The sequence below is a fragment of the Ornithodoros turicata genome, chromosome 2 (assembly GCF_037126465.1).
Source record: "Ornithodoros turicata isolate Travis chromosome 2, ASM3712646v1, whole genome shotgun sequence".
Lineage (NCBI taxonomy): Eukaryota > Metazoa > Arthropoda > Arachnida > Ixodida > Argasidae > Ornithodoros > Ornithodoros turicata.
In genome coordinates this window covers 13,294,522-13,366,610 of record NC_088202.1, presented here as the reverse complement: position 1 = coordinate 13,366,610, position 72,089 = coordinate 13,294,522, and the positions used below count along the sequence as shown (strand labels likewise).

The following is a 72,089-nucleotide window of genomic DNA, read 5'->3' as shown; positions in this document are numbered from 1 at the left end:
CATCATCGTATATCTATTTGTGTGTGTGTGTGTGTGTGTACTGCACATTTCGAATATTGTTAGTGCATGCTTACTTTAGGAGAGTTTAGTGCGGCGCTCTAGTCATCACATATATGTTCCTGTTGTAAAAATCCCAGCACACATCTTAACCTGCGATGCTGCCATCCCTCGAAAACTAAACGACAGGAATCGTACCACTTGCATGCAAACGAAAGAGTACTTACGAAAGCTCAGTGACGTAAAAAGTAAGAAATCGAAAGATAAGAAGACGCAATGTCTTCGGCTCATTCAGATCATCACAATATTCTATTAAAAGCAAGCCACGATCTTTAATACGTCTTTCATCAACTATGTGGCAAGCGAAGACGTGATTAGAGTCTAGGATCGTGCTTCATCCTGACCTCCTGGACGTTCTCCAACGGCCATTGGCATTGTGCCATTGTAAGTCGCGTCACTTCTATTCACGTAATTTCTGCAGTGTCTGCGTCACCATTCCAGATGGTTACACTTCAAGGAAATGGTCGTTCGCGGGGCTTCGCAGTGCTATGAGGTCATGAGACGGGATTCGTTTGAATTAAAGTCGGTAGTGTGGTGGCTTTGCTTGAATTAAGATCAAGGATTCGATCCTGCCCCAATTAAACATTGCTTCTAGCGCATGTTAATCCCCAGGGCGTCAAAATTATCCGCGGTCAAATCCTGCGGTTCGTGCTGTTGGCACAATCGCGACTCAGGAGTGGAAAAATTGCAAGTTGTTTAATTTGGAGCACATATTTGAATTCTCTACGCAGTTCCTTGCCGTTAGCTGCATCAATAGCGCCCTAATAGTATTTATTTACTTGCGGTGAGCGGGCTTCGATTGTTTTTCATACACGCACGGGAAAGAAAGAGAGAGATACATGATGACGATGATATGGGGATGTCTTCCGCTCCGTGAGTTGCTTTGTGCTTTTGAGGGGCATGCTCGGCGTTCGTGTGTGGTGCCGTGCTGGAGAACAACAGACAAACAAAAAATGAAAGGCAGGTGATCACATGGGTCGGTTTAACTTCTACGGTGAGCGCACTAACGAAGAATTGCGACTCCGCGTAGAAGTCAGGCGGTTCAATCAGCCTCTAGTTTTACGAATTGCATGCCGAAGGTGGACTGGGTGGTAGGTACAGGAGATGTAGGAAAATACTGAACACTTTTGGGGGCTCTACGAAAGGCCTAAACACACGTCTCCTTCAAAGTAAGCTTGAAGCACTCACCTAGCATATATACATCGGACTCGGAATCCCGAGCCGTTTTTACAATCCCGGGATTTCGTGATTTCGAGATGGGGTTCCCGGGACGGGATCGCAAATGTTTCGTAAACTATCCATGATGTCGGATAGGACTGTACCCCGAGGGTCTTTTCCCACTGGGTTAAATTTGCCATACCGGTTCACAGTAATGAAAATAGACATCTCACTGTGCAATTTTGACTTTCGACTTTAAAATAAACATGTTGTTGTTGTTTGACTTTCGGTGGACTTATACTGAATAACTGAAACGAAAAGGAGTTTGAAACACAGACGTTATCTTGGTGGTGAGTTAATATTCCAACCAATTCCTCACTTCAGTATTGTTTTTATGCGTAATCGGATTAAGCTGAGGCACCTCAGCCTCCATTCCGACTCACTGAGGCGTGCAGAGTATTGCGACATGTTGCACATGCCGCAGGGCACGACTACGGATAATTTCGACCACCGGGGGACCTTTTGACGTGCGCATGAAATCTTCGACACACGGTACTGGAAGCAATGTTTACCTCCCGCACATTGCTACCGTACTCGGCCGGGTTTGAACCCGCGATCTTGAGCTCAACAAGCCAACACGTTACCGACTGAGAAACCGGGGAGGGCGATTACTGCACAAATGTTGTGTATTCGCGTTGTCTCGGTTTTATCTCTATCGCGAATTCCCGTCCCGAGATCCCGGGATTGAAAAAGTGAGCTGGGATTCCCAACTCTATATGCTACCTTCTTATGCACTGTGTATGTCTTGTGTTGGGCTCTTCTCACATCACTTTCAACACATGTCTTTTATTACATAAATTTCATTCACAAGTGCCTCTCTGTCTGCGAAACACAATGAATAAACGCGGTATGTTTCTTCGATATGTCGACTGAATTGTCCCAGTGGAATAATCATAAGGTTGACTGGCGAGGGTGTACATAAGCTAGGGGTGACCATGGGTAAATTCGTACCCGCACTGGCACCGTACCCGCAGATGTGCCACACGCACCCGCAACCAGCAGCGTGCGATGCGAGTACATCTGCACTAACCGCCGCTGCTGTGCGGGTATACACCTGCATTTTACCCCCAAGTTACAGCGTCAGTGAATTCGCTATTCGCCAATCAAGATAGCGAAATGAATTGGAAATCAGAACGCTATCATTTTGAATTCCGGTTAGTTTTGACTTCTGAGACTATCATGACGTGGTCAGTGCTTATTGTACAATCTGACCGTCAGGTTGAGTTGAAAGGGACGAGAGGAATTTCGATAGGAGCGCGGGCTGATTCACTTGATGTTTGACGTCGAGTTTGTGAGCTATTTAAGTGAAAGCCACGTGTGCTTTAGTGAGAGGCCGAATGATCATAGGATATGCGAAATAAAGTTTGCTTTTTTGTCGATGAGGTCTGAGGAAATGCCTAAATTAATGACTGTGGCAAACCACTATATAGTTTATTGGGTGCGCCCGTATTTCGCCCGAGATCCATAACGACACTGAATTTCTACTGCCAAATCGCAAAACTGCGCTGGAGGGATAACCGCGGTTATAACCGCACCCACGCTCACCCTATACACGGCAGTCGACTCACAAGACGGTTCTAGAGTCCGACCAGTTTTCACGATTGGAGCGCCAACCTGGCGACTAAAATAGTATCTTTGAACATTATTTAAAATTTATATTGCATTCGCTTTTGGTAACATGTAACTTTGCTCTAGTTCGCATATAATTTCTACAACCTATAGGGGCTCTCTCAATTTCGAAATCTACTCCCGACATGAGCTTTGTAATGAGCTTCTCGCAAAACCACCATACCTGATTAATGTGGTGAAGTTCAATCGTCAGCTGTCGAGACAATTTGCACACAATTGTATTACACTGCCACTGCGCTAGAACAGCGAGAACTAATGAATGACGATGGGGCGAGGTGATTCACCGCAGGGTAGTTTCATTTATAATCGAATGATGCCCGCCGGTCACATTTCTTATTTCTCTCTCGAAAAAAAAATGTTATTCCACCCACAAAAGAGATGCAAAAGGTGCCTGACCGCAGGTCTCTGCGATATTTTCTTCTCCGTCCACGGCGCTTCGAAGCAACCGGTGCGATATCGCGGCTTACATTTTTCCCCAACTTTGTGGCCTTGTATCTCTTGAACGAGATGTCCCATTTGAATGAATTTTATTTTGCTGAGAGAGTGGATGGTGCACGTTCTACCGTGGGTTACTAAATTTATATGGTCAAGAGAAAAGTATACGAAAAAAAAATCCCGAAAACGCAACAGAGAACCGTTTTACCGCACCTTTGGAAGGTCATGGCCGCGGCCCTGGATCTCCGACTGTGATGTTCTTCGCATGAGCAGAAAGATCATTCCTTGCTCTTTCGTTTGATGTCAAACACATTGCTTTACCTTCAGCCATTATCCCCTAACAATCCCCTAACAATGCCGTGAACACGGAAGAGTAGGGAAAAATTCTCATTTTCGCGGCAGTTTTTACCCAAAAAGGACATCTTGAAATTTTCCAATATTTCGTACTAACGTAGCTGAGACATAGCTCTTTCACGATATGCAATAAAATGTTTGCTTATTTTGGTCCCAGAGGGTGCGCAATTTTTTTTCGCACCCCTATTGGTCAGCACTGGCAGGGGTCAGACAGACGTACAAAGAGTGGACTTCTACCCTACCCCCTGATTTTTTATTTTTTTTGCTTTCGGTGAGGGTGCCGTCATGCCGAAGGCAGACTATAGTAATATGCACAGATCACCGTGATGTCCGCAGACAAGCAAAAGTTCGTTGCTTAGGCTTTCCCACCCTGTAGAGTTGTTGAAATACTGCAAGACTGTTGCCTGTTACGTGCTTGAAGGAAATCGGCCATGGGAACATGACATTTGTAAATACTGCGGCTTTGCCGAACCGAAGCGTGAGACGTCTATTTTCTTGTAATTTTGTTTTGTTATTTGCTGGTTTCTAGCAATTGGTTGCTGGTAATAGTTCATGCAATACCACAGCATGACTGACGGTGTCGTATGCTCTCTTCACGTCAAGAAAAAAAAAGAAAAAAAGAAGAACGAAAGCCATTACGATTTTTTTATAGAACTTTTCTTGTTCGACAGTGGTGACAAGGTCAAGGACGGAGTCCATTGAGCTCCGGTGGCGACGAACACTGTACCAGAACCACTAAGTATTCCTGTGCAAATATGTTTTTCGCTTTGTTATTCTTACCGTGAGTTTCACGATGTGGCAGCAAAGAAATAATCCTTGTTGTGAAGCGTTGCCGGGTTGCTTATCGGAGTATCAGCACGTGTGCCGTGCATGCAATCTTGGACTCCAGTGTTGGCAGCGTTACCTCTTGGCAACCTTGGGAAACCCCGGTCAACCGCTGCATCTACGTGCTTTGAAGTCAACTTAATGTGCAATTAGTCTAGCCCTCTCGCGCCCTGCATAGAGGAGCAACATAATGAAAATTGACCAAAGAAGAATGTCATCTGAGGGTACACGGTGGTTTTTCCGCGCCATGGGGCACGCGCGTTGCTAGGAAAATTAGAGAACCTGTTTTGCCTATTTACCCGATGAGGTCATAATGACGTAATCAGCATATTTCGGCAGAAGCTTGGGACGCCCCTTTTATGGACCAAGTTTATAGGGAAAAATCTCTGTCACAGATGAAGATGACGCAATCATGTAGCCAATCGTTGGCGGAAAATTTTTGACGACACACTTTTTTTGAAATTATATTAAATTTTTCTTGGAAGCATTTAAATGGTTTCGGAAATTCTGTATTTATTTATTGTTGCTTTGGCGGCTGCAGAATTTCAGCGTACCGCGCGTCCTGCGATCTTGCGTCACGGGATCCGATTTCAAGGAAGGATGATGCTGTCAAAGGAAAATCTTCGCGAATTCTATTTCTTACTAATCTGTCGCTTGGGAGCACCTTTCCCGGGGTCGTAAGGGGAAAATAAAACCAAGTATGTAGTTCTTACGTTAGCAGTACTAGTTCTCGGATGTAGCTCCGTATCAGGACCACTGGGTTTAAAAAATAAATACTAGTAAAACAAACAGAATGTTTTTACCTGAAAGAATAAAAATAACGAATGGAAATAAACAAGAACGAACGCCGAACGTTGTGTAAAACTAAATTTTATAGATGCTGTCCCTTCAAGATGATCAGCACACTCCTTCCTGCTGTCCTCTCTCCGCCTGTCTACGGCTGTACGCCGCTCATAGCCACAGTTGCTTCGCAGCGCTAACATGGAATAAAAAGACGGTGAGCCATGGTTACCGATGAGGCAGATTGCATACTCACACCTTCTACGGGAGTGAATGAATGAATGAATATTACAATATTCTGTTAACTGTTGTATAAAGTAATATATTGCATGCGCCCATGCCCATGCCCATGCATAAGGGGTATTTATACCCCTTGGGTACGCAATCTATACAGCTGCAAATGTGTATTCTAATCCAGTTTGCGACAAATTTGTAGAGGAGGAAACTAGAAAAATCACCCTTGGAGGGAAGAAAAGCAAAAAAAAAAAAACTATTTTTTGATAACGAGAGGATAGAGAAGTAGCAAGCGAGCTGGTGGTATAGATCCATAACTTAAAAACCCGAGACTAGGGGACAAAAAAACGACAAACACAGACAAGGACCTTGTCTGTGTTTGTCGTTTCTTTGTCCCCTAGTCTCGGGTTTTTAAGTTATGGATCTATTTTTTGACGCACACACACACACACGTACTACAAAAACGAGCAAACGCATATGGGTGTGAAGTAGAAAGCAAAGCTCGTAATCATTACTTTGCACACACTTTTATAACTCCTATAAAAAGACAACAAAGACATATGGGATTAAAAACAAAAGAAAAGTTTCGCGAGTTTGGCAGCGTGTACTGTGTAGTCATCAAGTTTGTATCTCGAGATAGACATTACAGGGCAACAAATACTAATATAAGTTAGTTGTGAGTGTGCGCTTGTCCCCTTCGCGTCGTTCTTGTTCCACGCGTACTGTTTGGCGCGCTACCATACCGCTGGCGACTTGACAAATTGTGGAGCAGCCTTCGCCTGGTTAGCGACTCTAAGGGTGAGGACGTCTAGATTTAATCATTGCTGATATACATATATTATGCATCCATCTGGATTCAGATACTACCGTACTGATGTCTGTGTTTCTTAATTAAATATCCGTTTAACTTAGCTGATACCGTTTCAAGTAAAAAAAATAATTTGAACATGATGGGAATTGATGTTCTGAGGCTGGAACACATAGACTCATTCATCATTAAAAAATAATGATGATGTGTGGGGGGGGAATACGTTTATTAAGAAAAAAGAAAGGAAAGGTCAGCCAGACGGAGGTCGGCGTGCTATTCCAAAAAAAGGGAATAAGGGAGAAGAAAAGAAAAGGAAAAGGAAAAGAAAGGAAAAGCCGAAAAGGAAGAAAAAGAAGAAAAGGAGAAGACAAAGAAGAAAAGAAAAGAAAAAGGAAGAACACAAAGCTAAAACTGAAAAGTCTCACACACGGTCACACAATCACAAGGCGTTGACAAGGTGATACAGCACGTTGCGGAAGGAAAGGTATAAACAACAACAACAACAACAGCATAGATGAATGGGTGATGATGATGTGGGATGTTTCCCTGCGTTCAGTGCAGGACCCTACCCCATTCCAAAAAGGTTCATATGAAAGGATGACGAGGGAAGGAGATCCCTACAGTTCGTGAAGGAGGCCCGTGGCCTTCAGAAAGGAAAGAAAAGCGCCAAGTGCACGGCACTGGTGTCCAGGGTTACTCCATGGGTCGAGAACTTTGCAGATATTGAATGGCCTCTGATCCAGCGTTTCAAGTTGACGTTTAAAGGCCCGTCGCTCGCGTACGTACTGGCTGCAGTCTTCTATAATGTGTCGAATTGTTGCCGGGACACCACAAGTTGTACACAGCGAAAGGTATAAAAAAAAGCATAAAGGTATAAAAACTCAGAACCTATATGCAGCCTCACCGTGAGAGGTATAACCTCGGTTATCTATACATGGTGCCGGGTATAAACGCGTGGTGATGAGGTATAAATATGCTACGTTAGACCTGATTTATACCTCTTTTATACCCTTGAGAAGAGTTGGAGGCATAAATCGGAAATTTGTACCTCCTCTATACCCCCCAAAGGTATTCATCTGAAGCAGAAGGTATAACAGAAGTACAATAGCCCATTATTACTTACATTAGTACATTACTTATACATTTTTCTAACGGTGTGGAAGATGCTACAGAAGCTACAATTAATGCTTACAGAAGGTAAACAATGCAACCAGAAAATAAGGGAGCAAGGCATCAAAATAATTACAGGTCTCATACTTTTGAAGTACATACATGTTGAACTCCATTATCATGTCTGCTCTTCTCTGGGCATCGTTTTTTTCATCATCTCATCATCTGTTTGTACTTTCTATGTGTAAGTGTACTGGGGTAGCCAGTTCGACTTCGTCGAAACTCACATCCCCATTTTTTTCTTTATCACATCACATCACATGAGGTCTCATAGAAACAGAAAAACTGCAAGACTGGTATATAAAATCATAATAACTGCTTTTGAATCTCACTACACGTGCTTCTGGCGTTGACCTCAACGTTGTTTAATGATGTTGCTGCTTGAAAAGACATACGCTGATCGCTATACTTAGTTCTAGAGTACAGAACTTCCCATTTGTTTCTATGGCGTATAATAACGTTTGAGGGAGGTTCCTCGAGGAATACACTGCTATTACTTTTTAATGCGTTCCAATACGCTATGAACAATCGATAAATATATATTTTTGGATCAGGTATAATACTGGAGTAAAGGAGCGTCAATAGAATACAAGTGCAGTGAGTGTACCATGCACCTAACTGCTTTTTTCTACAAAATGAATATTGATTGTAAATTCCCACGTGTTGTTGTAGCCCAGATCAAACTGCAATACTTTGCTCATGACTGAAATAAGGCATAGTAAACCAGCACCACCTGTACGTTTTTAGGCGACAGGTACCGATTTTTATTGACGATACCTACTGCTTTCGACACTTTTGATGTAGCTCGCGTGCACTGACCAGCACGGACGTACTTTTCGCTGCTCTGAAGCTTGGCTAGGCCTATTGCTGTTCTAGCCGATTTCGGCCCTTCAAGGGCCCTCTTTGTTAATGGCCACTGGGCGGACTGTCCCCCGCCGAGACCTTGAAAACCAGGATGGACCTCCAGACGGGTTCTGTCCAGCGCGGAGTGACAGGAGCCGTTCACCGATGGATCGACGGCCTCCGGGTGCAATGCGCGACGACGATCCGGTCCTGCCTTCTTCGAAGGATCCAAATGCACTGCAGAATTGGTCCGATGACACTGAAGTTGGGGATGGTGAGTTACCGTCAGCGGTTACCTTCTCCCCGCCTCAGAATCCCCCTGTGACGCCGCCACCTGACATGGAGGGTGTCGAAGATGGGAAGGACCCTTTCACTCTTGTAACATACCGCAAGAATAGAGCAAAGGGGATACCAGTTGTTTTCAAGCCCCTTCAGGAAAATCTGTCAGTCTGGAAGGTGAATCCCAACACTGTGGCCAAAGAGAGTTCTGCAGCCCAAGAGGAAATCCTGAGTCACCGTTTTAACCGTGACGGAAGCATATGTGTGTGTGTAACTTCTGAAGGAGCAGTAGCAAACCTGATGGGCCTTAAAACGGTCGCCGGACTGGATGTTGCAGTCATCATTCCGTCATCGTATCTGAACAACATGGGTAAAATTTATGATGTACCACTTGACTACGAGGACGAGGATATTGCCTCTTACCTGGCAGAGGAAGGTGTCACTTCGGCTCGCCGGCAACGACGTCATGTCTATACGGAGGGGGGTTTAGACTACTATACTCCACTCAAGTCAGTAATTCTTACGTTCAAATCCAACATGAAGCTGCCGAAGACTCTTCGGCTGGGGTTTAATACTTACCAAGTATCTGAGTACGTTGAAGGCCCCGTCCAGTGTTACAAGTGCCAACGTTTTGGTCACCTGGCGCGCTCTTGTCGAGGGTCAAGACGGTGCATGATATGTGCTGGGCCTCATAAGTTTACAGAATGCACTGCTCGGAGGCAGCCTAAATGTGCCAACTGTGGCGGCCCTCATGCCGCTTCTCACTCCATGTGCCCAAAGAAGCGGGTGGCAACAGTGGCGCACCAGACGGAAGTCTTGAACCCAACAAGCCCATCGCCTCCGAACGGCAGTTCGCGACGTGGCCAACAACGGCGTGTCGGCGCCTCACGTCCCAATCCATACCCGGAACCACCCAAGAACGCTCGCGTAAATGTCATGCTGGCTAAGAGGACCCCCAGACAACTTACAACAGTTCAAGCAGCTACCAGTGTACCTGACGAGCAAGTTCATGGCCCGCCAAACAATGGCGGTGTGAATTCTCGTCTTCAAGTTTGCCCTACATATGCAGGAGTAGCTGGGAGAACCTCGAGTGTGGGAAACAAGAGTCCACCCATGTATCAGCGGTCGGAGCCTGAGCGTCGCGTCGACACAAATGGCTTGGCCGATCTTCTGCTTCCCTTGATTTTCGCGGCACTCAAGGCCATCCTGCAAACTTTCCCGAGTTCTTCAGAGCTCTCAGCCGTTGAGCAGCTTCTTGCAACGGAGCGTTTCCTCGCATCTGTCCATGGACCGCTGCTATAAAAACGCAACTCTCCTCCAATGGAACGCACGTGGCTTGCGCAGTAAGCTCCCTGACTTGAAATTGTTTTTATTGAAGTACCAGACCCCCATATTGGCCATAAGCGAAGCCTATGTCAAAGATGACTTTCGACTTAGCGGATACCACATAGTGCGATCAGGAGGTGCGGCCTCGTCCAGAACAATATTGTGCGTACGAAGTGACCTGACATTTGCTGTGCAGCCACGGACGCCGGGTGTTGCTGTGGACTGCGTCACGTGTGTAGTACGCTTCCGTGACGTTTTGCTCACTGTGGTTAGCCTCTACGTTCCACCCTCATCAGCCCTTACGAAACGTGAGGTGAAGCACCTTCTGGAAAACTTGCCTCCTCCATTCATTCTCGTAGGTGATATCAATGCACATCACCCATTGTGGGGAAGTCGGAAAACTGACGCCAACGGGAGAATATGGAGCGACGTCATTGACGAACTCGATGTGTGCTTGCTGAACGATGGCTCCTCCACATTTATGCGTAGGGACTTCACCACGGATGTTCTCGATGTCTCTATCTGCTCGAAAGATGTCTTCAGAAAGGCGTCATGGTCTACGGATTGTGACGGGAGAGGAAGTGACCACCTTCCGATATACATAGCGATCCGTGGATGCACCATACAACGTGGCAATAGGTCCGTTCGTCTGGTTAACTGGAAGGTGTTCCGGGAGCGATGTGAGGTGTCATCACAGCGGGAGATGACCGCAGACCACTTCTCGGAGGTGTTGACAACTTCTCTTCGTGAGTCATCCAGACACGTACCTGTTGCAGCAGGACATACGGGCTCTAGCCCCAGGTGGAACAGCTACGTGCTTGCCGTAGAAGAGCTGAGCGAAGAGCTCGACGCACAGGTTTACTTTCCGATATTGTCGCAGCGCGTCATTCACTTACAGCTGTGCAACACAGGTTGAGAGCCCTTGATCGACAGCGTTGGCGCCGGTTTTGTGAGACGCTGTCGCCCTTCAGCAGACCCGCCAGAATTTGGCAAGTTGCGCGTAGCCTGCGCGATGGCCTTCCACGCACCAATCCACTGGGGTCACTTGCTCTGATCCTCAACAAGTCTGAGGTCGACGTAGCTCTGGACTTCTGCGGAACTGTGGCGGCGGCTGCGGAAGCTGCGGGAACTGCAACGTTCCATACCTACATGGTTGAACTTCGCGAGGATCTTGATCGTATAACGCTCCCGTCGAACGCACAGCTGGATGCGGATTTTTCTCTGCCAGAGCTTAAAACTGCCCTTCGTTTGTCCCGACCCAAATCGTCTCCTGGTGTAGACGGGATCACCTATTCAGCTCTTCGAAATCTTGGCGCTGGGGGCCTTCGAGCTTTGCTGTTTATATGCAACAGCTCATGGAGATCTGGCCAGGTACCCGCAAGCTGGAAGGAAGCCATGGTGGTCCCATTGCTGAAGCCTGGCAAGCATCCGTCGCACCTGTCCTCTTTCCGTCCAGTTAGCCTTACCAGTTGTGTCGGTAAGGTGATGGAGCGGATGGTTCTACACAGGCTGGAATGGTGGTTGGAAAGGAATCACGTTTTTCCTGATGAGATGGCGGGCTTCCGTCGGCACCGTAGCTCAGTTGACTCCCTTATGGACCTTGTGACTGCTGTTGAAGTCGCCAAGAGCTGCAAGAGGATTGTCGAGGCTGTTTTCCTTGATGTCAAACGTGCCTATGATACGGTCAGTCACACTTATGTATTGCACACCCTCCTACGGGCTAGAGTGTCTCACAGGCTTTTTGTCTGGGTGGCTGACTTCTTGTCCAACAGAACAATTTTCGTCCGCACTCGGGATGGAGACACGCAAAAAACAGTTTTGACCCAAGGCGTTCCTCAAGGAAGTGTATTAAGCCCCATCCTCTTCAATTTGGTTATGGCGGATATCAAGCGTTGCGTTCATCGCAAAGTTCAGCTCTCTGTATACGCAGACGATGTGTGCGTTTGGACCACAGGTAAATCAAGGCCAGCGATTCAACGCCGCCTTCAACACTCGTTGGATGCTGTTCAGCATTACTTCACCAAGGCTGGCATGGACATCTCGGCTGAGAAGACAGTTGTGCTCCCGTTCACGCGGAAACGCATGCGCGCCTTCCCTCTTTCGCTAGGCAATAATACACTCAGCCAAGTGAAGTGCCACAAATTCCTGGGTGTTATCTTGGATGCCAATCTCTCGTGGAGCGCCCATATCAGGTACCTGGAAGCGAAAGTTCAACGCTGGACCAATGTCATTTCTCACTTCGCTGGCGCTGCATGGGGGATTGATCAGGAAGCGCTCCTATCGATTCATGGGGCATTGGTTCGGGGAACCATTCTCTACAGCCTCCCGGTCTTACATGGCATCTCAAGAACATCTGAACAGAGACTTCGGTGTATGTTGGCCAGAAGCTTGAGGATCTGCCTCGGTGTACCCCGCGCCGCTGAAACGCGCATGGTGGTGGCAGAGGCCCGCGAGCTGCCAGTAGAGGTCTTACGTCTCAGAGAAACTGTGCGCCATTATCTACGTCTCGTCGCGGAACACCGTCGTCACCCCTTGGTTTCGAAGCTCAACAGGCGGAGGCAGAGCAACATTTCTCACTGCATCGCTGCTGTAAAGCCTTTGCTACCGGCTTTTGTCGGAAGCGCAGTCGTCCCCAGGTCCCCTCCGTGGGTCTTTTCGATACCTTCGATCTCCATTACCATCCCTGGGCTCAAGAGCAAGAGGGATCACGTTGCAGCACCCGTGTTGAAACAACTTGCGTTAGACATGATGCAGTGCCGTTATCCTTCGCACACTGCAGTATTCACAGATGGGTCGACCAACTTACACGGCTCCACTGCTGCCTTTACAATCCCGACTATGTCGTCGTGCCACCCATACCGTCTCTCGCACCGCACCTCATCTACGTCTGCAGAGTTGCATGCCATTTTGTTCTTCCTCAAGCACATTGCATCACCCGCTATCAGCAGCTGGGTGATATACTGCGACTCCAAGGCAGCTCTCCAGTGTATAGCGAACATGGGTATTCGTGGATCACTTGCGCCTGTGGTGGTGGACATACTGGAGGAACTAAGCCGTCTTGAGATCAGCGGGCACTCTATCTACTTCCAGTGGGTTCCTGCCCACTGCGGCATCCGCGGCAATGAAGAGGCTGACGAGGCTGCAGCAGCTGCGTATCATTCCCGATCAAGCGTGCGGATTACCCTCCCCAAAGGCGACAGGCGAACCTTCCTAAATGATGTGGTGAGGCCTCTCGCACATGCGCAATGGTCTCGAGACGTTCCATCAAGAGTTCTGATGCGTGAAGTGGACCCTGACTTTGGCTTCACCATGCCTTCTCGTGTGCCTCGCCATTTGGCGTCGCTGATACACAGGCTTCGTCTTGGGGTTGCATTCACCCCCCATTTCAAGCATCTGATCGGCCGCTCTGACTCGATGCTCTGCTCTCGTTGTGCTGTTTTGGCGGACACCAAGCATGTGCTCCTCGACTGCCATCTATACACCTCCCAAAGAGCAGCTCTACAGTGTCGCCTGCAGTCGATCACGGCCGCACCACTCACATTGGCAACCATTCTCAGCCCTGGGTCTAACCAGACTGACCATCGTCAAGTTCTTAAGTATTTCAAGATTTTTCTGCGGGACACTGGTCTCCTGTCTACCCTATGATCTGCCTGCGTACCTGTGTGCTGTGTGTGTAGTATTTTTGTGTGCTGTGGTTTTGCCTACCGTTCTGATGTCATACTGACTCCAGTGACTATCCCTATTTAGCATCGTTCATCACCTCATCATCAGGACACATCACATCCTGCCCCATTGTGCCTTGGGGTAGTGGGCCGCACCTCAAGTGGCGAATTTCCCCATTCATTGTCATTAACTTATTTGTTGTTGTTGTTTCGACACTTTGCTGTGTATGTATGGACGACCCTCTGTTTACAAACATGTGACGTAACGAGAAAACCCGTTCCAGGTTATATTTTGCTGTGGTGGGCACGAAGCGGAAAAAACGCGTCGGCTGATAAGCCGAAAAGGCTGATAAGGTTGGTAGGAGCCCACCAGCATGCTTTGCGCGTCGGCACGCGTAGATCGATCAAATTTGGCTAGTTGAACTCAAAGGTTAATAAAGTAAACATAGCAGTTTTTCGTCCATCATCATGTACTCGTATGTACTACTGCAGTAGGAACACTGCCATTTTTGCATTGCATCAACGAGAAGTTTACATATGAAAATTGTCCCTTGAGTAAGCGCACGTTGCACTGTTGACGAGTTGCGGAAAGAGTGACTTTTTTCTATTTTTCTAGCTGAGTTAACCATATTAGTTCAATTAACGCGTGACATGAGCACAATCTGTGTAAACGCTTTGTGAGTGTAAACCAACGGTCCCACATGTGGTGTAGACTATTCTCAAGAGTTAAGCCACACCCTTTAGACATAAGTGCAATTTTCCTTTCTGAGATACCCAGTCAAGTTCGGGCGCCACGAAACAACAGTATCCGGTCATAAAACTACGTGTTGAGACCGACAAGATAGGAAACCCAAAGACTCAAACTAAAAAGGAAACAGTGCTGGGGGACATGATGTAAATAAGATAAATATGAGAGAACTGATGTTCTGAGGCTGGAACAACATAGAAAGGACAAATATATACAAAGCATTTGTCCTTTCTATGTTGTTCCATCCTCAGAACATCAGCTCATATGTTCAACAGTTGCCGCTTGCGTCGATCCCGTCGTATGAATGTGTGTAAGAGGGAGCAAAAATGTAAGAGTGAAAGGAGGATGAGTTAGAAAGAGTGGCCGGTTTGTCCCTTGAGATGACGTACCATCGGAAGTCGCTGGGGAGGTGTGTTAGCTTAGCTCAATTGGTAGAACCCTGGACCGGTAATCGAGAATATGTGGGTTCGAGTCTTACAGCTGGCTGACCTTTTCAGCGACTTTCATCTTTCATAAGGTAAATATATTGTTTCCAATTGATCAGTATCAATTTGAACGGAAACGAAAGAGTCTTTTTAGCTTTTGTAATAATACCGGCTCTCCCAACAACGAGCCCCACCAATATGGAGATAATTAAAGTGAACCCAGCAATCAGGATATTCGCGAAAGCCGAGGATTGTTCCGAGCCGAGGAACTGGACACACTATAGCTAATACGAGGCAATCCTCCGAGAACGCTTGCAGGAAACATGAATGAAAACGGGCGCAGCGTCGTCTGCTCGCCCAACGTCTCCCAAAGCATTTGCGCAGTTTCTCCGCCAGTGGGACGAGCAGCAGCGCCCCTATAGGCGCTGCACACCAGCATGCTTTGCGCTGCGGCGAAACTTAATCAGTGACATGGGGGGTGCAGGTCGTCTACATATTCAACATGTTCATCTCAGGAAAGATTGTTCTGAAACCAGACCCCAAGCACTTTCTGGCTACTACCAGTTCAATTGTGTCATCTCTTACCTTTGATATTGTCCACTATTATTCGCTTTTTTTTTTTTTGCATAAAGATAATCGCTTTTGTTTTATTGACATTCATTTTTAACGCGTTGTTTACTGTCCACCGATGGAGACTGCGCAAGTGCTCATTTGCCATTGTGATAATACTTTCGGTGTTTGCACCTGAAAAAAGATGCGTGGGGTCATCGGCATAAATAGCGAGCTTGACGTGCTTACATGTTTGAATAATATCGTTTATATATGGGTTAGAAAGCAACTGACCCAATATGCCTCCCTGGGGCTCTCCATTAGTTATGTCTAGTGTTTCCGATATTGTTTGGCCTAATGCCATTTTCTGTTTTCTGCAAGAGAGATATGATTGAATTAACTGTAGTGGTGTTCCACGGATATCATAACTGGGAAGTTATGGTATGGTATGGAACTGGAAGTATAGTTAAGTAAAGTTTACTACAGAGTATGTTGTGATTTAACGCGTCAAATGCCTTACTTAAATCGATAAATACCCATAGAGTTATATTCTTGTCTTAGAAGTTCTCTCATATCTGCTCTCTAACATTCGATAGTGCTGACTCTGTATGGATCTGGATTTCTTAGCCATGTCGGCAGTCGGATATGACATTGTGTTTATCTAGGAACAATGATAGTATTTCTTGCATCACACCCTCCAAGCAGTTAACACTTAAACCGAGGCACCTAATTAAACCGAGTTAACACTTAAAGTGCCACTCCGGACTCGGAAAACAGCATTTATTTTACTTAGCCCACGAAAAGTAGGTGCTTCAAGTATTCTATATGCGAAATTTTAATCCTGTTTACGAACGGCTGTGCATTTCTGTCAATTTTTAAAAGATCAATTGAGCTTCCACAAGTTTCGATGACGCGAGGAGCGGTTGACGTAATCATAATCCCACTAATTGCAATGATGTCATGTTCTGGAGAGTGCGCTCGTCTCCTAGCAACGACGCCATCGTGGAGAAGTATGTGAGTAAGAAAGTAACTGATTTTTTGAAGAAAAAAAGAGAAGAGAAAACAGTCAATAATTATCAGTACGAATTCTGGTCTAACAAAGGAACAATTCATTAGTCGAAACATTCTAATGATTTAGCAAGTAGGCCGTCATTAGACCTAGGACGGGTAGATGTGTCCATGTTTCTAGATTTCTCTCGGGCTTTCGACACAATAGTGAGTTTTAGTGTATCGTACGATATCGTCTTTGCGTACATAAGGAATAGCGCCGTGGTTGTGCGCAATGCGCGAACCTCTCTTTATGTTTTGCGCATGCGCCGGACCACCAACGCTATCCGTTGCGTACGCAAAGGCGATAGCGTATACGATGCACTAAATTAGTGAGTTTTATAGTGCACCATCTGAGACACATCTATCTGGGGGCGATCTAGGATTTTAACACGGAATGGGATTATACGCTAGTTGTCGTCACGTCACGACACGGTCCGGCGTCACGTCACGCTCACATTCTACCGAAGCAGAGAGGCGACCGATTTTTTTTGTTTCCTTTCCTTTTTTATTTTTTTTGCACCTGTACTGCTGCCGGTGGTGGTGCTGATGAAAGGGCTCGCCGTTGTCGGCCTCATAGAGGTGAGCAACGCCACGGCCGACGCCCTGGGGGAATGTGCGTCCTGGGCCGACTTCTAAGGGAACTGTGCCGACATATATCTGAAAGCGTCCCGAGGAAAACCCAGGAAAAACCCCAGACAGCACAGCCGGCCGGTACACTGCTGCCACAACGGGGATTCATCGACGACTGACGAATCATGCTATCGACAAAGTTTGATCATGCTACATGATAAGCTAGAGACATTCTATGTTACCCGGCGTTTGTGAGCATGATCAAGCTTGCTTAATTTTTAATGATGACAGCCCCGGTGTAAGATGGTGAGGAGTTTTCCCAGTCAATCGTCCAGTGACGTGCCGAATAAGACGCACAGATCTGGTCTCTCCTCAACTCGCGAAATATTTATTAGAAAGTAATATCTTATTTTTAGGGAAAATTTATGACAATACTCACGTTGATGTGCTGTATCTCCTACGCAATCGTCCCACTTCGCAGAGCAGAAATGCTGGGTAAATCCTTGAATTTATTATCGTATGATATCACGGAGCCCGAACCATGACGGCGCTCGGCAGCCTTTGTGGCCTGTTACATTGTCGGAGCAAGAGTTCACTCGAAGAAGGGGCCACCTCCAGTAGTTTATCCAAGAACCCATACATGTGGGAGTGGGGATGCGAAAAAAGGGGGCATTATTACAGGGGTTGTAAGTGGACGTAGAGGGGTCTGGATATATCACAATGTATCACATAATAAGTCACTGGTCAACCCTTTTTTCCAGGTAGCCTCCATCAAATGTACCTACTCGGTGACCACAGACATTGAGGGAGGTAAGGAGCAGGAATTTCCCTACACCCCAGCCAGGAGGGGGGGGGGGGGTGTACACCCTCCCTGCATTTTTGTAACACCCCCCCCCCCCCTGAAATTTCTCGGGTGACCCCACGCAGCTCGGCCACCAACACGTTCTGGTAGTGAGTCCGGCGCAGCGTATTACATCCTGTGCTGTCAAACTTGGGCTGTAGTACTAGGACCACAGTCATGCAGATGATCGTACCATGCTTTTGTCCAAAATCATTTGAAAGTGATTGTTCAATGCATATATTGCATGCATATACGAGCAAAAATGCGTGCGGGCACGCAAACTCAATGTGGATAATCAAGAACCATTTGGGCCCAACTCAATCAAGCGAGGTATTCTGCTTTTTTCGTCTAAGGTTTTCGCCGTTGGTTGCTACGTAGGTATTCATTGAGCTTCGTGAGGCAAGGTGCTAGTCTTTTTTCTTTGTTGGTCGTGTGATTATTAATGTTGAAATGCCGTTCATAATGAATCTGTATTCTAATGTACTGTGTTCTAACGTAATAACATGTACGTACAGACAAAACGGGAAAGCTGTGCAGATATGTCACCATTGTGCCACGATTCTTTCTGTGTTTAAGAAAAATTCCGTAAGTGGAACCTGCACTAAACATAACCCCCCCCCCCCCTTGAAAGCTCGGCACCTTCCCCCAGCAGTGAATTTCTGGGGAAATCACTGGTGCCCCAGAAGGGCATAATTGCAGCACACCACTGTTGTGTTTTACTGCTAAAATAACCTACAAAATTAATTATTTCTTCACGACGTTCACTTCATTGCCCTGCCTACGTCACGTGGAACCACTAGGAACCTAAAATAAATCGGTTTCGTTATTTTGGTTTGCGGTAACCGTAACCGATAAAATGGAGAAAGCACGTAACCGAACCATTCTGCATTGCAGAGTTCTTGACTTGAGGTGAACCGTAACCGAATACGACATTTGTTTCGGTTTCAGTCCCGGCCATGTTCAACAGGGCTCCTGTGTAGCAAAGCCGTGCCTTTGTGCTTGCTGTCTGGCGGCATGGTGACCGTCTGGTCCATCAACACTGGGTAAACATTAATGGCCGCCATCTGCGGAACGCGTTGGCGGCTTTCAGCGTGATTTCTGGTGTTTATGGTGCACACAGCATTCTGTTAAAAACTTGAATGTTTCGATACATTCCGACACTCCATCAAGAATGTCTATAGTAGCCGATTCGCTGATAGTAGTCCTGTCGCAGGTATGTCCAATATGCAACAACCATGTGCGTTTTCGATACGTTTCTTCCCTGTGCCGTCGTAAGAGCATCATCACGCTCTGTTGCTTAGTCCATTTCTTTTACATGTTGTGCACCCAGAATTCTGCGAAACACACGGACGCAACGATGTGCGAAATCTGCAACAATTGCAAATAAACAGATGAGATGTCGGTATCGGCCGTGACCGTATGCGTCCTTGTCCTGGCCCGTGAACTGACGTCTACTTGCGTTTGCATCTGTGTTGCTATGTGCACGCTACATCAAAAGGACGCTGTCATGCACTGAGGCCTCATGGGCTTAACGTTACCCCCTAGAAGGCAGTATATCGAAAGAACCACAGCAAACATCAACAGTCAACCTTTCAGTTGCTCTTGACAGATGCTTCGTATTCCTTGGCGCAAAACTTATGAATTTAAAAGGGCTTCTTGCATCACTCGAGGTGCACTCCTGAAGTTGAACATTGCTATAGTCAATAAAACAGAGTTAGTCTTAGCCACTGTGATGACTGCAGCACTTGCTAGTTATACAGATTGCTACAAGAGCTAAGATGACTATCATGATAGCAGTCATCAGATGACATTCAATCCCATCCCTTCCACTCAAACGACTTGCGTGTTTGATACACTTTTAAAGGATTGCATGTTGAAGCAGGTTGACACAAATTTCATGTCAGTTCACGTGGGAGCCACCAGCTCAACGCACAAATAAATTATTTGCAAATTTATTTGCATTGTAGTGCTTACAGGTGATGTGATCCATACTGCATGAAATGACGTACCTTCACTAGAGCAACCTAAAACTCGTGGATGAGGATGATCAGGGAATGTGGAAGTGAGTCAAGTACTGCCAATACAAGTAATAAAAAGAAACAATAAAAACACTGAAAGTTTATTAGCATACAAGCTCCATGCAGTGAACTGCATTTTATCAAGTACCAAAGAAATGCAGTGCACTGCTTGAAAGCTTGTCTGCTAATGAACTGTAGTACCATCGTAGTGTTTTTATCTTCTTACCACCTGTGGATGAGGATGTGAAGTTGGGAGCGGCAACATGATGTGTCAGGGCATGACCCCTTGTTGATGCTTTCCATGTGCAACATATTTCTCGGGTGAACAAATAGTGAGCTTGAAAGATGCCATTGCAGTTTTTACTAAGGGGATATGCACGTGCTAATATGTACAGAATTCCCTGCAAACATGCCAAAAGTCTCCACTTAAAAAGTTTTGCTGTGGCTGTTTGAAACGTAGTGTCCTTTTGCACCCAGACTGAAGTACGCATTGTACTACAATGTGCCAGCTATGCAAACCACAGCCTTTGTGCCCACAAAAGAGTGGTAATAAAGTACACGATGGGAATTGATGTTTCGAGGCTGGAACACATAAAAAGGACACAGGTTTGAGTCCTACAGCTGGCTAACCTTTTCAGTGACTTCCTTCTTTCACCGGTAATAAAGCAGCCATACTTTTTTACCTTCCATTTTTTCACCTTCCAAGTAGCTATAGCCTTTAATTGACCTTCAAGAAGCGACAGCGTGATCATTCGTAAGCGTTACTAAAGTGGTAGCTTTACAGGACCACATGAAGACACCATGTTACCAAAAATTAACAACAATGCCCTGTAGAGTTGCTGCATTTAAACGTGTTTGGCACAATGCCTAAAGACACAGCTAATGTTTCTTATCAGGGTGCTTTTCAAAAGTAGTCGTACAAGGTAAAATGGGAGCATGGTTTATGTATTTCTTCATGCATTTGTTCAAGGTAATTTGTTATATGCACATATATACTTTTTTCTTGTAATAAAGCATTATTCCTTCAAGATGTGCAATACTTTCAGTATTGTGCATTCCAAAATGTAACCATCAGACTCAAAGGCATTATTTTTTGTGCTCTAACTTCACAAGTGCTTAGTAAACCATATTTTCTTTTCTTGTCAGCGTAGGAAGCCTCCAGAAAGATAACTGGAGGCTTAGAAAATAGAAGTATGATGCAAGCAAGCTTGAGTGATGGCACTCAAGTATGAGATGGTACAATGAGTAGGAAGGTGTTTATAAAAGTGGACATACCTGATGTGCGCTGTTATGGACATGAGTCATCAGCAAGTGTGTATCTTTCCATATTACTTCTCTTTAAGTTTGTGTTTAATTTGTTCTGACAGAGGCTAGGAAAGTGCACTAGTACTTGTTCTTCTAATCCTTTTTCTGTTTGACTCATTGACCTTAGTTACACCATGTATGGGTAGAAGAAGAGCAAGGAAAAAATACATTGGAAATCAATCACCCGTTTAAAGTCGTGACAAAAGCTACCAGAAAATGGCTCGAAGGCATCTGTCATGAGAATGTGTTTGGTCCAGTGATAGTGAAACTATGGAAGGGTGGCCCATTGATTTTCTGAAGGCGTAGTTCTTTCTCAAAGGGGCACCAAACAGCTCGTCGGTAGGCCTGTGCAAATATTCAGATCTTTTCGAATACTAAAGCGAATAATCGTATATTCGATTATAGAATTCTGTATTCAAATTTTGAATCGGAGTGACGACTCTTCCAAACCGGACGTATTGGAATAGTTGCAAACCTGTACTTGTAATCCCAGAAACACAGGAAGAGAGGGCATAAAACGAAGTTCAAAGGGCGTAGGAAGGGCAGGGAACGAAGGGCATAAACGAGTTTGTATGTATGCATTCGGTTTGGCCGCATGACTATTTGCTTTGTGCTCAATTTGGTTACATAACTGTTCACTTCATATTTGCTTGAGATATATAAGTGCTTATGTGGCATGTAAGCTTCATATTTGCTTCAGGTACAGCCGGTGTATAACGTGCACTCGTGTATAACGCGCATTCATATATAACGTGCAAACCTAAAAACGGGCTGAATTTGAAAAAGTTCCATGTATTACGTGCACTGCAATCTTGTTACAAGCTTCTGTACTGCCACCACTATACACAATAAACCAATGCGGCATATAATATATGCATATGCTTTATTTGAAACATATTTAGTTTCGCATCCCTTCTCAATCATGCCAGCCTTCTGAAATGAATTCAGGATTATTGACTCCTCAATACCATCCTTAAGCAGCATCATGAATTTTTATGAAATCCAGTGCCCCTTTCGCTGCAAGTTGTCAATTCCAGACAAGTACCATACTTTCCGGTGTATAACGTGTGCGTTATACAGTAAAAAAGTGCTCTGAAAAGGTCCTGCGTGTTATCTAATTCCAGTCAAGTATGCCACAAGCTGTACATAATTGTTAAAATTTAACTTGTTACATAACTATTCAAAATTACTATTCTCACAGCCCTACTCCCTGGACATTATCGAGTTATCATGCTCCGTAAACGAACGTAGCTCACTATATCAAGGTATTCAATTCCTCCAGCTCTCACAAGCTTATTTACTGAGAGGCTGGTTTCAGGACAAGATGGCAGACAGGATGTTTCAAATTTACTCTTCCCTATTGTATTACGCCAGAATCTTAATCTTCTGTGTTTGTGTTTCAAATTTGCCTCACATCCCGAAACTGCAATAATATGTTAATGTATAATTGTGCCGTGCTGTTGATGGTGCACAAAGTCAAAATGATGTGGGGCTATTATCTACAAGGCTTCGAGGGGCACAACATTAGGACGAAAGAGTGCAGTGAATATTTTGTTGATTTGCAGGTAATTCCCTACATTTTAGCACCAATAACTTTCGGAAAATTGTCACCACCGATGAAGTAGTGCAGATTGAGAAAAATAAAAACCTACACCTTGTTTGCCTGCTTAGTCCTCCTTTGCCAGCACTGCATTTGTTTCATTGCTTTGCACTTGTCTATGTGATGTAGTCTTGTTGTGGGATCCTTGTTGGCAGTGATGGCCACTAACTACTTCTACAGTACTTTAACTATAACTACTAACTACATCGTAATGATGATACATATAGTTTAACCAGTAGTTCAACTACGTTTCAGGGGAGGTAGTTAAAACTACTTTTTTAACTACTGCAATATATTTTAACTACATCTCTAACTACTTAAAGTTGTCCATCAACACCAATCCCATTCTGTAGTGTTCTTGGACACCTAAATATAAATCACAAGCGGTAATGAAGGTGAACATTTAGTACACATGCAGGCACGATTGCTCTGCACCTCCGTTCTCATCAAACAAGTAGCTCAAGGTAAAAGTCGGAAGCACAATCGTGCTGTAAAGCTTGCGGCAAAATCGGAAGTAGTTGGCGCCTGCAGTAACGTAATTACTGTAGTTAACTACTCGAAATAGTAGTTTAACTAGTAGTTGCACACTACATTTCTGCAAGTAGTTGATAACTAGTAGTTGCACACTACATTTCTGCAAGTAGTTGATAACTATTTTTTAACTACAATCAGGTAGTAACTAGTAGTTTAACTACATGTAGTTAACTACTGGCCATCACTGCTTGTTGGTTTGTTTGTGTGTGCAATACAACTCCCTGCCTTCATGTTTTCCGTTCTCCAATGAAAGGGTTGTTGACGTTTAATCTAAATTCTCATTCTTCTAACAGGGCAGTTAATTAGCATGCTATCACTGATGCCCATTGAGAGACCGTTTTTGACCAATCTTTGCAGGCATTCTTTTTTGCTGGAGGATGGGTGTTCTTTATGAAGCAACTTTTCAAGGACTATGAGGTGAGGCACTTGACTGTCTGGCCAACAACAGTATGTGCAACTACTCATTCATTGCTCACTTGATTATGGGCAGTGATGGAGAGCACTTCAAGTATCAAGTACTCCTTAAAGTAAATTACTAAATACTTGTGCGTTACATTAAACACACTTCAAATTTTGTGCTTTGTACTGCACATGAAGCACCTTTTTCTGATACCTTCCTGTCAAGCACCTAGTTCTCAACTTTGGGCGGCAGACAAAAATTGGAACATATGACCAAACAGTGTTTGTGTCCTGAAAGTGATTTCTGACAAAGAAAATTCATTGTCGACAAGTTTTAACGGGTTATCAGTAACTGGTACAGTGGAAATGGAGTGATACGCACAAGCCCTGTGCACTGCAATGGGCAGCATGATGACTGATTTATTTTTTTATGCAATTCCAATACCTAATTCTGTTGCTTTGTTACATTGTTCCTGCCATTGAAAGTTCACAATCATTCTTTTTCACATTCTGTGATTCGCTTTTAATTACAATACGACAGAAAAAGGAAAAGGCTGAAAGTCACATATGTTTTCGTTTTCACCTCCATACATAATGAAGTAAACACGATGCAAAAGACAAAGGGACAGAGGAACAGACAGGACGAGCGTCCCTTAGTCTTTTGCGTCGTGTTTACTTCATTATGCATTCACACTAACTAGCCCAATTGCTCGTCGTGTTACCTGCATACCTTTTATGGTTATGCATTGTACTGTTGCAAAATCTAGTCATATTAAACTAAAAGTTTTGCACTATCCTCAGCCTTTTTTTGTTTTGTTTGTGATATTCCACGTGGCAATAAGGAGTGCTCAGAAATAAGTAGTATGTATGAGACTACGTATGCAATATGTAGTCTCATACGTACTACATATTGCATATATACACACTACATATTACATATTGCACATACAGACTACATATGCAATATGTAGTCTCTGTTCTTTTGTATACTCTTCGATTAAAGCCATTACTTCTTCCATGTTACGCCCAGAGACTCAGAATGCTGTGCACTGGGGATACGAATAAGTCAGGACATCATAATACTATGCACCAGCACCACTGACTGTGTGCGTGCACGTGAATGCAAAATATGCCGTCTGGATTTATATGCTACCCTAGTTTAGGCCATCTAGTTCAGTCAATATTCGCAAGTAAGATGTGAGGTAGCACCGCTTCGTAACTGGCACTTGCCAAAACTGATTGCTGTAAGTTTTATAAAATATCAAAACATAATTACTTATTCACTCTTTGTGGCCACCAAATGGTGTAATGTGAAGTGATATAAACTACATTTGCAGTGTTCTTGATGGATACGTAATTACCTCGCCTAATGCTTCATACATTACTGTATGTAGGCGCTTTTTACCGTGTATATAGGGTCTGACTTTTTCGGGTTAAATGTCTTTCCTGGATTCGGTAGGGAGGGGAGATTGGGAGCCATTTTGAAATCTGAAATTGGGGGTGAAATCGGGTGTTATTGGGTTACTTTTTTGCTTTCTGTCCAGCAAGCGGCCAATAGTTAAAGGTGCATTGGTCAAGCATGCATTGGTCAATCACCCATATTGGTCAAACATGCATTCCTCCCGATTTATGGTCACAAACGGCACATGGTATACCATTAAATGTGCTTCGCATGGTGTATTGTTGCATTCAAGTAAGATTTTCATCAGACGTGCACACAGATTGCTGCTAAACCATGTACGTGATATGTGATTAAAGTTCGGGGAGAAATCGGGTTTACCTCAAATTGGTACGAAACCGATTCAGGAGGGGATTTTTAATTTTCTTTTTAAATTCTGCGTACGGGCACTGGTCGGGAGGGAACTATCGGGCAGAATTGGGTTTAACCCAAAAAAGTCAGACCCTACGTATATAGGGTGCCAGTGATGTGGGGTACTTGGCGCTCCACTGGTACCGCCATTGCTCGTCACTGGTATAGGTGACACATTCCTTCAAGTAACAGAAGTTTAGAGCTTTCTTCCATGTCGAATTTAATTTCTGCATCTGTAATGTCTACTTTGTTTCAGGTTCATCATTTATCTGTACAGCTCTTATTTTCCGTCACCTTTTCCTTATCGTGTACAATGTTTGAGCTGATCATATTCGAAATTCTTGGGTTCCTAGAATCAAGGTAAGCTGGGAAATTACTTCACATGTTTCTCTGTCTCAAACATTGAGCTACTGACACACAAATCGATGGCCATGTTGAAGATGTGTTCTGTCATTGCAGTTCCCGGTATCTTCACTGGAAGCTGGGCCTTTACGCCATACTATTTATGCTCATCGTCTTGCTGCCATTTTACATTGGCTACCTCATCATCAGCAATCTAAGGTTTGGTGAGTTTATGGCAGTGTTATTGCCAACAGTTTTAACAACCTTAGTTATTCAAAGAATTGAAAATACGAAATAAGTTGTTGCTGGTACATCACCTCAGAGGGGGGACCCCAGTTCCATTTTCAAGAATTACCGTAATTTCACGCGTATAAGCCGCACCGCAGATAAGCCGCGGGCAATACGAGACGACTGATTTGTGCGACAAAGGAGACCATAGAGAAGGCCATAAACCCTGTGGTCCATACTCCGGGATCGGCACAGTGTACAACAGAGGAGGTCAGTTCTGGAGTTCTACCAAGATCGGATTGTGCACTTGTCGGGTGTTTTTCGTGGGCTGATGGGTCAGTGATCTTCCAGAAGACGTGAATCACTGTCACCACTTTCCTTAAAGCTGCTTGGAGGAATGCACCAGGAAGATCAATCTACTCGAATGTGGACCCGTCCCTGTTACGCACTGTTCGTGCATCGGCAGGGCAGTGCTGTTCCAGAGACACTGTCGGCCCTTTCGCTAAAATCGGCGTATGGGGAAAATACCAGGAAAAAATAGTCATCAGATAAGCCGCACCGGTGGATAAGCCGCAGGGCGCCCGTGAGAAAAAAAAATCGCGCATAAGCCGCGGCTAATACGCGTGAAAATACGGTACACGAAGTGTATTCAAAAACTGTGTCAAGCACACATAATGTCGTGTTCAGACGTCGATTCCACGATTGTCATGAGTACCTTGCCAGGCTCATATAGGTAGATTGAGAGTGGAAGATAAAGAAATTCGCATCCACTGACAAGAATATTCCAGCTGCTGCAAAACATGCATGATGTAGATAAAGCACTCGTGTGTGTTCCTTCCTGTTCGGGCTGTCGTTACATTTTGCGCTTTTTTTGAAATCATGCTGTGATGAAGACAATGTGTGAATAAACGGAAGAAGGTGAGGTAGAGAAGGAGCTCTACACATTCTTCCTCAAATCGCAGACCTAGGGCGAGCATCTTGATTGAGCGCCCGTCCTTACACAGTAACGCTCGCAACGTTACACATGCGAAACATAATTTTAAAGATTTGAACAATTCTTAGGAGTTTTGGTTATGTGCACTCAACATGCTGTTAGGAACCAATGATGGAAAGTCAGAAGGTCAAGGGATTTTGTGAAGGTAGCATATGAAGCGAATTCCTCAGGTTGGGAGTTGCCGATATTTTCGAACAGAGAATGTTCTTCTGCAGAATATATTCGAAAGTCACAAGGTGTTGTCAAAAATGGCACATTCTAAATGCAAAGTTCAAGTTTCTGCATATTTGTGTACATATTACAACATTGGCTGCAGTGGAGCTGGTAGGCTAATGTCGATGCTTGGGATAGTTGGCACATATTAAGTTGAATTTACGACACTCGAACAAACACCACACACTGGACAGATATGCAAGGAAACAACCATCACCATCGAGTGATTCCTCGTATGTCTGTCCGGTGTGTGGTGTTTGTTCCAGCATCGTAAATTCAAGTTAAAAAGTGCTGGTAGGGTTATGGCAGCACCATAGGGACTGCGGTCCCTGAATACGGTCGATTGGCTGCACTAGACAAAGTTGGAAATAGGTAGCTGCACAGTAGTGTGGTGAAATACGAGGCAGCAGCCCCATATATTTGTCAGTTGTGAGATAGGCGGGAAGTTACTAAGAAGGCATTGCCAGAATACCAGGGGTAAAGGATGTACACTTTTATGGTGATGGTAGCTCGCTTGTGATGGTGTAGTACAACGAAGCTACAGCAGTCATCAGTTCCAAGCTGAACGTAAAACAAAGTATAGAGATAGGTATAGATGACACAGAGTGTCTACCAACCTGGAAAACCTGAAATTTTCAGAGAATTTTGATGCAACCCGAAACGTCAGCCAATTCTCAGGGAATTTGCCGAAAAGGAGCTGGAGTGCGGGGAAATTGGAGACAGGTGTCCTAACGATGCGCAGCGAATCACAAGTGCCAATCAGTGGTTGAGCGGCCATGCCTCTGCAGCATTGCCGCGAGTAGCAATTTGCCAATACGACAAGCTCAGATGCAGATAAGTAGGAGAGCCTCACTGATACTCAATAAATGATCTGTTTTATGAGGGATCTGTATCGAAACGTAGCAGCAGGCACCAAGTTCACTTTTGTTTTGGTCAGGGAATTCGCTTGAAATCGTCACTGAAAACCTGGAAAAGTCAGGGAATCTGAATGCTGCAATTTGGTAGACAGCCTAATTGTGATACCTTAAACGTCAAATCCTTCCAAGTATTGTGTCTTCTTTTATTTAAATCGCTCGTTTGTTGCAACACATCCGAGTGTGGCTAGCAATGAATCATACAGTGTTTTGCCTTTGTTCTGGACAATGTAGGACTTTAGTCCTCACTGTGAGAGTCATCCATATATTCTCATCGTGTTATCTGTAGTAATGTGGTGTAGGGTTTCAACACCAGAAGAAACACCCCGGTTATCATCATTACAATAAAGTGTTGTTATTGCAGTCAAGAGCAGGGCAATCAAGCCTCTGGCGCTGGCATCGTGGCTGCTGTTTGTTTACTTGTTCTGGAAGATTGGAGATCCTTTCCCAATTCTGAGTCCAAAGCATGGTAAGCCTCAATTTCAGATTGATTCCTGACTTACTTGCTTTCGTAAAGTTGTGTTATTACATAGTATTGACATTTAAAGAGGACAAAATTAACGAGATGCAGACAAGCTGTAGTTGTGCACCAGCTCTTCCGAATGTTGCTTGGAAGACCCCCATTTTTGCGTTAGTTTTTCATCCAACCATTCTCACCAGAATGCTCGATATTTGCTTTGCTTTACTTCGTTTTATGGCTGCTGACTGCATTGAACATTCTTACTCAAAGCTCTGCATGAGATTTCCTTTCTTTATTGTTATTGCACTGCAGCAAAAACACAAGACAAGCCACACCTTTCAACAAACCTTTTAATGACAAATTGAAAAGACATATTCAGCAAGAACACCACACCAGCTTCCCCATTGGTTCTTTCCCTCCAACCTATCTGCATTCTATCCAAACCAAACAGAACTATTGATAAGCGTGAGCTGTTTGCCAGTCAAGACTGGCAAACAGCTAGGACAGCTGGGAGCACTAGGACAACAGCAAACAGCTGGGAGCACTAACACATGTCTCGCCACGTTGTTTAATCGTGGCAGTCTCCACCACGTGTCTGTGCCATGTGAGGTGTATGCCCCATGATTAGAGCCTGAAGTTTTAGGGTTCTACCCGATTCTTCCCCGAATTTGCACCCCGAATTGAAGGTTCACTCTTTAGGGTGAAACCCGATTTTTACCCGGCAAATTCCCCTCACTGGGATGTCTGTAGGAATGCACTAACTTACTTGCTTGGCAGCAAATGCAGTTACATCACCGTTTGTACCAAACCACTACAGTTGGCTTGAGTAACTGCACCCGATTTCTCCCCGAATTTAGCATACTGGAAGTTTTTTCACCTGAATTCACATGAATTTAGTGCACATGTTTATTTACCCAATTTTTACCCCCCGAATTTAGAAAAAAATATTTCTCGAAAACTTCAGGCTCTACCCATGATCTACGAATCACTTCTGTCTTTTAAAGGGCAGCGCGCAACTGCACGATAATATGTAAGCACACATCACACTTTCTTTTCTTAGAATGTAGTAGGACCCCCTTTTGCATATAACACAGCTGAAATATGTCAAGGAATGGAGAAATATAAATCATGAACAACATTCATGTCTCTTCACCAAATCATCAAAGAAAACTCTTCACCACTCTGTGTGACAACTTTTCTCTCCCACTGCATGAATTAATGTGGATACGGCCCCTAACATCATCCTGCAATGGTTAGTTTGGACCACGAAGATGGATTTCTTCAATTTCTGTGCAAAAGCCCAGCAAACCCAGCCTGTCACACATGAAATGCTCAAGTCCAGAAACTGCAAACGACCATATCTGGGGAATTCCATAGTAAATGGCATGCACTATGGGTTTTCCCTGAAAATCTGTACTACATCTTCCCAATTAGCATCCTCCTTGGTGATCACCAGGAAATCGTCCACATACCTAAATATCCGTACATCGTCATAGACTCGATCAAATCCACAGACGACAGCCCTTCGTCCACCAACTGTAAGGGGGCAGGGATATCCACGTTGAAATACATATCCTCCACATCCAAAGATATCACCTTGCGATCAAAATTGTCTACCTTCCTGAAGAACTGCTCTGTGCCAGACATGCGGTTTGAAAAGACAATAGTCTCGGCACCTACGCCAATGGTGCATTCCACATGGAGAGGCCCACATTCGGGGCGCCCATAACATGGGGTCAGAGTGCACCTCCGCTGTCGGGATGGACTCTCACCTCGCTTGGCAGTCGGTTTCCTTCGAGCATCGGAGCCACTCGCTCGTACTCGACATGTAGCCCTATGGATCAGTATTAAACGTGTTACGTTGCTATAACCCACTTGGATACACTTCAAGAACTCTGTTACATCCTCTTATTTTTTAATGCCATCGGGGTTATCAATAGAGCCTGAAGTTTTAGGGTTGAACCCGATTCTTCCCAGAATTTGCACCCCGAATTGAAGGTTGCCTCTTTAGGGTGAAACCCGATATTTACCCGGCAAATTGCCCTCACTGAGAAGTCCGTAGGAATGCACACTTAGCTTGTTTGGCAGCAAATTCAGTTACATCACAGTTTGTACCAATTCAGTACAGTTAGTTTGAGTAACTGAGCCCGATTTCTCCCCAAATTTAGCATAGTGAAAGTTTTTCCACCCGAATTTGCATGAATTTAGAGCACATGTTTATTCACCCGATTTTTACCCTCCGAATTTAGAAAAAAATATTTCCCGAAAACTTCAGGCTCTAGTTATCAAGCATCAGCAAATCCTGGCCCCTTTGGAGAACACTGGAGACCGTGTGTTAACACAACCCTCTTTGAAAACAATAGCCCAAACTGGGATATCCTCTTTATGTGTCTTTGCCGAAAAGAATGTTTCCAGGTGCTTCTTCACTTGGGACGCCACCTTGTCCAGATCGGTGCATTCCATCCACTTCACCACCTACTTCCTATACTTTGATTGGCTGGCCTACTGTGATCCCACAAAGTCAACTGCCTGTAACGCCATAGTGGCGAAAGACTCTTTATCAATGACCACAAATCTGGACTCTTTGTCTGCTTGCAAAAGGCAACGATCATTTCTTCGAAGGTCATTACCTTACCTCATTAAGCTGATGTGTCCTCCATCCCTTTTCCTGTGGACGATTCAGTGTCCTCACCACATCAATGCGTTCATCCGCAACAGATACCTGATATTCTCACCTCAAGGCAATCTTCCTAGAAAAAGACACAACTTCCTCTGCCTAAACCCCTTGATGAGGACTATACTTAGGACCCAGAGTCAATACATCAACAGTGGCTTTACTGACCTCCACTTCTCCAAGCAGTAGTGGTGCCGTTGCCTGGGCCTCTTCCTGGATTCCTCTTTGCCTTGTCTCGTAAAAGTGGAACAAGGGCACCCCTCCACATGGCTTCCATGTGTCGCGTGGCAGACACCATTAAGAGACCGGAATACCCACTTATCTTTTTACATTTAGCCAGACTACTTCTCACAGAAAAAGTGAACAATCGTGTGTAACAGTCATACCTGGTGAACAGCTGCAGATCGAATAATCTTTGACACTCTTGTATGCAACGTAGAAGGGCAGGAAGTGCCGAAGACATTGATAGACCCTGGGAACGAAAACTTCCATCTCAGCTAGACCAAGAGCGTGCGGGCTCAGACACCGAGCATAATCAGCAATATCTTTCCATAACACAAGGGAGGAAATAAGTCCTAAGCGAGGAATATAGTCAGAATATGTCTGCAACACTATAACTAGGGAGTAACTTTTTCGGGTTAAACCCGATTCTGCCCGATTATTCCCCCTCCGAACTGACCTCCGACCAATTCGGGTTAAACCCGATTTCTCCCCGAATTCCAGACACTACGAAATCCTCAAGTGACATTTCCACTGAAGACGAACAAAGGTCGCCACGTGTAACACATGTAAGAATGGGTCACTTACGTTCCCAGAAATACACTCATGTGTGTCAACGCTGTCTATGCCTTCGGGGTTTACCGCTGGAAGGTCACGATCCCGAAAAAAAAAAAAGAGAGAGTAGGAAAGGACTTAATAGACAAGAGGAGAAACAAAAACATCCGATAGCACCAGAAGGCACAATTATCGCCCGATTTCGCCCTGAATTACAGATTTAAAAATAGCGCCCGATTTGTACCCCCTGAATCTGAGAAAGGCATTTAACCCGAAAAAGTCACTCCCTAACTATAACCAATACATCAATGAAGCTGTACTAAACAACTCACCAGACATTCTCCAATTATTATGCTGAACAAAAAACGTGGCTCACGATATCCAAATATGTAACTCGTTTAGTTGCAGCGAGCGTATTTACCAAGAAACAAAGCAACTCAAAGTCATAGTTTGCACAACCCTGTTCTCTTCCTTGGAACCAAGCGACGTCATGATGTACCCACATCTAGCAACGCTGCATCTGTGGCACTGGAGATCACTTGCTAATCATCAGCAACAACTATGGCTGTTTATAACTGTGTTTTCAAGGGCTGACAAGCATAACACAGAACATTGCTTATAGCTTTATGACTAACATGCAAGTTCTGAACGAGTTGCCATATGTACACAGGTGGTGAAGTAATGTATTTGTGAATATTCTGGAGCTGGATCAAGAATGATGACACTTTGATGTGGTGGGCTCAAGTATCTTCTTTAGCTGCCTGTGTTCAACAGAGCAATTTGTAGAGCAGCGTTTTGTGTTTCAGACCCACATTCTTGACAAAAATGACAAAGGAAAAAAAAGTTTTATATATATTACTTTTAAGTGTGGCAGCACCTGACTTGCTGACCGTTTGTGTCAGTTTGTTACTAAGCAAGGATTGGGTCCTTCTGTATTCCTCATCTCATACTTGGTGTATCCCGTGTAATTGGCATTTATTCTGATCAGTACACAAGAGAGGTTGTCGTACAGAATGAACAGAGCAGCACCTAGCACATTTGAGGAGGGACTACACAGCTGACCAATGAAGTTAGCGCACCTGGGTGTGCATTGCAGTATAAAACACAAAGCACTGCTCTACAAATTGCTCTGTTGAACACAGGCAGCTAAAGAAGATACTTGAGTCCACCACAGTGTCATCATTCTTGATCCAGCTCCAGAATATTCACAAATACATTACTTCACCACCTGTGTACATATGGCACCTCGTTCAGAACTTGCATGTTAGTCATAAAGCTATATGCAGTGTTCTGTGTTATGCTTGTCAGCCCTTGCAAACTCAGTTGCAAACAGCCATAGTTGTTGCTGGTGATTAGCAAGTAATGACAAGGCAATCATTTCCACCTGCAATATCCGCAATAGAAAAGGAGAGGAAGAAGCCAGCAACTTTGTATTTTGCCTTCCTGCATGTTTCTGCACATAGAGGCAAGACAGCATAGCACGCATTTGGATTTGTGCAAGCCTGTGTTGTTGTTATTGTAGTGCCTTCTATATGCAAATGTACATATCTTGTCATTTGCAATTATGTTAATTGGGGAAGCAGTACAACAATATGGTTGCATACCTGCCAGCTCTCCCGATTCATCCGGGAGACTCCCGGATTTGGACCGGTTTGTACGATTGTACGACCGAGAAGCATGTCTCCCGGAAAATGCAGTTTCCCTCTCCATATCTCAAACGCCTGCTTTTTCTCTGGGCACATAGACGAAAACGTCAATCCAATACCAGCCCAATTGCCATCGGCATCGCTGCTGCTTCCTGTGTGTTACGGAGTTCAGCGGTTGTGGTCATGGTCCTAGTTCTAGCACTTCTAGTTTCCGGGCAGTTCTCCATGTTTTCGGGCGACAAAGGTGCCTTCACACTAGCTGTTTTGACCTTGCGTACCTCGCAAAGAGAACAGAGACATAGTTTTGTGTCCTCACGTTCTTTTGAGAAAGTGTCATAGCCTTGCCACAGCTTGACACCCAGGTAGTTTCTTGGAGAGGGCAAAGTCTGTTGCTGCAAAACTTGTGCCCGATGAGCCTGCTGGGGTGAAGTGTGCTCCTGTTATATATGCAAATAAAAGCCACCCAACATCGGCTTTCTCCCCCCTCCTTGCTTTTGAAATCTCCCTAATTTGGATGTTCCCAAGTTGGCAGGTATGTGGTTGGATCTCTGTCAGTTTATACTAGTATAATACATGCAGCACAGAACAGTGACAAGGCCATTGTAGAAGCAGTACACTTATAATGTCATAGAAACACAATACAAAAATGTTGTTGGCCACACAGATGGACATGTGACTTTGCCACTTTCTGGTGTTCCCTTTGTGTAAAAACCATGCAGGAAGTATCAGTGACTAACAGATGAAATAAAAAAGATAGCAAATTATTCCATCTTTATTTATTTTTATTAGGTATTTTGTCCATCGAGCAAGTCATCAGCCGAGTGGGTGTCATTGGTGTAACACTCATGGCTCTCTTATCGGGCTTTGGTGCAGTCAACTACCCATACACATCAATGGCCTACTTTATGAGGTTAGTAACACAAGTTTTATGTCAGACACTTCAATTTCATAGTAGTGAGCTAAGTACACTGCTGAGGTATCATGAAGCATTCTCATTAGGTGTTGTCTAGGGAAAGGTGTATTTTTTGGCGTGCAAGCTTCTACCAAAGGAGCACTCACAGTCTGTGCAGAAGTAAACTATAATGAGCTTAAAAGCTGTGGTTGTATAGCCTTTGTTTCACTATTATAATATAATTCGGGGCTTTACGTCATGATAGAACTGCATATTTCAGTATTAATATGCAATAAGTTTTAACATTTATGTTGTACGTTTCAAGTCAATACTGCAGTGTGAACAAAATACAATACACTTGGAGACACACACGGCACAGCACCTGATGTGAAATTCCAGTTATACACAGCTATGTCGTGTACCTCTGGCGGGGTTCACTAAGGTCCATAAACATTTGATAGGTGGTAATTCTTTTTGTTCCTTATTTAGACCTGTGACACCAGCAGATGTACAAGGTCTTGAAAAGAAGCTGATACAAACATTGGATATGATCGTAATGAAGAAAAAGAGGTAAGGCCCACCTTGTTGCGTTGCACAGTGTGAAGGCCAGTTTGTATCTCGTACGTCAAATTGCCTTCTTTTATAAGCCAATTTGCCACATATGACACACACACACATATTATCACATGATGTCGTGGTCCGGCGTGTGCTGATCTGAGGACAGAATTGAAGGAGACGACCAGCCTGTAGAACAGCGGAACATTTAATGACGTTACCAGCATTCACCAGCTTGTGCTAGTGTCCGACAACGAGCGAGTCTCGTTGTCTGTACATATACAACACCTCCTCCTTTTAGCACAGCAAACCCATGTGTTCATTTCAGGTGACACACCATGTTTCCCTTTAACACAAAACACTGCACCCCCCGCTAGTAGCCGTAGCGATCAGGCTGTTTCACAGTTCGACCGTACCACATGGTACCTATACTTTTCTGAGGCTGTACCGGTGGCTTCAACGTGGTCGGCTATGCCATCGCCCCCTCGTGAAGATGTTGCTTTTTCCGTCTGGTCACTCCAGTCGAAGTCTGGGCCATATACGACCTTGGCGTTGGTCCTTGAGTGCAGACAGTTTCGTGCGCTCCTGCCCCTGCGAAGATCCGCACTGCAGTGTTGCTACGTAGCTCCGGGCGCCGCCTGTTATAGGAAGCCGCACGAACGGCTTGCTCCCGTTTGTACCTCTGGCGGTACTTCCGCAGGTGTGGTGATGAAGGCGTCAGCGTAGGAGGCAGAACAGGTACATTGGAACGGAGCTGGCATCCCATCAGCAGTTCCGCTGGCGTGTCACCGCATGCACCCGGCGTTGTGCGGCAAGCGGGTAGTGCTTGATGCAAGTCCGGCGACCTTGCCATGAGGGACTTTGCGGTTTGCACCGCGCGCTCAGCTTGTCCATTGCTTTGTGGGTAGTATGGGCTGGATGTTATGTGCATACTACCGCACGATGCCAGGAACCGTCGAGATTCGGATAATGCAAACTGGGCCCCATTGTCTGAGCGCACCACTTCTGGCGTGCTGTAGCGAGCGAACATAGGTCTGAGCTCTGTAATCAAGTCCGACGATGTGGTCGTTCTGAGGTGTGAGACCTCGAAAAACTTTGAGAGTACCTGTAGTCTATGGCTATAGTCTGTAGTCGTAGTGTAGTGTAGTCGTAGACAACTTTCCAAAGCTCAGTGCTGGGTTCTTGGTTCTGAGGCTACAAATAATTGAGGAATCACTTATGTGTGCTCCTGGAAATACAACCATCCAGCAATAGACGACCTGAGCAAATCCCATGATGCGGCGCGAATCCGCGCAGTGCACGCTGGGCACTACGTTCTTAGCAATTCAAGATGGCGATCGCGCTTGTCCGGCGGCTTTGATGATCGTGGTTGTGGTGTTGTTCCTTCGTAACGAATTAAGTAATTCGTAACGAAGCGGGACACAAAGAAACCCTGTTTTTTGCTTCCTCTTCTTCTTCTTTGAGGCCTCGCATGTAGCGAAGAGATGACCGTTGTCTTCTTCTTTTCTCCTTTTTCACGTTTATGAACGCCTGATGTCTTGAGCAGCGACGCACGTAAACAACACCTATGTGTAGGAGAGTAAGCGTTAACGATAGTAAATGAACTATAAGGTGCTGCTAACTGTGCAAGAGAATTTATGACAAGGAATTGGCAGACGTACCCGCTTCGTCAGTGCGTCGGTGTCAACCGTGTCAGGTGTCAGCGCCCGGCATAGCAGACATCACCCTCGCGAGCGAAAAAACATATGTCCCATGATTCGCGGAGCCGCAGCGACGTTCCCCTCTGGCGGCGCTCCAAGTTATTCAGCTCGTGCATTTCCTTATTAACACGTTACATGCAGGCTACTGGAGCCAGCAGTGATAGACTGCAGGATATAATAGGTCCTGTGGAGCACAAGGAATTGTCAGTGTTACTATTTCAGTGAGTGTCACTAACTTGCAGTGTCATGTTTCCTTCCTTACTGACACCATCTAGGATGATCTAGTGCAGGTCTGAGGTGTTAAGTTGGAAGCGTTGCCTTGGGCTATAGCAAGGACATGCACCACAGCGTTGCGCCGTGTGATCTTCCATCACAATGTCACTGGGACTTGATAGTGGCTTTTCTTTCCTTAAGGTTCATTAAAGATGTGCCAATGAACTGGGGGAAGCAGCAACTTTATTTTATGATGATGATTACTGAGTTTCATCGCCAGGGGCGATATCCGGGAGAACCACAACCATGTTTCCTGGCCAGTATCATGCTGCCCACATTGGCAGTCCTGGGTGTTCCCCGACCCTTATTTGCCAATTTCATTTTGCTCACATCAGCAGCATCTTGTGTTGCGTGTTTCTTGCAGCAAAGCTGTTGATTACACTTTGCAGTACTGTAGAAATATCCTCTTGAACGGAAGAAGGCCACGGAAGGGTACATTCTTGTCACAATTGTCATTCCATGAAGTTCAGTATTGCCACAGTCCCTCAATACTCTTTCTGGTCTGGAAACTCCGCTCGAGTACAATAGACAAGGTCACTTGGGGACAATTGCTCCCGCATGGGGCGATCGCGTCGTTTGGGCGGAGACACCCTCGTGGAGCAGACGACGTTTCCATAGCGCTACGTGTTTTTAGGGAAGATTTGATCAGCTACTTTTTAAAGTTCATTTCGGGTTTAGAGCAGAAATAATTCTCAAATAGGTTCATGAGTTCAGCCCGCACATTTTAGTTCAGTTAGCGTAAATTTGCAGATTTTCCGCGTAGATTGCAACTTTCATTGTTGTCTTCTTCTGGCACGGAAAATGTTGGTTTTACTCTCACTCATATCTCTCAATGAAGGTTGAGAAACATATTAATTCATTCTGTTACACTATCACACAAACTATAGTGGTGTGTTATAAAGTAATGCCGCTTTCGGTAGTTATTTCGTGAGGGCGAAACTTTCCAAACACGTGGTTTCCTCGTAGCATGCAGTTTGTTGCAATCTGAGCAGAGATAAAATTACGAGGTGATTCTATTTCAGAGAAGATATATAAGACTTCAGAAGAAGTACGTATAGAAATCCTGCGTTGTAATCATGATCATCTGAAAGTCGTCTCTGGTGGTATGAGAGACACACACATGCTATAAATCGCATGACTCGATCGTTTTCGGTGAAGAAATAAACTTATGTTGTTTTTCGATGTGGTTGACAATAACTGATCTATATTACACTATTAACGTATTGTAGATATTTTTACACACTTTGGGAAGATGTATCGACTTAAGATAGCAATGGCTCTCATGCGTTCCCTTTAAACATAATGCACATGATCATCCCATGATAATATTTGTGAAGAACCCTTCAAGTATTCCTACTATTTTTGCGGCTTGGACTGACTGACCAACCAGTTGTAATAAGGAGATTCAAACATGATTTAAGCCGGGTTACTAAATTAACAGGATAGAATTTCCGCTTACTGAAGTGTGGCCCTAATAGCACTTTTCGGCTATAGAAATTGGCTGACGAGATACAGGTGTCAAATTCATCGCGTTGGAGATAGCCTCGGCGTATCAGTCAGATCAGTTCCAGGATGTTCCAATGAACAAACTATTTAAAATGATAAAATTGTAGCGGCGTGTGCTGCTACAGAATGAAGTTTTATGTGGGAGCGGCCACTGTTCTCATAGCTCAGAAATAAATTTTAGGACTGGCCAAGAACTACATTTACAAGAAAAACGTTACAGTATCTGGTGACAAATAAATATGATAACCGGAAAGAGATAAGTAAGGAGAAATGCAGAAAATTTAATGAGTCAGTCTTTCGCTTGAAAGTAATGATGAAGCCAAAGAAAGGATATTTTGTAGCACTATACACGGCCATGAACGAGCTTTAGAGTCTGTAGTGTATAGGCTGCAGAAAAATTTCACGTATTGCAGATCAGAAAGGAAACAGAAAAATGAAAAGATAAAAAGTGAAAACATCATCCCTCCCTCCCTCCCCGCTTCCGATTCAGCAAAAACGAATATATAAGCCGGTATGTACACGGGTGCGTAAATGAGTGAACGGGTATTAGCTAACTTCGTTTACTGCTGCATCTTTCCTCGCAGGTTGTATCATGAGGAATGTTATTGTATTGACATCATGTTGAAAGACCTATCATTTGAAAATTTTACGGTTCTTATAGTGTTTGATGCTCCACAAATCACGCTCATCGCAGTACACCTCCAATAAGGCTATTAGTAAATGGTTTGTATTTATTCCCGTTTACCAGGTCATCGCTGTTTTGTAGACAAAAAAAAAAAAACTTTCATTCACTTCTCGTAAAGTTAAGGCTCCGAGGAATATAGTCATTCCAAAATGCTGCGTGCTCGTATCAGTCTCCTTCATCTGTGTAGATCATTCTTACACACGAACAGAGTGCAAAGATTGCAGTAAAGTTCAAGGATACTGTAGAAATGTTTTTTTTCGCGCTGAATTACTTTTCGCGTTTTTCGCGCACACCTCCAAAATTGCGAATTTAAGTTCCCGCGAATAACTCAGGCCATATGAGGGCGAAAATCGTTCGGCGTTCGACGCTATACCGCGACTGCCTGACCCTTTCTACTCCATGTAGGATAGGCAGTTTAAGCAAGCGCAGAAGATTGTTTTATCCCATCAGGCAAGATGAAAAGAAATGAAAATTCATCATGCTTTTGTTACTCCTATAAACGCTTTGCACTATACATGCAATATACCACTATACCACGAAGCAAGAACATGCCTTTCCCCGCATTCTCAAAAGCAGCTTGAATGATAGTACCACATCTCAACCGAACTGATAAGTGCCCCGAGTGATAATTAATAAGAACTGCTAAAATAAACTGGCTAACTTGCACACGGCCAGTACTATGGCCTCCTACAGGGTCCCTAAAGGCCATTTGACAGGACCTTTCCTCCTATCTCTGTGAGGAGAAGAAAGGAATAGACCTAGAATGCCGCAATCCACGTGAACAATGGATGTCTTAGTACGTGCCGAAATATGCCCGAGTATCGACGGCGGCACGATATGCAAGAGCAAAGCACTCCCGGAAACCTGTGTCGCGAATTTAAGTTCTCGCGAATCAATCCTCAAAGCAGCTCTGCTCAAAAACGCGAAAATATTTTCCACGCGGAAAAAACCACTTCTACAGTATTTAAAGAAATGAACCTCTGTTTACGCACGCAAAACGCAAGCACCAAAAAAGAAAAAGTTCTCACTTCCAAACACCCGCAGACACACATGCAATCGACACGCGCAGGCAGCGGCGGACACGAAAGTCTCCTCCCGAGCGACGATGTGATCGTCGTGTCGTCGTGTCGTCGGGGCGCCCAAAGCGAACTTTTTGGCGGGAGTTTCCTGACCAGAAAGAGTATTGAGGGACCGTGGTATTGCTGTTCTCAACAAAAGTGATGAAAACGGTGATAGCATATCACTATGGTGTCGTCGGGGCTCTCGGGACAGCACCTTTTGTGTCGTGTAACCGAAGTACCAGCTGCAAACAACGTGTCATCACAGCTGCGAAACATCATGCTACAAGTAAGCAGCACATGGAGTATGCAACCCACGGATGGAATATGTGATTGCAGAATCCATTGTGGAATGTGGCACATCATTGCACGTGGAATGTATGATTAAAAAGATCCAGGAACGTGCAGACCCTTCTTGGACTTTTTGTGCTAATGAATGCCATTGGTGCTTGAGCTGCGCAGAGTCTCTTTTCGTTCTTGGGATTAATTTAAAAAATTATTCTTCACTCTTGGCTGGACGCGGCCATGTTTCTTTATCCAAGGATGTTTCCAGACTTCGAAATTGCCAGGCTGTTTTTGTGTAATAGAGATATGGCCTCCTCCATCGTTCCTTGCTGCAGTTTCCTCCGAGACACATTTTTGACTGCTGGGACAAGTGCTCCTAAATGACATGGGTCAATCGCATGACTACGATCATATCCAAGCTCGAGAAATATCCAGCTCCAATCCAGCATCCAATAAACATCTAGCTCAAGAAATATGAAAACACAAATAGTAGACCCCATGCATCGTGTGGACCAGGACTGCGAAAATGGTCCAGGATTGCAAAGTCTACAAGCAGTTCTGACAAGGAAGAAGCCAGAGAGAATGGGGCTGTATTTCCTTTAGTGTGCCTATATCTGGGCTGCTTTTATCTAGTGCAGCCTAGGCCTACGTGTATAAATCCATTCTACTCTATGACGATTGCACAATCACTAAGAAGCAAAAAACAAAGCATTGTTTTTATAGTGTTCATACCAATCATGACCTTACGGTAATAATAGCAACTGAAATTAAACAATGCTTGCATATATTCAAGAAACACAGAGGACAAAACCATAACCTGATTTAGTATGCCTTATCAGAAGTTTGGTTTAACAGGGGTACCCAAAATATTGTGCCACGTATGTCGAAGCTTCCAGTGCCTGGCGGGTGCAAACAAGAAGGCTTCCAGTGGAGTTGTATTGGTGTCAAACCATTTATTTCACTCACAAAAGCACTTTCATTCGCAAGTGTTGCTTCCCAACTGCCTCGTGATTTTCGACTACACTTTCAGACAATGCGTTGCCACGAAAGAAGACATCTGTCCAATGTTTTTCAGAAATTGTTCAGAGCCCTTATGCTCTTAAAAAAAAACATACCAACACATTTAATGCAGCATCTTCCTCATCCCAAGCAACTGGTGCAAGTTCCTTGTGGGCCTCTTCATGTGTGTTTTCCTCTGTTTCTGTAGGTGCCTCAGGTTACAACACTTCATCATTTAGAGCTCCCACAGTTTCTGCTCTGCAGGTAGCAACATCATCGTTGATGATGTAGGCAGCCATGTCCACAGAGACACCCACACTGTGGAGACACGAAAGGAGGTTCGTGTCCTGTGGCTCCTCTTCACTCTCATTGCCCTGTGCTTGTGCTGAGCATGCGCTTAGCCTAACAAACCCAGCACGGTGGAAGCAGTTCGCAATGATGGCTTCCGTCACCTTGTTCCATGCAGATGCCAGAAGGTGGATTGCACTCAGCAGGTTCACCTGGTATTCTTTACCAGTTTGAGGCTGCTGTTGACACCTTGGTTCGTCGGTTGCAGTTTCGTGGTCGTATTCGGTGGCAAAAATTCAAGCCAAATGGCCAGAAGTCCATACACATTACCATGTCCTGGGCCCTGATCTTGAACTTTCATATAGTGATCGTTACCGTTATATTTCAAGTTTGTGCGCACCAAAGCCACTTTGGTAGGCTCGGGCTACCTCAGGCTAACCAATCGGTAAGATTGGGCTCCTGGACAGTTATCGAGCAAGAAGACAAGAGCAAAGAGCAAGAAGCAAGAAGAGCAAAGCGACGATCCATCTCTAACAGCCTCTCTTTGAAGAGTGCCTGTGTGATCCACGACTTTGAGTTTGCCAGATGTTTCACCAGCAAGGTGCTGGCATCCTTGAAGCATCGCAGCGCTTTTAGCTTGCTGATTAACAGAAGCTGCGGCTTATCGCTTCCAGTCATGTTTGTGCCTACCAGCACTGTAATTCGTTGCTTGCTGTGTTGTCTACCAGCACACAGGTCTCCGGTAGGTGCCAACATTCTTTGTGGAAGGAGCTGATAGAACACTGGAGTTTCATCGATGTTATACATGTCTGCAGCGTCATACTCTTCCAGTAACATGTTGAGCCTCGTTGACTTCCAGTCATTGCAAGCAGCTTCATCAGTGGCGGCAGCCTCTCCAACAACGGTTTAAAAAGAGAGTCTATGTCGCATTCGAAAGTGATCCATTCAGCCGTTGTTGCACGAGAAACTCCATGTTCAGACGCAGCACTACTTCCTCTGCCTTAGCACGCAGCACAACACCATTTATGGGCAGTTTGGCACCTCGGGCTCGTTGACTTCATGCAAGAAGAATGTCTTCCATGTCCTTGTAGGCCACTGAGGTGCAAAGTCACCATCGTTGAATGCAGCAAGTATTTTATTGCGGTCCTTTAGTATTTTTGACGGCATTGCTCTTTGCAATTCCCAATTTTTTAGCGATACCCATCTTCGAAATCTTGCCGTCCTGCACTTCGGAGAGTATCTTCACTTTCGCCGAAAGTTCAAGTTACTGGCACATCCACTTCGACATATTCAAGCATAAAAAAAAGCAAAATTCATTCATGTTCAAGCGTCATGGCCTTGGCAAAACCAGGCATGGCTACAAAAATGTGTTCAAAATGTGCAGCATGAACACTTCAACTTTAGGTGGTTCACAGGCATCTGACTCACATTTCTTTCTGGATTCTGTCAGCACTGCCCGCTTACCAATGGCGTTGCAGAATTTCTCCTCCTCCTCCTCCTCCTTAACAACTTTCACAGTCTCTGTCTCCGCTCTCATATTGGGGAGAGAGAACACATGTTTGTTGGACGGCACGAAAGTTCATCTAAACAAGAGTGACTGTGCAAAATGGTTCCCGTTAAGGGATTTTGAATTTTTTTGCCTGGTAGTCTATGGCAAAACCAAACAAATCGTTGAACTCCGTTTGGCATATCCAAGAATTCAGGTAAAGCTAGTTCAGCTTAATGGGAGTCTACTGTGCTTTTAAAGTCACCGCATGTTGACATGGTGCACAATGTTTCATCAGCCACTTATTGTGAGCTATAATCCAAGTAGGTTATGCAGGACATTATGCGGCTCATTATGCCGCCTCGTAAACTGTGACAAACACTGTTGTGCAGGATAGCCTTAGCCATGCGGGAAAGATTGCAGCAATCTGGAGGAGGAAGGCAGTCATCTGGCATCTGGGGGATGCTCAAGAGTGTCACTTATCTGCCATCTGGAGGTACAGAAAGTAAGTACTGTGGTATCACGCTATACAATAAAATCTGTAACGCCTCTGACAAGAACTGCAACCCCCATCACTAAACACATGCAGTAGACTCTCGTTATTTTATTTCAAACTCCAGGAGACCACAGATTTTTGTTTGAATTATCAGAAATTCATGGAAATATGCATTGCTGAACAAAAATAGGATTTGTTATGCAGGTAGCTCCACATACACAGCTCATTTTTTAACATTTTATAAGTTTTTAAAGACTGATTATATGTAGGGACACAGATCCAACATTGGTGAAAAGTCTAGTAAGTTTATTAATTCAGCAGTCAACAGATGGAGAGCTATTTACGAGAAATTTGTCTGTGTTTGACTGCTTAGTTGATACATAAGTCCTGAAAACAAACAAAATTTTCGATTCCACTCAGCACGGCTGTTCTACACCTTGTGTTCATCGAAGATACGAGAAGCTCTCTCTTTTTTTTTCTCACCCGGAAATCCTGTTTTGCTACCCCATATCGCTTGGTTTTACCCTGTTTCACGGCTCCTGCAAATGAAACGCCCGATTCTGAAAAACAGAAAACAGAAGGCCCTATGTGTTCTGCGGTTGTAGACTTGCCTGACTCGATACATCATTGAATTAACATGATATACTTGCATAATGCACACACTTTTTCTTAGTGAAACTTCGCTTCGATGACGTGCATTAGTGACATGAAAAGAAGCTGGTGATCTAAATACTTAAGGCAAACTCAACTAATATGGTATTCTAAAACATCCGAGTTGGTGTTTCCTGAACCGACAACTATTTCCTTATTGTTGTTTGCATAGCGATCTTCCCACATGAAGTTGGATTTGCTTCTGTCAATTGCTGAGGAAATTCCAATTCAGAGCACCGCAAGGGGCTGGGCTGGCCTGTAACACGAGGCCAATTGGGCCTGTGAGCCTGGATAGGGCCTCACAGTTGTATTGGTTCCGGCAATGGGCAGGCTCAGCCTAGAATTATCATGCCTCGGTCAGACTCTAGCTTTCGTTGGTCCTTCCCTTTCACATTGTTTGTTTAATTCTTGCATTGAAGAATGTACGGCAATCATTATCCAGTCTGACCGCATTATAAAAATAGAACACTAGGATTATCCCACCCCAAACTTTGCAGACTGAGAGCCATTTGCATGAAGTTTGGGTATATTTTGCAAACATTATGAAACAAGTGAACATAGGAAACATATTAAAAATTAAGGAAAATCTCACGCCATGTATTTTCAATTGCACCACCTGTGTGTGATGATATGAAACTGAAGCACACACAGAGAGACTAGCGGCTTTTGAGTGAGATTGGCGATTGGATGAGCCATTGGAAATGCATGGGGAGTAATTTTGCTTGATTTTTATTTGCCTTTCTATGGTTACAACATACACAAACACAGTTACAAAAATACAACAGTTACAAAAATTACAAAGTTAAAAATTTTTAACGCTGTGTGAAAATTTTGGTCAGTGATGTATGGAGTGCTAAAAAGGAGCATGTTGAAAATTTTCAGCTTCTGAACCTCATTTTTCTATATGGTGTTATTATCCTATTTTCTTGAGCTGTAGTGATATAGTTCACGCTTCGAAATTAACTCTAGATAATGTATTACTGGAAATAAAACAACAGAAGTGTGTGTTTCTGTTAAAAAATTTTGAAACTCCGCAAAATGAACATGACAACGAAGGAACTTTACGCAAATATCATGGAATACGTTGGACTTGCATATCCTACAAAAGAATTGTACTAATAATATTTTTATTTATTCAGAAATAATATTTACCTATAGAAAACTATAAAGCAAGAGAAGAGAAAGAAAAGAAACGTACATGGATAGATTTTACTGCATCATAGAAAACTAGAAAGCAAAGACAAGGCTACAAAATAAGGAAAAAAAAAATTGAGATACTAGAAACTTCAAACTCAAAAGCAAGAGGTGAGACAGAGAGAGAGAAACTTACATGTGTACATTTGTTTGTGTATGTTTTTTGTATGTACATCACACATCTTGTACTATGTGAAAAAGGATAACCTGTGGGGAAAGAAATATTATACTGACATACACCTGGAATGCTGAGACGGTTGCACACTTAAACATGTTGATATCAAGATCAGTCTCTCATTGTTTGCTTACTGTTCTAAACAGAAAATAAACTGCAAAAATGCTTCATACCTAAGCACTTAAGAGGGTAGGAAGTACACAAGCAAACGTCTAGCATTCCAGAAAATGCACATCTGCTGGTGCACGTAGCACACAGTGAATTATAATGACTGAACTCCTGGACACTTTTCAAGAAATGTTGATTAAAGGAGTACAGGGGGCCATCCAAAAAAATTTCAGATTACGACATCTGATGAAAGTGTGTGTCATTATACCGAGTAGCGTGAAAGGTTTTGATGTGTGCAATTTGTTTCCCAGAAAAAAACTCACATAAACATAGCTCCGCGCCTTCACCCTTAACTCGCCACTCCAGCTATAACGAGGATGAGGAGGTATGATGGCACGTCACCGATGACGGCATAAGGAGACTCGTTCTGGTTTGCCGGTCAGTGGGGGTCAGCACCTTGTCCCTTTGCCGCCGTAAACCTGTTTTGCCAGTTTTCCCGGAGAATTGGGGATAGAAGGAGCGGCCGAAGCATTACCGAGCAAGGAGAAAGGCTTTATCAGAACCCTGAACAGCCGAGTAGCAGACAACATTTCTCTAGGCCAATCAGCGAGCGTTGTCCTTATAGCGTCAGCGCGAGGTTCCAGGCAGATCACAGGCTGGTACTGCTCTTCACCACCGTTGCGCACGGTCGCTTTTTGCTGCGTATTTTAAATTCAATTTCTGCGATAATTATGACTCTGTGGTGTAAATTACTTCCCATGGTGCATCTTCCTGGCATACTTAACAGTTTTATAGGAAGAAAACTGGGTGTTAAAAATGACTTCTGTGCTACTTTAAGGCCACAAGTTACAAAATCAAAACATGCCTAAAATGTAATAAACAAAACAAAAGGGCGAAAACCATGTAATATGTGCTAGGTGTAGAAAAAGATTTGAGATATGTACCCATTGGAAACCAATATTTTAAACTTCATCAAATGTGACTGGAGGACTCATGCATCAATGACTCGACTGGCTGTCCTTTGTTGCAGTCTCCGCTGTGCTTAAAAATTAGTGGCCTTCTTTTTTGTGTGTAACTGGTCTCAGTGAATCACAAAATAAGTTTTTTTTTATAAACTTATACTATGCTGATTTAATCAAGTTCTTTTTTTTTACCAATCTTTTTATCACTGTCTTGCCATATTGCAAAGAGTGCCTGTACATAATGCAGGGTCATGCTACAGATGCCAGTCCAAATTTGTACTTCATTCTATTGCTTCTTGACACAGATATCGCCCAGCTGAAACAGGAAGTGAATGCCCTTGAAGAATTCAGCCGTCAGCTGTTTTTGGAAGCAGTGGACATGCATAACATGCAGGTGAATATCTTAGCCCATGTGACATTTGGAACAACTTTATCAAGAGGCTATGTTGAGCAAGAGGAGCAAAACTCTGATGTTTCCATATCTTTGTAGGAACGTATTCAGTGGTCCCATACATTCAAGGGGAAATACTTCAATTTCATTGGCTATTTCTTCTCCTTGTATTGCATGTGGAAGATATTTATTGTAAGTATGCCATTCTTCATGGACAAGCCAATTTTGCAGTTGGGTGATTTCACTGAGGGAAGGTAAAACGGGCAGGAACACTTTGTTACAATTAACATGAACAAGACTTTCGTGCAGAGCCTGCACTTCATCAGGTTAAAGAGTAGCCATACAACAGGGCGTATATATACCAGTAGAAAGGGAGGGAGGAAGGGAAATAGAAAAGCAAAAACACAATCGAAGACACTTATCTTGCCGAAGGAGTTGAAAAAACAATTAGTAAAATAAGTAAAAAGTGAAGCAGACCGGACAAGACCAAAAACCACAACCCACGGAAAGTTCACAGCGCGGACAGCTGAAAAACGCAAAGCAACCCTTCCGATGCTCCCTCTACTCGGGAGTTTCGAGGAAGGCTCAAGGTCGCTCTGCAGTCCCCAGCCGGCCGCGCTGCCAGACCCTCCCTGGCCTGCAGACATATCCACCCCCAGCGTCGACACTTCCTGGATAACGGGATTACAAGCTTGAAGCATAATTAAAAGTTGAACAACTATACCAACGTATACCTATGTTTAACCCACATGGCTGAAGGGAGCAAAATATAGAGATCAGGTAGGATTCGCAGTTTTGCAGGTGCCCAGATAGAAAAATCGCAAAGTCGCCTCATTTGCAAAAAATTCACTTTTTTCGGCGCGTAACTGCTTTTCTGCAAATACCAGAGGGCTAGCATGGGTGACATCGTTCTGTTCGTCTTTAAACACTCTGTCCATTCCTCTAAAAGAGATTGTTGGAAAACCTCGCGCATACTTCCTGACGCGCATTTAGTAACGGATGGTAAGGCAAAAACGTGCAACTTTCGGTAGCGTATTTTCCATATTCGCCCACTCGTGACGTGGTTCATATTCATCACACATGTTGCTCATGACAAGCTCGCATAGTGTAGCGAAAAAAATGTTACTTCAGAAATGGCCGAGGTTCCGTTGCGGACACTCCAAAGTAACCACATCACAGCAACATGTATGGCGCGGAGTCGAAGCCACAGTAGCGCTTTATGGCGCCATAATTTGACGAAGGTCCCACACAAAGTGAGAAATAAGAAGCTGCGCATTTCCTGCAGGATGGATGAGATCATGTGTCATAAAGCAGTGAGACATAATTCGCTTTCCGAGTACAGTTGAACCTCTATATAACGAATTTGTAAATGACGGCTCTTTGTTTCGTTAAATAGAGATATTCGTTAAATGGAACACGCCAAGTGAAACAAAGATGACTGCCACCACTACCTGCGACACGCGCACCGCTAAACGCCATTTGTCATAAAACCGGTATCAAGCCAAGAAGGGCACAAAATATCAAGCTTTATTCACCACATAATGCTAGGTACCGTATTTGCACGATTCTAACGCGCCCCCGATTGTAACGCGCAAGTGAATTTAGCACGGAAAAATCGCCAAAAAAGTTTAGTTGCCGATTCTAAAGCGCGGGTATGAAACAGCACGCCAAACACGTTTTTATAACTTGACTAGGACAATGCATTTAATGACTAGTTCAGCAGACTCCATCTTCATTCGGCTTCACTGTCCGAATGTTCCTTGTCGCTTTCGATCGACCACAGGTAATCATCCTCGCTGCCGTCCAGGGAGTTAGAAATTCCGCACTTCTTGAACGAATGTACCACCATCGACTGTGGGAGAGCTTTCCAGGCGCCACGCACCCAATCAACAAGTTCTCCAAGTGTTGCTCTCTTCAGCCGTCCCGCCGGCGTCAGTGCATGTTCGTCGGAAACAAGCCAGTCATTGTAGGCAGCGCGCACATGGTCCTTGATTGGCTTGTTTAAGCACACATCAAGCGGCTGTAGTTGAGAAGTCATCCCACCAGGAATGATTACCAGATCGGTGTTGCACGCCGCCAGCTTCTCCTTCACACGCTCACTGATGTGGCACCGAAAAGAGTCTAAAACCAGCATCGCGCGAACACCGAGCTCTGCGCCAGGCCTCTTTCTCCAGACGCAGTCTATCCAGTCCACCATCAAGTCATTATCCATCCACCCTTTCGGGTGCACACGGACTTCTACGTCCTTAGGGAAAGTCACGTCGGTTGGTATAGTTTTTCTTTTGAAGATCATGAACGGCTTCAACTTCTGCCCGTCCGCCGTGCAGCAGAGCATCGCCGTCACTCTGTTCTTCTCGTTGCCGGAAGAAAGTATCCGCACCTGCTTGCAACCCGTCGAATCTACACTGTAATTCGATGGCATATCGAAAAATATGGGAGTTTGATCGGCGTTTCCGATTTGCCCTAACATGTAGTCATTCGCCTTCCGAAGCCTAATCACGAACTGCTGGAACGCGATCAGTTTCTCTTCGTAGGCTTCCGGAAGCTTCTGACAGATGCTTGTCCTCCTCCTCAAGGAAAATCCCTTCCTCTTCATAAATTTCGTGATCCAGCTCCTGCTGGCCCTGAATTCTGATGAAGGGATCTTGTGTATCCTTGCAAGTTGCAGTGCCTTTACCTTGATGATATCTGTTGAAACTGGCAGCTGGCGCAGCCTCAATTCCTTGACATATTCTGCCAGTGAATCCTCCAGGGCGGGAAAACGTCCAGACTGTGGTCCGTTGAATCCTTTCCTCGATGCTTTACAGGAGAAGATGTTTTCTTTCTGCTTTCGCCACTCGCGCACACATGTTTCCGGGACGCCGAAAACACGCGCCGCCGCCCGGTTTCCATCTTGCTCAGCTGACAGTATTACCTTCCGCTTGAACGAGGCTTCATAATGGCGTCTTCGTTGCATCGTGTAGGTCATAAAAGGTCGTAATCCAATAATACCACGTGCGAAACAGCTCCAGACCCTACAGAGCGAACGGGGAACGGGGCGTCTGTTATAAAGGCATGGTGCGTGTCACGTGCGTCGCCACGTGACTCGCGATGCCCATGCGATCGGCCGCCTCATACCGAGTTGCATGTTTTTCTCATCACGCGCCTCCGATTGTAACGCGCACGCGGTTTTGAGCACCAATTTCCCCGAAAAAAAGTGCGCGTTAGAATCGTGCAAATACGGTAATACGCAATTTGTGCACAATATCGCTCTGAGTGTTCATAACTTTCGTAACTACGGATGACCTCTACTGCTTTCTCCTGCGCACTCACGTATCGACGTTTCTTGGTTGGTTCACTTGCACTCATGACGTCCGCAAAGAACGAGAGTACACCGCCATTGAATACCGAAAAGAATGAGAAACATGTACATATCACGTAGACGTCTGCGCTGATGGAACTTTGAACAGCGGCGGCATCATGTCCATTTTACCACCGTCAGCGTCAGTGGCGCGAACAAAAACAAGTAAAAGAACCACAACCTACTGTCATCGGCATCAACAGAAGCCAATTAGACTTCATGAGAGGCCAGCAATGCGCGTTTTGGTGTCCGAAAACAGTTGTGTAGAGGCACTCGCGCTGGTTTTGAAACGGCGTCAGCACACTGAAAATTACCGTCAGCAGCGACGCACATGTCTACTGGCTCGTGCCTACAGCACGTGACTACTGAAGTAACCAACGAAAACTTGCATGAGGACAGCTGAGAGGAGAAGGTTTCTCCTTCTCTTCTTCGTGGTGAAGGAGAAAGACATGTGCAGAAGGCTTTCGTCGCCCAGAGACTTCGTTAAATAGAGGTGACCACACAAATGTACAGTTAAACCTCTATGTAACGAAGTCTGTAAACATATCGCAGAACTTCGCTACATGGATAACTTTGTTATAGAGAACATTAGCAAAATTTTGGTGGTCATCACTGGAATTTAGTTGCCTGAAAGCCACGGGCATATAACGCACGAAAACCAAGATTACGGGACAGGAAAAAGCTATTTATTTGGCATGGAAATAGTCCGTTACTTGATTTTGCACAGTCTTGAAAAACGTCGGTGTAACACACTGTTCATAGCTTGCCAACGCTGCCAAAGCTCCCTCCTGATCCTGGTTCGATGCCGCGTATCGTCTCAACCAAGCATGTTTGCAAAGATGACAGCCTGGCGTTGCACGATAATGCCGGTGAGTGGAACACGCGACGACAACATTTCCATAATTTGCATCTTGGTGTCTACCAACAACGATTTTCGCTTCAACACGTTTGCCATGGTGTTGACTTCGCCAGACAGGATGCAACTGGCAACAAGCGACAACCATCGAGGGGTAGCAGAGGAGGAAACTCCTCCCTCTCATTCGTCGAACGCCGGTTGTGTCGGTCACCGAATCCACGACGTCCTCCTCTCCCTCTCTCTCCTTTGTACTGGCGCCTGGCATCTCAAACGCAAGGAGTGACCTGGATATGATGCACCCCGGACACCCTGAATTCCAGAAAGTTCGGCAGTCACACTATTTCCGAGAATCGAAGCAGGGTTCTGCGCGCATGGAACTTCGTAACATAGAGAACGTGGACAAAATCACTTCGCTGTACGGAAAACCCAAATACATGGGCATCAATGGGACAGATGTAAAAGAATTCGAAAAAGTTTGCTAAATAGAGAAATTCGCTGCATGGAGAGTTCGCTATACGGAGGTTTAACTGTATTTCATTAAATCGAGCGCAAAAATACATTGGCGTTTATGGGGACGCGTACGTGCAATGGAAATTCTTCGTTAAATAGTGGATTTCGTTAAATCGACGTTCGTTATTGAGAGGTTCAACTGTAGTTATTTTAGAGGCGATCGACAGAAGTGGAGAAAGCGCCTCTTTCTGTCACTCCTGTCGTCTTCATGACACTTTGTCTAAGCAGAACACAGTCTACTCCTGCTGTGTGTGTGAACACAAAAATCTCAGTGCTCCTTTGTAAGGGCGTACAATGAACAGAGCTCGTAGCGCAAACCGTATGACTGTGCGTTCTGTGCGGACTATGGTGGTAAGCACTGCAGTGGTAAGGACTACAGAGCAAAAGCTACCTAGTAGCAAAATAGGTGTTTACTGCAACGGGACACGGGAAGAGTGGATGCCATGGTGTCGATGGCGTAGTTAAGCACAATGCTACACTGTACAACCTGAGATGTACGTCAAGATAGACGTAAGATAAGATAAGAAATGCGAAGCTACTCAATATTCAGATGCTTCATCTGCCGGCGCAAGGCATTGCAAAATATCGTACAACCAAAAAACACGAGAATGGGAACACTTCCAGTGCGTTCCTGGAATACAGTCCTCACATCTGTGGGGAAAGCAGGATGAACAGGTAATGGCGTTTGTGAAGTGTACACGGCAAAAACTTTGAAGAATGCATGGGGGGAAGCAGCCTTTCACTGTTAGACTTTGTCCCCTTTTCTTTTTGTCATCATTTAAGGACCAAAAGGTGCTTTCAATTCATGTTTTGCGCATACGCCAACGTTCATGCCGACCTATGGAGCGTAACTCCTGTCTGCGTAGATTGATATTAGAACTTCGTTTTGTAATAAACCTTATAAACCAGCACTTGACTATCTCAATGTAATATGAATCCATGAAGGGATTATGAACCACATCACGAGTGGGCGAATATAGAAAATACCCAACCGAAGTGACGCGTTTTTGCCTTACCACACCTCACTAAACGCACGTTAAGAAGTACGTCCGAGGTTTTCCAACAATCCCTTTTATATGAATGGAAATAGCATTTAAAGACGAACAGAACGATGTCACCCATGTTAACCCTCTGTTATTTGCAGAAAAGCAGTTACGTGCCGAAAAAGTGAAATTGTTCACAAATGAGGCGACTTTGCGATTTTTTATCTGCACACCTGCAAAACCTAGAACCTCGAAGGTAGAGAAGACAGTACAGCAGCACATGGGCAATAAGCGTGGAAAAAGTTAACTGCATGGCCTTAATGGCTACGAAGATATGCTATTTCCTCCGCCAATGTACTTCCTAAGCACTAGGCTTCCATATACAGTCAACCCTCGATTTATGATACCTTCAGTTTATGAATTCTCTCGTTTTATGAACACGAGCACGAGGAACCAAACTTTTTATTTGAGGCTTGTTTGTATCTGTCCTTCTATGTTGTTCCAGCCTCAGAGCATCAGTTTCTCCCTAATTGTAAGTTTGGGTGTCTGCACTGTATTTGCATTGTCCATTGTTTGCATGGTGCCTACCTGGTCAACTGGGTACTGTCAGGGAACTTTGATGCGACTGGAAAAGTCAGGGAATTTGAAGGCTAAAGTTTGATAAAATAAAAACGCGGATATCCGTCACAACAACAACACAAATATATCGAAAAAGTTCGGTCCCCCAAAAATCGTCCGTATCGAGTAGTCCGCAATAACGGGGTCCGTAATAATGAGGCACAACTATATTGCCTTAAACATGTTAAATACGAAGAAAGATGTGTCAACAAAGTCTTATGGTCCTGGTGTCTATGAGTTGCCGATGAACAAATGAACCTCGCATGCATCTCCACAATGGTGACTGCAGTCCGGCCGTGCCAGTGATTGCAAACAGTGCCGCTCTCTAGATGTGCCTGATGTCTGTGATCTGATACTCAATGTGAGTGTAATGTTTTTGCACTTTTCCTATCATTTTCAGTGCACCATTAACATTGTGTTTGATCGTGTTGGCAAAGTTGACCCTGTCACTCGAGGAATGGAGATAGCGGTCCACTACATGGGTTTTGATGTCGATGTAAGTGTCCAGAGAATCCGTGTCTGTGTTGCAACTATCTCTTCTCATACCATTCTACCTTCAGGTGAAGTTCTGGTCTCAACACATTTCCTTTATCCTTGTTGGCATAATTGTCATAACTTCCATTCGTGGCCTCTTGATTACATTGACCAAGGTAAGTCCTTGAAGCTCTGGATACATTATCACTTTGTCACGGGGTTCCTTTAACAGATGTGTATCACTTCTAGTTTTTCTATGCTATTTCAAGCAGCAAATCTTCAAACATAATTGTCCTAGTTCTGGCTCAAATTATGGTGAGTATTTGATGTTTTTCTAACACATTGCACAGTTAAAAAGGCACCAGCACGATATACTGTATAACAATTTGCATTCAACGGACTGAACTTTTGCAATCAGAACATTTAACCTCAATAGGGAGTTTTAGAATAGTGGGCTCAGGAGCTTTGCATGCATGAGAAACAGTGTTATTGCCACTGTGCATGCCCAGAACGTAAATTCAACTTTTTCCTTTTGCGTGCGCTCACTATTGATTGGAAATTGCGTGGCCACGCAAAGCTTGCTTTGCAACTCTGCGTTGCTCTCTCGACCGACGAGAAACTACGTGAGCATTTTGAACATGGCAGGAATACTCTGCTGTCTGCTGAAGGTTCCCAAATAATTCACACGAAAACCGCGAGTTGTCGATAGCATATATTTTTATCAGCAACAACAAAGTATGCTTAGAAAAAATGATTCCTCTGTGTTGTTGATGTTCCATTCTTTTTTAAGTTTTCACTTCTAGCCGTAATGGCACTCCGAGCGACGGAGGCAAGCCAGCAGCTTTACATCACGGAAACTCTATTCTATAAGCACTGTGCGGATAGACTCGTCGCGTCCAATACCGCGTTTACGTTTTGTGTTTGTGTTTCCAACAAACGCTATTCTAAAACTCCCTGATCTTTTCTGGGCCTGCTGTAGTATTTTTAGTTGAATACATTATGTCGAGCAGCTCTGCCACTGATAAAAAATGAACATTATTATTATTATTGCATTGCATAACATTATTATTACAATGTTGCTTGGTACTGCAGGGCATGTACTTTGTATCATCAGTGCTCTTAATCAGGATGAACATGCCTGCTGAATACAGGTAAGCTCAGCTTTCGCCTTGAATTCTTCTCTCGCAAACTTGCATAGTGTATGTGCCCCCCCCCCCCCTCTCCCAATACATGAATGATACTTTAAATAGTGCAACTAGAGTAAAGATTTGAAAGTAGGGCTCTCAAGGACAGTGTCTTAGTGGTGCAGTACAGGTGGACCAATGTGTCAAATCAGGGGTAAAATTGGATTTCATCATGTTTGTTTAACCCTAAACTATACAAGGCTGTGTGAACCGGTGTGATGCATTTTTGGTTGGTCAGGTTGGGGAGAGAACATGTGAGCCTGTCGGCACCGTTTGTGGTGGTGATAGCACATAAAATTCTGTTTGTAAAAAATGTGTGAATACGTATTGGTTTGCTCACTAACGTTTTTCCCTTTCATGACAGGTCATATATAGTGCCAAGGAAATATTAGAAACCATCTATTTATTGTGTGGTCGATAACAGTCGATATTCAGTGCATTAGTGTTCAGTTTGTGTAAAGGGTCAGGATGACAAAAGTGGCCAATTACCGGGAACGCCTTGATAGTCTGCAGGAAGGAACATCACAGAAAAGAGACACTGATACACAGAGCTTGGTAGTTTGGCGCATGATAATTCACAATCACAATAATCTGCGGTACAAACAAGTTCAGTCGCACAACATACTCATGCGAAGGCCGATGATGGCGGCACATTATGGTGCGATGCCATAATGAGAGGCGAAACATGCATGCATGTGTACAATAAATGTCATTGTCTGAAATGAACCGCAAAAGATCAAATGACGGTAGATAAAAAAAAAGATCAAATGCATCAAACGTAGTACTTGTTGAAAGCAAATTTCTGAAACAATCCACATACTCACTCACTTGGTAGTCAAGCTGATAAGGCTGATATATATGATCTTAAGAGCAGGTAAGTTCTCTAACACTCGCATGGAAATTTGACTGAAGAAGTAACTTTCCTCAGAGTACAAGTTACTCAAAAAAAGTAATTATATTACAGTTAGAAATAACATTTTAGAAAGTAGTTGATGCAGTAACTATAGTTACACAAAAAGTAATTACTTACAGGAACTCAATTACTTGCAATCAGTTACTTTACAGCTCTGGTGGTGACGCTTCTTCTGATCCCGCCGATCTCCTCACGAGTACCTGTGTTCGTGCAGGCACGGACCATCAAGTCGGTCCACGTCGTGAGGTCGTTCTCGATATGTAGGACAATTCATAGTGACAGGCGACAGAATTTCACTCCGGAACACATTGAAATTATGATTGTTTTCTACAGAGATGACGTGTGCGCTGTGCTTGTAGTACAATTCCAAAATAAAGATTTCCATGCAGTTTTGAGAACTCCAGAATCTCAATACTATTTTTCTTCTTATTTCCCTCTCTGGCTGGCTGTGCGGTGCAACAGAAAAATGACTTCAGAAGTTATAATACAAGCATATTATTTATGAGCCGCAATTGTCACAAAAGCGCACACGATAGAGTATTAAAGTAACCAACGCTGACGGCATCGCTCGTAGTGCAATATTGATCGTGCTTATTACGAGAAAATTCATGCCTTTTTGGGCCACTTTTGGTGCCGCCTTTTTAGGCACCTAACACGCGTTTCTTTAGTGCCTTAAAATCTGCTCTCTAGTAATGACTTCAGCGGTGGTGTTTTTCCTCCTCCTCCTCCTCCACGTTTCAACCTGCACAGCAAGTTGAGCGGGAAAGTGTGCACCAATGTTTGGGTGCTTTTTTGTTTTTTGTTTTCAAAGAAAAATATTGCATTCAGATAAATTTTTTTCTGTTTAGTTGTGAAGTCAAGTCACATCCATTCATAATGTGTTAGAAACAGAAAATCTTTTAGATGGCTTTCTGGGCTCCTTTAAATACCATGCAGCATCTTAAAAAGCTGCATACCTCAGCGGGGGCCGAGGAAACAAGCTGTTGAGATCTGGCCCTCCAATGAAACTTTTCAAAACACAAGTACTACAGGATGCATTGTGGAACTAACGAGAGCATCCTTGACACACTGAACTGATGCTGCAGCCTGTTCAATAAAATTCGATAGCAAGTTAGGTAAACATGCTATGCATCATGAACACTCAAAACTTGATTTCATGATGCATTGAATTATCTATTTGCTACATCTATGTCTATAATTATAATTTCTTTTTACCAGGTCCATCATAACAGAAGTCTTGGGAGAACTTCAGTTCAACTTCTATCATCGCTGGTTTGATGTGATCTTCCTTGTGAGTGCCCTGTCAAGCATTGGTTTCTTGTACTTGGCACACAAGCAAGCCCCGGAGCGAGACACCATGTAGATAGCCGTACACTTCTGTGACATTGACTCCTAGCACAAGACATCTTCTCTACCCAGCAGATGTTGAAAGAAACGATGCAGTATTGTACTTGTCTTTGGAATACTGAAAGCAGGTCTAAGTGTGGGAAGCACTTGCCTGCCAGCTTTGCCTCACAGGTGCTCTTCTTTTTATTTCTAGGTGCAAAACATGGCCTGAACATGTGAAAGCTTTTTCCTTCTTTCATGAATGTTCTACTTGTTAAGATCGCCTAGGTTCTCAACTCTCTTCTAGTGAATTCAGCTGGTCGTTGTTGTGCAGAAAAAAGTTGCACTGGCTCGAGTGTGCATGTTGCATGGCCGCTTCAATCCAACGTGTGTCGCGTTTCATTGGTCCTTCCGTTCACTCTTCGTTCATTTTTAGGCTGAACCCACATGGACACATTACACTGTGCTGCATGAAAACGACCAGCTGAATTCGCTATTATAGGGAGGCAAAACTTTGTTTCGGCATCTGCAGTCATCAGCGATGAACCAGGGCAAATACAGGATCTTGAAATCCTTGGTTACCCCTGATTTTTTAAAATTATTTTCATGTGCATTTGAAACCACTTGAATGCAGACTCACAACTTGTGTTCCTTGAAAATGCAGGCAGGGCTAGTTAGGTTAACCGAAATTAACGCTCTTGGGGTCTGTTGTGATGAGAGGAATCCTGTTTGCCATTTTTGGTTTCGCACACACGAAGGCTTGCACCTCGTCGTTCACTTCAACTTTCAACATGTCTCGTGTTGTGGACTTGGGTCTAAGGAAATGCTGGGCGGAAAGTGCAAGTGGCAAGCTACCTGGCTAGGGCATAATTACATAAGCAATGTTTCTGATGGGTCGGACAAGACACAAGTAGTGATCTCCACTGAGCAAGGTGCGTGAAAAAACCAGATGATGATCAGCGTCGCCACAATGGGGAATTTGGCATTGAAAAGTCATCTTTGGTGCTCGAAGCACATACTATCCCTAGCAGCTGAAGCTCATGTCTGCAGGGAACATAACGTTGGGAATGCATGGACATCGGCGTAAAAACGCATGTAGGTTCCTCTAGTCTCTAACCCTTGGAGCGGCCTCTAGGAAGCATTACCTATTTTAGAAGCTGAGACTTTCTGGACAATAAAGGTTAGCATCCTCCCACTTCTCCTACAGTTCCTCTGTAAATGTTGCACATGTTCTTCAACAAATATTCTCGTTTTGTGAAATTACCAGGAGCGAAATCACCTGTGGCGAGAAAAAATATGCACACGTTCCGTGTCATGGTCTGAGGCCATTTTTTACTTGCCAAGTTCAAGACATGGTGAAGTAATGGAACACATTGTGCTGCTATGTAGTTGATGAAACAATGAATACATACCTCAAGGAAAAGCAATTGGGTGTCCATGTCAAGCTTTGTCAGGGGTTCCATCATTAAAAACTCAACGGATGATTCAAATAATCTTTGAACCTTCCTTGAATTTTGCCTTTTGGAGTGTTTGAAAAACCTTGAATTTAGGGTCAATTTTCCTATACAAACTCTGCTGTGACACTTCAACATCACTACACACTTCAACCTAGGTGCCTTTACCTATGTGCTGAACGGCTTTTATGTCTAGGTGCATGTTGAAGCACATTAATACATTTGATGAAGTAAATAATGAAAGTTTCAATGGAGTTTCCATGAACCTGAGCATGCTCAGGTTGTTCTGTGTACACCATGTGCGTGTGCATGCACCGAACAGATGCATATCCATTGACAGACGCATAAAGCTGGGAACACATGATAATGTGTTGCGAGAAGTAAACATTTCTATACATAATACTGTTCTGTGAGATGTCTTCTTCAATCTGGACGTCTATGTCTGTGTGGATACAACCAGAGAGTCGAACCGAAAATGTGGTCGGTTCGGGTTAGTCCATAAGGGTCCAGTTCCGGTTCAGCTCCGGAAGGCAACTATAGAGGTTCAAACCGGTTAATTCTAAATGGTTTGGTTAATGAACCGGTTCAATAATATGAACTTGCCTCCATCGTAATGTCGTTGCAGGTGAAATTAGCCACAGTATGTATACTGCACTTCAACATTTTTGTTTGTATGCGTATTTAATTTTGTATGGCAGACGGGGACAGGAACAACAACGACAACATCTAGATACTGAAGACGAGATAGGGTGTTTCACCGCGGAGGTGCGGCGCCCTAAACCAAGACGCACACACATATACATTGGACGATGATGACGTGGGCGATTCACTGCCCAATAGATTGCAGTGCTCATGGCAGATTTTTGGGATGGTTTAACATGGAGGATGAGGAACGTGCACTATTAAATGAGACGTTCTCCTCCTTTTCGATAAAACCGCTAAAAACCCCAGGGCAAGGTGAAAACCGAAAAAAGGATTGGTGACACAGCACTGACAGATTTGGGTGGTTTAGCAGTTTTATCTAAACGTTCGACCCAAACAGCCTGGTTTTTAACGGTTTTTAGTCTTCCTCCTACCACGATCAGAGAGAGACAAGAGAATTTCATATGAGAAGTTGAGAACAGGAGCCACACCATTATTTGACACTTTGCATACACAGGGTGTCCCAGAAAACGTGTCATTGAATTATAATAAAAAAAACTACGCCACCTAGAATCATGCGGTCAAGAGCATTTGTATTTATTAGGTTTTTGCCACCTCCTAATGTGAATGTCATGTACTCCAAGTTTAATTATGTAAATATTTGCGAACTCAACTCGGAAATTTGCAAAGTAAAGGTCACTTTTTTACACCACCAATATGAAGAGCGTGCCGAATTCACTCAAATTCATGATAATTTACAGTGATATTCACGAGCTATCCCATCAGAAAAAATAGCCGAATATGATGCTTTGCGGAGCACCGGACCATAGCGCGCGATGACTTTTTGAGCGCAATCGCTCTCAGTGCGACGAAAGGAGGTTCCGAAGCCAGCCCACAGAGTGATAGTCGAAAAAGTAACAGTTCCTAAAATTGGGAGAGGGAAACCATTATCCCAGTGAAAGTCTCACGTGATAAGCCGTGCCTGTTTTATCTCTTTCTGCGATGTCGGGAGGGCTGGGTTTCCAACCTCCTTTCGTCGGGCTGACAAAGATTGCGCTGAAAAATTCATCGTGCGCTATTCTGTGCGACCTCCGTAGAGCATGATGTTCGGCTATTTTTTCCGATGGGATAGCTCCTGAATATCCCTGTCAATTATGATTAATTTGACTAAATTAGACACGCTCTTCACATTGGTGGGGTAAAAAAGTGACCTTTACTAGGCAAATTTCCGACTTAAGCTCGCAAAAATTTACATAATTAAATTTACGTTACAGGACATTCACATGAGGAGGTGGCAAAAACCCAGTAAGAACAAATGCCATTGACCGCATGACTCTAGGTGGTGTAGTTTTTTTATTATAATTCAATGACACGTTTTCTGGGACACCCTGTACAGTAGAACCCTTATATAGTGAACGTGGATATAGTGAAGATATGGTTGTAGTGAAGTGAACTTACGGTCCCAATCTGTTGAAACCCCTCCCACAACTACTGATGTAGTGAAGATAGTGGTATTGTTAAGTTTTTTAGTGGCCTCACCACCTTCACTACAAAGAACTTCAACGTACCTTAATTGTAAGTGGCTCATTACACCCGGGAGTTCTTGAAGGTCAAGGATTCTGCCGAGAAGTGCACCCTGTCATGTGGTACTGGCGACAACTACGCTTACAATAGGCCTTTTAACATAACATAACTTTTAAGAGCACTGAGCGTTTCAAAACGGACAGCTCCAGGGCCAGATCGCACCACGTACTCTATGCTGCAGCATTTAACACCATCATCGCTAGAAACTCTTCTATGCTTCTTTAAAGGAGGCGATCATCATTCCACTACTAAAACCAGGGAAAAGTCCTTCCAGTCCAAGCAGTTACAGGCCTATTGCCCTTACCAGTTGCTTAGGAAAAACTTTTGAACGTATGGTGAACTGCAGGCTTATGTACTAGTACCTTGAAGGAAATGAATGCCTAGACCGATATCAGTGTGGCTATAGAACTGCATGCTCAACAACGGACCAGCTTTTACGTTTGGAGACTTTTATTAGGGAGGCCTTTGTCAGACGGCAGCATTGTGTATCCATCTTTTTAGACCTCGAAAAGGCGTACGATATCGCCTGGCGGTATGGCATCCTTCGTGACCTACACTCTTTTGGGATACGTGGTCGGCTCTTCCGTTGCGTTGCAAACTCTTCTTCAGGGGAGAACATTTAGAGTGCAGCTGGGAACTGTACAGTCCCGCCTGTTCACACAAGAGAATGGAGTCCCACAGGGGTCTGTTCTAAGCGTAACACTCTTTATTGTAAAGATGAACTCTGTCGTCCACGCAATTCCACCGTCTGTCACGCGTACTCCTTATACATGTATGTGGATGACATTCAAATATCCTGTTCTTCCACAAGCGTTTCTATGTGTGAGAGACAGCTCCAGCTCACCATAAACAAACTTTCAGACTAGTCCACGAAAAACGGTTTCAAGTTTTCCCTTGGGAAAACTGTTTGTGTTCCATTCTCAAGAGTGAGGGGGTGTGTTTCTTGAGCCCACACTCAGAATGAATGGCCAGGATATTACTGTCATGCGTGAACACAAATTCCTTGGTACCATCTTTGATCAAAAGCTCAATTTCGTGTCTCACATAAAAAATCTCAGAGTCAAGTCAATGAAGGCCTAAAATATACTCAAGATCTTGTCGCACAGGTCTTGGGGTGCAGACCGTGAAGTCCTGCGTCGTATTTATATTTCCGTCATTCGCTCAAAGCTTGACTACGGGTCTTTGGTTTATGGCTCTGCACGGAGGTCTGCTCTGGCGGTTTTAGACCCAGTTCACCACCAGGGTCTCCGTTTGGTGTTGGGAGCTTTTCGAACATCTCCAGTTGAAAGCTTGTTTGCAGAGTGCAATGAATGGTCGCTGGAAAAACGGAGATTTTACTTTGCCTCTACATATGCAATGAAGGCGAGATCTTACCCACAGCACCCTGCCCTAGCCTGTGCCACAGAAACCCGTTTCCAGCAGCTGTTTTTGAACAGACCTTCTGTCATCCCTCCTTTTAATATGCGACTGTCCCTGGAAATGGAAGTTTACGGCTTCCCTGACCAGGGCAGGGTGACTCTGGTAGCAAGCGGTGGGAGGCTTCCCCCATGGCAACCACCACCAACACACAACACATCGTTATTAAAATATAAAAAGCAAGAAACTTCTACAGTTGTGCTCCAGCAGGAGTTCTTATCATTGAAGGACAGTTTTGGGGACCATGTCGCCCTTTACACGGATGGCTCTGAAACGGGCTCAAAGGTTTCATGTGCAATGGTCACAGGCACATCTGTTGTGTCTCGCCGTCTGCCAAACACTTTTTCCATTTTCAGTGCAGAGGTATATGCTGTGATCCTTGCTTTTAATCATGTGTTACACTCTCACACTGATACGTCAGTCGTGTACATTGGTTCCCTGAGCTGTCTACAAGCTCTGTGTAGCTTACGGAAACAAAAGAACCCGTTTGTGCAACAGTCCCAGCATTTATTCAGCCAAATTACAAACAAAGGTTTCTCTCTAACACTCTGCTGGGTGCCAAGTCACGTAGGTATACGCAGGGATTTCCCTACACCCCCCTCAGTGGGGGGTGTACACCCTTCCTGCATTTTTGCAAACCCCCCCCCCCCTGAAATTTCTCAGGTGACCCCACCCAGCTCGGCCACGAACACGTTCTGGTAGTGAGTCCGGCGCAGCGAATTACATCCTGTGCTGTCAAACTTGGGCTGTTGGACCACACTCTTAAAAATGAACTTCACCGCATAGCACGCTCCTAGCCAACCATCATCTAGAATGATATCGTCATGTGCCCTGATTTGTTGAAAACGGGAGGCGTACGCCTTTTTTGTGACACTTATGCTGTTCATAATTGTCACAGAAAAGGCGTACGCCTCCCGCATTCAACAAATCAGGGCAGATAACGGTATCATTCGAGATGATGGTTGGCTAGGAGCGTGCTATGCAGTGAAGTTCATTTTTAAGAGTGCACAGTCATGCAGATGATCGTACGATGCATTTGTCCAAAATCATTTAAAAGTGACTGTGCAATGCATATATTGCGCGTATGTACGAGCAAAAACGCGTGCGGGCGCGCAAACTCAATGTGGATCATCAAGAGCCATTTGCGCCCAACTCAACCAAGCGAGGTATTCTAACGTTTTCACCGTTGATTGCTAGGTGTTCGTTGACAAGATGGTAGTCTCTTAACTTTGTCGGTCGTGTGATTATGCATCTTAATGTTGAAATGCCGTTCACAATGAATCTCTATTCTAATGTACTGTGTTCTAAAGTAATGACATGTACAAATAAACCGGGAAAGCTGTGCAGATATGTCACCGTTGTGCCACGATTCTTTCCGTGTCTAAGAAAAATTCCGTAAGTGGAACCTTCAGCAAGTATGCCCCCCCTTGAAAGCTTGGCACCCCCCCCCCCCCCCCCCCCCCCCAGTAGTGAATTTCTGGGGAAATCACTGGGTATACGTGGCAACGAGCAAGCCGACAAGGCCGCTGTCGAGGCACTGTCCGGCGTCCTCGCATTTACAGAAGTGGCAGCTGAAGACTTGCGCTCAGTCATACGAAAGACGATTAATGAGAAATGGCAAAAACAATGGAACACACAGAACACTAATAAACTCCATCTAATCAAACATGACATAGGCAAGCCCACACATGCTTTCAGTAACCGGCTTCACGAAATTCTGTCAGCTCGGTTACGTATTGGCCACACCTACCTGACACACGGATTCCTTTACGGGAGGAGGATCCACCCCAGTGTGTGCCATGCAGGGAACCGCTTTCTGTTTTCCATATTGTGATAATGTGCCCACTGCACGAAGCTCACCGTCGCCGCCACTTTCCCGTCTTTTACAAGTATAACATTCCCTTCCATCCCGCACTTTTGCTGGGTGATGAGCCCCTGGTTACTTTTAATTGTGTATACAATTTTTTAAACGATGTTGGTTGCATCAAGTACCTTTAAACTAAATTTTAACTGAATGATTCCCCCTTTTTAAATAGATAACATTTTATCATTGTTTTGGCGCATAATAGCCCTAGTCGCTCATGCGCCAGAAAAACCTCACTCACTCACTCACTTAATTGTAAGTGAAAAGCGTAGGCCCTGCTTTTGTGGCAAATCGCAAGCATAACTTTGATAGAATGCGGTAACAACACCCATAACATGGAACTTTCAGCTATGTAGTGATTGGTCCTGAGTGTACAAAACGGTGATGCTCTGCTCATGAACCAGTCGGTAGCGAACACCACGACCATTTGCTCAAAATCAACATCACGATCATCTCTGAATTAACAGAGTGAGAAAGAGAGAACTATGAGAAAATGAGTAACCTGTGGAGTAATTGCAGCTTCTGGTTCCCCAGATTGCAATTTCTCCCCATTTAGGTCCCCTGGCCCTGAAATTTACTCCCCCAGGACATCAGATTGATTGATTATTGGGCGTTGGAGGATTACGTGTTTGTGGCCTGCCTCGTCTAGCCACCGGAGAAGACTCTGTGAAGACCTTGGAGAAGGCCTCGACATTGGAGAAGATGCTTGAGAAGACCTCGTCTAGACTCGGAGAAGATTGGAAGGCATAGGTGCTGTTGGCTCGGGGGTGGCCCTCGTCTGGCAAGATGGCGGACTGCGGGGCTCCGGTTCCGGACAGGACGTGGTTGCCATGGGGACGGCAGAAGACCTGAACCATAAGCGGTTCACACCGGGCCTGGAAAGGTTGACGGCAAGATGTGGACATGTCACACCAGAAGCTGACATTGTCCTGGAGATGTCGGACGCCTGTCCCTTCAGGGACACAACATAGCGGACACCTTGGTTCCGGTCCTCGGCATGGTGTGGTGGCCGCGACGACAGAAGAGGCAAAGGAAAGAATGGAGGAAGCTGGCCTGTACCTGGAGGTACCTGGCCTGTATCGCTCAGTGAAGCAGTCCCGAGGGTCTGGCTGCACGTGGGGACATGTTCGTGACGTCAGAGACCTGGATGGTGGCAGTGGACCCGGAACTGTATGAAAGTGCCTGTATGCTGTGTGTTGCCTGCCCCATGAGTTGTATACTATTAAACACTTTTTTTTTCTTTTTTTTTTGTGTGTGTGTATTGTGTGTACTATTCTAAAAAGAAAAATGCCGCTGATGTAGTCTGGTCCCTTTCCTTTGCTGTGGTTTCGCTAGCTCATCAATCCTATCTTTCCTTATTTCCTGTCTTCCTTCTGCTAACCCTATATAAGGATTCTGCATCTGTTCTTAGCTTTTTCTTTCCCTATGAGGCTCGGGCCTGCGATACCTTTGGTGGTGCGGGTCTGGGTCTCCCTTTTTCTTCTTCGCTTCTGTCTGAGAGTAATGACTGGCACGGAACCAGGAAGATGCACAAAAACTCCCATCGTCCACTCCAACACAACGAAAAACTCCCAAACAAGAATCGGCCGTGATAGAACCTATCCAAGGAAAATTTACAAAGGATATAATAGAAAACTTAAAGAAAACCCTCAAGGAGCAACTCAATGAACGAAGCACCACAACCCTAAAGACAACGAAAAGAGGCATAGTAATCCTGGAATCTCGCAAAATGGACAAGATGAGACATGTCCAAGCCATTTTCTAAGAAAATGAGGCACTTAAGAGGAAGGCCTCATACAGGATTGGCTCTAAACCTCAACCAGAGATACGCATAAGACGCATAAATAACAAAATCTCTGATGAGGAGATTGAACATGGCTTCATCTATTTGAATGAGCTTGAAGAACATGAGAAACATACCAGACTACGCCATATACGTAAGGAGAGAGATGGCTCCAAGAGAGCTATTTTCTCAGTACCCCTAGAGGAGTGGCAAGCTATCCTGTGACAAAGTAAACACAGGTTGGGAAAGCTGCCCAATTTATAAAAACCTAAATATAAAAAGGTGCAGCAAGCGCCTCACTTATGGACTCCCAACGAAGTTTTGTAGGGCAGCGAAGAAACTTTCTGCACTTCTGCCGAAAAACACCCACAACAGGAGTGTTGGCAAAAAGAGAAGAAATGCAAAGCATGTGCAGACAAAAAGGAAAGGGGTCACAAAGGTTGTGACACTAATCACGGCTTCTTTGACAGGAACTGTCCTACGTACAAGGAGGAACAGGAAAGAAAGAGCATGTGCCTCTTTCTACCAATAATTAGGTCATGGCTCTATCATGTCTACAAATAAATCTAGCAAAATCAAAAGCTGCATCGTTAACACTAATCAAATCTCTTATAGATTATCCTGCAAATATCATAGCTGCACAGGAACCCCACATACTTCAATCCGGTTTAGAAGACTACCACATTATCCGATGTCATGACAATGCAAAAACGGTTACCCTATAATCAAAACTTCGGAGTATGATAGCTTCCCTATATGGTACTTAAATCAGATTTAAACATTATAAATCTCAGAAATGAAACAAAACATTTAATCTTTATAAACATTTATGCATCACCTAGCAAAAATTTATATATGTCTTATATCAGATACAGGATACTATACAGTCATAACAGGTGATTTCAGTGCACAGCATCCTCTTTGGGGAGGCAAGACATTGGATTTCAGAGGGGAAGAAACTTTGGACTTTATCAATATGAACAACTTAGTATGCAAAAATGATATCACAAGTCCTTCAACTTTTGCTGGCCCAAGAAAGAGGCAGCTCCTGGATCGATTTGATATTAACCACCGCCAACACTGCCCACTGCTGAATCAGCTAGCGACCATAGATACATTGCTTTTCATCTCTTTGGAACCCAACCAAAATATGTTACTAAACTCAGAAAGAAAAGTAGAATACTAATGGAAGAAGTAATAAGCACAGACCCCAAGTTTCAATCAGTAATAGAAATTATAAAATGACTTTGAACGTTGATAAAGTTATATACACACTAAATAACAAAATAAAACGATGCTACCAGCATTGTAAGAAGGGTAAAAGTAACAAACAAGCCTCTACCTTGGTGGAACGCCATGCTAGAAACGTTAAGAAAGGACACTGGGAAATTAAGAAAATAGTGGCAAGAAGAAAAGCGTAACGCAAGAAATTATAAAAGCAAAAACTGAAAACATACAAAAAATATGTTCGCAGCTCAGCAAAAAGAATCTTTTTGTAAAATAATACAAAGTACGACTCAGAAAAACAGACAAAGACAGGTTAATAAATACCATAAAAGTGGGAAACGGTGACTACACAGAAAACCTAGAACAATCCCTAGAGGAACTCTATAAAGTAAATTTCCCCTCCAATGCACAGGTATATTCAGAATTACACTGAAATAAAGAATAATCTATAGGTGAAGATAATGCTGAATCTACTATACAGCAGATCAGAACGGCACTATATAATATAGTCACATACAGCCACGGGATTGGACAACATAAATTATCAAATAAAAAAAAAACACTCCAAACTTCACATGGCCAGTTCTTTATTTTGTTATTCAACGCTTGTCTTAGCCAGGGAAGATATCCAGTTGGTTGGAAAAAGGGAAAGATCAAGTGGATACTAAAAACATAAAGAATCAGACGTGATACCCCAAGAACACACTGTCATCCCAGGACTATCCTAAGGTTGTCAGATGGGGACAGGTATGGCATCCCTAGGATGTCAAAATCTGATCCTCAAAATGTCATAATACTGCCACTTTGGCATATGAGATGACGTCCCCGAGGCTGTCCCTCGCCCATCCTCAGGGACCAATTTAGGACAGTTTAAGTACACATGAAGGACAATGCTTTCCGTCAATTCTCTGCTTTGATTTGTTTTATGTATTTTGTGTTTTCTGGCACGCACATCCGCCAAGTGCTTACGCAAGTTGCACCAAATTGCAATGACACCAAAGTTATGGGAGCGTTTTTGTTGTTCCTGTTCGATACAGAATCTTCTGAAGGACACTAAGTCTGAGAAATCCTCATAAGAGTGGGACAAGCCTTAAGCTTGCCCACTCAGAAACCCACTCCGAAAGGTACTAGAATTCTCTTCCGAAATCGAAACAGATACCATTTATTAATATAACGCGTCCCTCCGTAAATACGGGAGTCCTGCTAGCCTGCTACGCAAAACGAAGGGTGAGCTCTCAATGCTTCTTTCGATCACGCAAAGAAAAAATACTCAAAGCGAGGAATCGATTGAAGTTTAGGTTTGCCTCATTCCAAAGTCTATGTTTCTTACTCACGTTGGTTTGAGACATTCAGGTAGGAACTTTGAAAGTCAAAACTAGTGCGACAGCATCGCGCGTTTTGTTCTTTCCACGAGAAATCGTTCATGTATCATAGACAGTCATTCTTTTTGGCGGCAGGAAATTTTACGCTGGGCCATCCTTTATTTAAGAAAAATCTCAGTCAGGTCCCAGGATCGGCCCAAAAACAAAACAAATGTGTTTAGGGGGTCTGAGCACGTAAACTAAACAAAATACTATTTCTCGTCCCCCTAGCTACCCGCAGGGACGGGCACAGGACGTACCTGAATGACTCTTCACGGACAGTCCGCGAGTGTTATCCTCAGGACGTTATGGGCATACACCTCGAAGGACGAGGACACGATGACACTGTGGGGACATCCTGAGGACCATGTGTGTTCTTGGGGTAAGTTCATACAGGCCCATCACTATATCTGCCCATTACTGGCCAGGATATCTGAAAAAATAATCTACAACAGAACCTACTATGTAGTAGAAGAACAAGGACTTCTACGTGAAACTCAGTATGGTTTCGTACAGAAGAAATCTGCAACGAAGATGCTAAACCACTTGACCCAAAACATAAAAAATAATAAAGGCAATAAACATCATTCTTCGTTGATAACACTAGATGTCCAAGGTGCTTTTAACTCCTTAGGACACGATATAATTATAGAAAGTGTAGATAAACTCCTACTTCCAGGCAATCTAAAAACCTCCTAGTTAACTTCTTACAAAAAAGAACAAGTCTTAGGCAGACTAAAACAACGGCAATTCTAAAACAATCCAAACAGGGGTCACCTTTGAGCCTCCTACTGTGGAATCTGACCATTAATACAATCTTTGACATAGATAAACAAAATGGAACTAAAATATATGGATGGGCTGACGACATAATACTACTCAGCAGAGGCATCCCTCGTACAGAATTAGAAGATGAAGCAAACAAATTAATTTCCACAAAATTTCCACTGATGTGGAGCAGTAGGGTATGACTGATAAATGATAAAAAATAAATAAATTAATTAATGGAAGTGGTTAAGATGTGGGCAGAAGAGAAAAAAAACACATTTAACGTAAAAAAAATCTGAAATGGTAACCATTCCCATGCAGAGTTGTACGTAACGCGTTACTAGTAATCAATTACTTTTTCAGTAATTTTTAACGTAATCAATTAATTTTGTGAGCAAGTAATTTTCCAACTAATCTGATTACAATTTTCGGTAATCAATTACTGAGTAATCGATTACTTTTTTAACCTTCTGTCAACTATGGCAACCCTTGACGAAAACACGAGACTGGGAAAAAGACGAAAAACAGATGACACAACACAAAATCTCAAACACAGCTAAAGTTTAATGGACAACCGCAACTTTTAACATATCAGGTGGGGGAGGAGGGACAGTGCAAAAGGCTCGCCAAAGCAGGGCCGAAGGTCACAGACGCTTTGCTGACACAGTTCCCAGCCCCCAAAATAGTAGCAACCCTTTTCAGCAAGCCAATCTGTTCTGTTCCACCGCGAGTTCGACTGAAGCAATGACGCAGAGGTCACTGTGACGCCCGTCTCTAGTCCACACGTGTTCCATGCACGCCGCAGTAATATGATAATCCCTTATAGAGCTGTTGCGCTAAAGTTTGAGGAGGCAGAGCCGTATATAGAGAGAGTTTGGCCATCTTTTGATCTTTTGCCGCTTCACGGGCGGAGCCTGTTTTGACGTCAGAGTCGGTGTTGCACCGCCCAAAAAGCATGAATCCAAGCGAAATCCGCTTATCAGCCAGTAGGTAGGCGCCATCTTGATGCAGTTCACCAGCTGGTCGACATGCACCTTTGTCGCACTCACTGTAATCTATCAGGGTCTCCGGATTATCACCCACAGGCGCCTGTGAATGGTGGCTTAGTTACCAAACTGAAAGGATTCAAAGACAAAGGTGTCTTGAAGGACGCGGTACGCACGTGTCTTCCCACATGCATCGTGACCAACGCTCTGCATCAACATGGCGTCGGCGACAGGTTGACGACCGGGCAACAATAGAGTGCGGAGAGGGAGGTCGTTCAGCCGTGACGTCGCATGACGCGGTCCAAGTTAGGCTCCTCCTTGTGGCCAAACTCTCTCTATATACGGCTCTGTGAGGAGGGTGACTGGAGCGCCACTCTGACCCCTACCGTCGGAATGCTACAACACGCGGCCGCTCACGCCTGGTATGCATAACTGATAGCAACGGGTACGACGCGTCAAAGAGTTCGCCGTTTTTTTTTTTGTTTTTTTTTTTCGAAATCGAGCTTTACTCTACTTGAATCGAACTCTATTAAAAATTGCAAACTACTGTTGTGTCGTACGGTGCCATAGCAGCAAGAAGGTGGCTCTCGCCCGCCCAAGAAATGTCCCCGGAAAAGATGTCCCCGAAAGAAATGTCCCCGACTGGCAGCACTATTCCGGCTGCTGGCGACATGCAGGCGGCGGTATCTTTGTTGTACTCAAGGGCTAGCTAATTCCTGAAATATGAAGCCCTGAAATAATTATTCCTCACTACTGCCGTCGTTTACCATTTTCAGTCATAGACCTGCATTGCGGCTGTGTAATATCCAAGTATAATTATTGTAGTAGTCAAATATCGGCATCCGTTCTAATGAAATAGAACACAAAAACTTTGACCATATATACATTTCGTTTTCTTGCATTTGCTTTGCCTATGTCTGCTTTTTCTACTAAAAGTCGACTGTGCAGCCGATGCCTCGGATTATTGTCGCTGTGTGACAGTAACATCCCGAGTCTAGGGACGACGAAACCAAACACACACAGACAGAGTTTGGACACATCTGTATGTGTCTGTTTTCGTCGTCCCTAGTCTCCGGGTCTTGCAGTCATGAATTACATTCACCAGCTCACTTGTTTTAAGCAATTATTTCATTGGGTCACCGTCACCAGAAACCCCTATATAACTTTTTGTTAAATATGCGTACGGAACCAAAGTTTGTGCACATATACACGAGGCTATATTGTATATGTATATATATATAATAGCTGATTCCAAATTTAAATAGTCGAGAAGTTTGCTCAAGCTGCATGGCTGTGCCCGAAAACGCTTCGAAATCATCGGTACTGCGTTGCCCAATGGCTGTTTATTCTGTGTTCATGGTAGAGTCTTGAACATTCCGCAC

General features: G+C 44.2%; 1 protein-coding gene across 2 annotated transcripts; it reads left to right on the top strand.

Annotated features, from left to right (window-relative positions):
- Positions 1 to 18,833: 18,833 nt before the first annotated feature.
- Positions 18,834 to 57,811, top strand: LOC135385214 (Golgi pH regulator-like). Of its 2 annotated transcripts, XM_064614414.1 has the most exons (16): positions 18,834 to 19,016; positions 20,973 to 21,132; positions 23,618 to 23,677; positions 25,726 to 25,829; positions 25,929 to 26,035; positions 28,525 to 28,629; positions 34,504 to 34,624; positions 35,096 to 35,176; positions 43,834 to 43,946; positions 47,333 to 47,421; positions 47,518 to 47,610; positions 54,126 to 54,221; positions 54,286 to 54,375; positions 54,449 to 54,514; positions 55,292 to 55,350; positions 57,515 to 57,811. In XM_064614414.1, exons 2-16 carry the CDS (start codon positions 21,100 to 21,102, stop codon positions 57,657 to 57,659), a joined length of 1,362 nt encoding a protein of 453 aa, XP_064470484.1. In that variant the 5' UTR covers positions 18,834 to 19,016; positions 20,973 to 21,099; the 3' UTR covers positions 57,660 to 57,811. The 2 variants fall into 2 exon arrangements, with proteins under 2 accessions (XP_064470484.1, XP_064470483.1); XM_064614413.1 differs by lacking the exon at positions 20,973 to 21,132.
- The last annotated feature ends 14,278 nt before the right edge of the window (positions 57,812 to 72,089 follow it).

Coding starts and splice junctions, on each gene's coding strand:
- LOC135385214 (XM_064614413.1), top strand. CDS start 18,975: ATGTCTATAGTAGCCGATTCGCTGATAGTAGTCCTGTCGCAG. Junction 25,830..25,928: donor CTTGGGTTCCTAGAATCAAG/GTAAGCTGGGAA, acceptor CTGTCATTGCAG/TTCCCGGTATCTTCACTGGA. Junction 28,630..34,503: donor AATTCTGAGTCCAAAGCATG/GTAAGCCTCAAT, acceptor TATTTTTATTAG/GTATTTTGTCCATCGAGCAA.